The sequence below is a fragment of the Pipistrellus kuhlii genome, unplaced genomic scaffold (assembly GCF_014108245.1).
Source record: "Pipistrellus kuhlii isolate mPipKuh1 unplaced genomic scaffold, mPipKuh1.p scaffold_m20_p_24, whole genome shotgun sequence".
Taxonomy (NCBI): Eukaryota; Metazoa; Chordata; class Mammalia; order Chiroptera; family Vespertilionidae; genus Pipistrellus; species Pipistrellus kuhlii.
The window spans coordinates 8,116,595-8,187,700 of NW_023425523.1; the positions used below are offsets into that span (position 1 = coordinate 8,116,595).

Below are 71,106 nucleotides of genomic sequence, written 5' to 3' on the forward strand. Positions count from 1 at the left end.
GAGTCAACATTAAAAAAAAATTAGATTTGGGGTTAACTAAATTTTAGAGAATAGGTTTGTGTTGAAGTTACAATTCAGGTTAGATCTAGAAAATGCATTCTTGAATCTCACTCAGTTAAATCCTTAGTTCTGCAGTTCAGGGTTTCTTTTTTTTATTGTCATATCTTCAGGGAAGAGGGAGGCCATCCGGCCATTGAGGAAATCAGTTTTAATTTGCTCTGAGTCAGGACTATGCGACAGAATAGTGAAGCCCTGTATTTGCAGTGAAGGTTTTAACTGCCTGAATCGGGTTAGTTACTCCCCTCTGTTCCAGCTTCCACAGCTGAGGAAGGGAAGAGTAAATGTTCTGTAGACACCTGGTGGCCAGTTAGGAGAATTGAAAGCAGTGTTGTCTGAGAGCAGAGCCTTGTGTACCTCTCTCAGGTGTGTCTGGGGCCCACCAAAGCCCTTTCTGGGTTTGGAAGTTGAGTTAGTCAGTCTGTTATCAGTCCAAGGGGTTCATCCTGGGAAGATGGTCCTGTTTGTCTAAGTCAGGTTTGTCTAGAAATGAATCCTTGTTGCTGGTTTAATGTTTCTATTCCCACAACCTTGATAATCATTCCCTTTTTCTTGATTCCATAGATTTTCTTCTAGAAGTAAAGTGCTGTGGACCCAGGACTACCACAGCATCTGAAGCACCATAGAAGTCTTATGGTGCTTACAAATGTCTTTCACATTCCTACTATCACCCCCATTTTATAGATGAAAACACTGAGGTACAGAAAGGTTCAATAACCTACTTGAGGTTACGTAACTAGTCAGGGAAATAGGCTTTGAATCCAGATGGTCTGACTCCGTAACCTCTACTTTAACTCTCAATAAACAACTGTTGATTGGTCAGTGACATGTTTGTTACTCGAGGGACCTTGAAAAGAGATCTTACTCCAAAATATAGTTTCCAGCGAAGGGAGTGCAGTTGTATAATATTATCATTAAGCACTGCCCTTCCTCAGTTTCTTATAGTGCTTTAAAATGTGTAATATCCTATGAAGGGTTACACTAACCAGTCAGTGTGAATTTATTTATTAGATGTTGTTATTGTCTCATTGAATGAAAGTGCTAGCGGGGCTGGAAATTGTTGGATCCTTCAAAGAAATTACATAAACAGCTATTTCCCTGCTCTTTTTCTAAACAGGGTTGAAAAGTTAATCAGAAAGAAAATATGGTAGCCAAAATGCCACCACCATCTAGTACATATTATATCTCTTTGAAATAATAAAGTATCTCATACCTCTATGTTCCCTGATAGTGGTTAAATCATCGACAGTGGCTCTAGGTCTGTTAGCCAAGGCTTGCTCTACTAGAGTCTAGTTAATAACTAGACCCAAGAATTAGGCAGATTAACCAATCCCATGGCAGCCTTGGGCTGGGCATGTCCCACCCCCCAGGTGTTGGTCCCCATTTTGGTGTGGAAGGTCTCTGCAGTCCCCAGGTAGAAGCAGGGCTGAGCTGAGCCAATTATTCTTACCAACTTTGCCAATCAGTGAAGTCCTACCATTTCAAGGACAGAGAGAGAAAGAGGCCAGGGGTGTGGGAAAAGCACTACCATCCAGCAGAGACCTTAACCATCATCTCCTTGAGCCCCTCGTGGTACAGACACAACAGAATTTCAGGAAGGGGAAAGAAAGGACTTGGATAAGTGAGTGTTGCAAGTTCATGGGGGAGATGGACCAGGACCCCAGGCATCACTCCATCTACATTGCACATTGTCTTCCTCCAGGAAGAGGGAACAGTGAAGCACTCCAGGACCTGGTGGGAAGGGGAGGAGGGTGGGGGGAAGTGACTAGGCATAGGGGGACCCTTCAGCAGGCCAGAGCATCAGGTATTGGAGTCAAGCCCTCTCTCCCCTGCTCTCCTCCTCACAGCCTCACCCAGTGCCAGAGCTGGGAGGACTTGAGATGAACATTTTCGTAGTCAGGGTTCTCCAAAGAAAAAGAATCAATAGGATGCATGTTATAATACATATATTACACTGGATTGGCTTCCATGGTTATGGAGGCTGGCAAGTCCAAAGCCCTGCAGCGTGGACCATCAGGCTGGAGACCCAGGAGAGCCAATCGTGCAGAGAAGGCCCAAAGGCAGTCTGCTGGAGAGAATTTCCTCTTGCTTGAGGCAGTGGGTCCTTTTGTTCTCCTCACACCTTCAGCTGATTGGATGCAACCCATTCACATTATTGGGGGTGTGTGTGTGGGGGGGTAATCTGCCTCACTCAGTTCACTCATTTAAATGTTAATCTCATCCCAAACGCCTTCCATAATGAACCATCACACCCACCTTTCCTCTTCATTGTCCTTGTGGGGCTGGAAGTTTCCCACTATATTAGTCATTTGAATACCACTTTCATGATTTTTTTTCAATATCCCTGTGTGATGCATTTAGTGTATTCTTTAAACCAGTGTTAACTATTCATTTAAAAATTAGCCTGGCTTATACTAAATATTCGAGATAAAAGGATTTATTGTACTAGGTGTAATTTGTTTTTTTCTAAATAAGAATAACATTTTTAAAGTATGGTAGACTTTAAAACCAATTTGCAGGTGCCTGAGGCTCCGACTGGCCAGCAGGGGGCGCAGCTGCCCGATGACCCCGGAAGCCCGCTGGGGATGGGGTGGGCGTTGGGGGGCGGAGGGCGGTATTTTTCAGGCCCACCGGGCACAGGGCGGAGAGGAGAGCCTGGGCCTAATCCCACCCAGGGCGCCCTCCACTGAGCCCCCAGAGCGGCTGCTGAGAGCGCCCACAATCCAGGCCTTTGGAAGCCCAGAGCCCAGACTTGCAGCGCCGAGGCCCCCCTCTGGGTCAGGGCCCCGACGGGAGGTGAGGCCCTGGGGAGGCGCTTCCATCCTCCCCGAACCCGGAGGATGCTCGGAGCAGAGGCCGCCCGCAGAGGGGGAGAGCCCCGCGGCGGGAGGGCGGTCTGTCTGTCTGTCTGTCTCTCTCCTTCGAAGCCTCGTGCCACGCGGGGCTGCACGTTTGGAAACCGGGAGAGGCACCGCTTGGGGCCGACCCACAGGGGAGGGCGGGTGCGCTCCGTTAGGGAGAGGGGACCGCGCGGTGGGGGACCGGCCAGCTCCGCCCAGAAGGGCTGTTGGTAGCTTCGGGGCTCAGAGAGCGCCCCTCGCGGTGGCCTGTGGTGCTGCATCCTCCTGCCACGGCCTCGGGCGCCCGGAGCCCAGGCCCCAGGGGTGCGCCTGGCTGGAGGGGACCCCCAGGCAGCATGGCTTGGTTTCTCTTATTACTATTTTAATTTAAATGGTTTCGCTGCTTTACCGAAATGGAGACATTTATTTTAAAAGGAAACTTTTGTCTACAAAAGGGTCATAATGGTACCTGCATCACACCGGCTTGATGTGGGGATTATAAATGAAATAATATACAGAAGTGCTTTAAAAAGCGCTTGACACGGCAGAGCTCAGTACATAGATGCTCTTGCTGTTTCGATTTTAGTGGGAAATGAGTTCTGGGGAACACTGGGGCATATGGGCATATGGGCCTTTCAAAGAAGGCTCCAGGAAGGATGTTTTGGAAAAATCCAGTCTAGCCTCGTGTTTTTTTTTTTTGTTTGTTTGTTTGTTTTTTTTAGTTTAAATAAATTGATTTCAGAGAGGGAGGGAGAAAGAGATAGAAACATCAATGATGAGAGAGAATCATTGATCAGCTGCCTCCTGCAGGCCCCACACTGGGGAACAAGTCCACAACTCAGCATGTGCCCTTGACTGGAATGAAACCCGGGACCCTTCAGTCCCCAGGCGGATGCTCTATCCACTGAGCCAAACCTTCGAGGGATCCTTCCTTCTGTTTTAATGTAGACCTGATTGCCCTCACTGGCCAAAGGGAAATAATCCCTGTAACTCCATTCACCCCTGGAAATTCCTGAGTTTAATTGCTGAATTTGCTACTAAGTACAATGGCCAGCAGGTGGCGAAAGAGCACCGTGGATGTGTTTGCACTTTTGTGATTGATAATAAACACCGTGGTTCAAGGTTTCTGGGGATATAGGGTTGCTGGAGGATGTGGGCAGGAGACCTTGGCCAAGGAATAATATTAATGATTTATTATTCTAGTCTTTTTTTTTTTTGCACAAGATTTTGGCTTTTATTTGATTCATTCATATGTTCATTCAACAAATATTTATTAGATGCCTATTTTGTTTCATATGTTATTCAGAGAATTGATATACACTGAGTGGCCAGATTATTATGATCTCTGAGCATAGGCCCGGTGCATGAATTCGTGCATGGGTGAGGTCCGGCCAGCCTGGCCTGGGAGAGGGGACATGGGCGGTTGGCCGGCCTGCCTGCTGGTCAAACTCTTGATTGAGGGGACAATTTGCATATTAGCCTTTTATTATATAATAGGATATACACTGAGTGGCCAGATTATTATGAATTCAATGAACTAGAACAAAGATTCTTGCCCTTATAGAGCTCACATTTTTTGCAGGGAGCAATAAAGATAATAAATTATATAGCATGTTAGAAGTGTTAAGGAAAATAGAAGTGCAAACTGGAATGTGTGGGGATGGGATTGTTGGGATGGGCGAGTTGCAGTATTAAATATGGTATCTAGGCCAGACCTCATTGGGAAGGGAAGATTTGAGCAAAGATTAAAGAGAAATGAAGTTAGCCAAGCAGAGATCCTGGGGAAGAGTGTTCTAGATACTACGAATAGTTTGGAGCAGTTACGTTTACCCTTGGATTGATGAGATAATTGAGACTCAGGGAAGTGAAATGACTTCCTAGTATTTAAGGTCTTACAGGAGGTTGATGGCCAATGAGCTTCACCTCCTCATTTCTAGCCTCATGTTTATTCAACAGATTATATTATCACTTTGTTTGTCAAGGTGATGGAGCCTTCCAGTAAACCTGCATGATACATAGCTTGCTTAACTGATGACTCACATTATCCTGGCATATTTTCCCATTGGGCCATACCTAAACTGCCTGTGATCTTTTGTTTTTACATAATCAATACAATATTTATTTTGCTAAGTGCTGTGGAGGATAGAAACGAGGCATGCCCCTGCACCTAAGGGACCAATAAACTATTCATAAGCATCTTTTGGACTTCATGTCTTCTCTTTCATCTACTTTTCCAACTTTCCTCCAGGCAAGTTCACTGATGATCTCTACCTACAGCTTAGAATCCAGTCAAGTTCTCAGACTTGGTCACCCATTCTTGGTTTGTAGGTTCCTGAATTTCTCCCTCGATTCCCTTTGCTTTCAGGTGATACGTGGTGTCCCTAGTTATCCATAGGTCACAGTGTCCACTCTCTCTGCCCCGTGTTGACCCATCTCTGAAAGCAGGCTTATACTTTGCCCTCTACTCCTAGGCTTCAATGAGGTATCCCACCTGGATCCTTAGGGGCCCTCTAGAACTGTCTCCTTGCCACCTGTATTCACAATTTTGATGTTTAATTTGTTGCCAAGCTGACAACATATCCCAGGGAGCAAGATTTCAAATGCTCTCCACAGTCGTTGAGATCTGACCTCTTGAGTGGAGACTTCGTTCGTGTCCTCCTATTTGGAAATAGCGCTCCTCAGACATCGTGCTTGGTTCTCTCAAAGCAGCTTCTCTGAGCCTGAGCTAGTTCTCTCAGCCTTAGAGTCCCCTTTCCTTCCTGCCCCCACTTGCTGGGAGGAGATTGTGGTGCTCTGTGCGCAAGCCCTGGGTCATAGCGCTTGTGCAACATCAGTGAAGAACAGAAGGCTGTGCTTTTAGGTAATTAATTGGAGTTTGGTAAGCTCGTAATGGATAAGAATGTGGCAAAGAATGGAAGGTGGAACTGGAGCCTCGTCTTGAAGGACAGCTGGAATTAGTGGGCGTAGGGGAGAGAACAGGGTGGGGGTGACCTTGGAGTGTTCTGGCACAATGAACAAGTAGCCTAAATGGAATGGAACAGAGAAGGTGTGTTGGGGAGTGGTGCCGGCAAGAGGACTGATAGGAAGGCTGAGCTGGAGCAGGGCCTGGAGCACCTGGTCAAGACATTTGCATTTCAGCATCATAAACTATTCTCAAGTGTGACGTTCTCTGGAAGGTGGCAGAACGGCATTATGACAGGACCTAATGTCCGTCTGTCTGTCTTGGAGCATCCACATTTACTGCGTTCCCGAGAACCCCATTTAAAGAGGTTCCCTTGGTCGTTTTGTCAGGGCATTCTGTTTCTTACTTTTTGCTTGTTTATTCTCAGTCTTCTCTAGAACAGTGTTTCCCAACCTTCTCTCATGATGAGAATCACCTGGTGGAGTTGTTAAAACACAGATTCCTGAATCCCAACTAAGAAGTGCTAAACTAGAATTTTTGGGAACATATAGGTAAAATTGTATACTTAACTAGTGCTCTAAGACAGATTTTATATAGCACTAGTTAAGTATACAATTTTACCTATATGTTCCCAAAAATTCTAGTTTAGCACTTCTTAGTTGGGATTCAGGAATCTGTGTTTTAACAACTCCACCAGGTGATTCTCATCATGAGAGAAGGTTGGGAAACACTGCTCTAGAATAAACCTTAGAAGAATGCTGCCAGAAGGCCAGGATTCTGTCTCATTGCTTGTTGAATCCCCACAATCCAGCACAGTATCAGCTACTCAAACACTCTAAAAATATTTGTTGACTGAATGAATACCTTAAATAAAATATCTTTTTCCAGACCTCCTTTACTTGATTTTTTTACAGAGAGGAAAGGAGATAGAAAGTAAGAAACATTGATCAGCTGCCTCCTGCACGCCCCCTACTGGGGATGTGCCAGCCACCAAGGTACATGCCCCTGAAAGGAATCAAACCTGGGACCCTTCAGTCCTCAGGATGACGCTCTATCCACTGAGCCAAACCGGTTTCAGCTCCCTTACCTTTTGAATGCTTGAGTTCTGTTAGTGCTAATGTCATCTATCTATCTTGTCTGCAAGGTTGGAAATTAGGAGTCAGCCTTGAGGAAGACATGGGCAGAAGACCTTGCTACTTCTAAATTTACATGGGGACTATACTCTTACGGAGATCTTGTTTTATGCTCCATTTCGACAAGATAACATAATGTACCCTTTTTAGATGTGAAGGCTGAAAGCAACGGACGTGAAGAATGAAGGAAAAGGAGAACTCATTAGGCGGGCCACTGGCAAATTGTAAATTACATATTTCTAAACGTTACCCCATCATATTAGCTGTTTTGATCTCTTCCAAGGGCAAAATCACATAGTGGGTTAAGGGTTTGGGCTCAGATCCTGGTTCTGCCACTTCCCAGCTGTGTGTCTTTGGGAAAGGTGCTTTACCTCTCTGTGGCGCAGGTTTCTCCTCTATAAAACCTGGATAAGGGTAACACCTCACAGAGTTATTTTGATTACGTTCTTAGAGCAGTACTAGCACATACAATGTTCACCAAGTGTTTGCCATTAGTAGCCATTAGTATTCCATGGGTCGGTGAGACATCATGTATTCTGTTGCCAGTTGGGGCTGCTGATCTGAGACAAAAGGGTGAGATAGTGGAGGGAAGTTAGAATTCGCTGAGTGAGGAGCGAGTTCCTGTGGGAGATGGCCATGGCCACAGAGGGAGGTACTGCGTCCAGATGGGATTATTTCTGGTGAAATGTGAGGTGAATTCTTTGACATACTCAGGAGGTGTTGCCACTTAGCTGTCTCTATGAGGGGCTGTGCAGACAGCTAAAAGAACTCCATTCCCACCCATTTATTTCTTTGTAGGCAAAAAGGACAGCCAGGCAATTTATGATTAAGGTTGTTAGTGTAATATTGAAGTTCTCCAACGGCCCATCGTCTCCTTCCTGACGGTGAGTCTCCCACCCTCAGTGAACACACAACTCAACATTCCATTCCAGGAGTGGCGGCGGTGACAGTGAGGTGGGCCAGGAAGGTTTGGTGGTTTTACCAAACTGAGTAACCATAACAAATTACTTTTCACCCTTGAATCCCTGTGGCCCACTATTCCAGGCACTTAGTATTCTTGCTGACATAGCAAAGATGGATTTGATCCTGGTTATTTTACACTTGGGAGTGATTTTATTTTGCTGAATGTTGAACTATTTGGAAGTGAAACATTTTAATTTTTTATTTATTTATTTATTTATTTATTTATTTATTTATTTATTTATTTATTTATTTTTGGAAGTGAAGCATTTTAGAGCTGCAGAAACTTCTTGGCCAGGTATATGCAGTATCCATGTGGCCTTTCCCAGCCTCTCTGTGGGACGTCACATTCGTGTATTCTGAGGGCCCCTCCATGAAGGATCTGAAAGCGAAGACACCAACATTCTTTTCTTCTGAATGCAAAGGCAAGGTGCAGGTGCGAGACATTAAAGTTCCAAAGAAGATGCAATTGGGCAGAGTATTCTTTGTTTTTCTATTCCACTTCTATCCAGAACAGAAAAAAGACCACCTAAAACTGGGGCAGAGGGGAATTTGGAGAAAAAAATACAGAGTAGGATGTAATGTGTGGATCTATGCTCTTCTCTTACCCAAGACTGATATGAGTGGTGGTGAATTATTATTATTATTACTATTACTATTATTATTATTTTTATTATTGAAAGGCATAGATGTGTTTTCTGAATAAGGCCTTAATTAGGGTAATCTATTGTCTCTGTAGCACATTCTCCAAATAAAGGAGTCCCTTTAACAGTTCCAGTGTCAATGAACGGTCCACTCTCTTTATGTGTGAGCATCTGAGCTGAGAGGACCCCTGCTTCCCTCTCTGAGTGCCACCAAGGTACCTGAAAGCCTTGTAGAGAGCCCTTCAATGCAGAGGAGTAGAAGGATGGCTTGTCTTGTCTTGACATGCGCATTGGAGAAGCTCAGTGGCATGAGAGAACATCTGAAAGCACTAATTATTCCTGTTCCTTTCTGGCATTTTGATGTCTTCCTCTTTGCCATTACAATCTAGTCACTTTTCTAGTTCTATCTTTAAGAGGATTTAGGTCTCAGTATATTGGGTTTTCCCTGCCATATGGGTCCATTTTGGACTCTAAACTTCAAGTCTTTTCTTATGTGGGCTACTCTCTCCATTTGTTCCTTGAATGGATACTTTCCTGAACCATAGTAATCTCTATTTATGACTTTCTGAGGTTTCTCTGTTTGTTTTTTCAGGTTATTTCACTCATCCAGTGCCAACTTGATTTTCTAAGACTGAATTTTTTACTGATTGCTTGGCCTTGGCTTTGTGTTAATCTTCTTCAGCATTTTGTCTCTCTTGATGCTGTTGGCATCTTAATTTCTATTCTGAGAAGTCCCAGTTCTTTTTTATTTGTTGGTAAAACCTACCACTCCCCTCTTGTTGAACGCATAGTCTTTGGATCATGTAGAACTATCAGTGAAAGATGTTAAAGAGAAACATCAGGTTCAAAATGGAGTCACTTTGATTAAGCCCCATCAAAATTCAATACCTAACCTAATTGCAGTGTCAGCCCCTCCCAGAGGAGGGGAATTTTAAAGCAGTCTAGAATTGCTTGATAAGACCTTGGTCACCATTCCTCCAAAGAAAGGTGACCCAGCCTGAAACAATTCTTCCTTATCTTTTGCCAATAACTTTCTTGTTCTGCCCAGTTTCTGCTTATAAAAACCGTCCACTTAGTACAACTTCTCAGATGGTCCCAGATTCATAATTTGTTCAATAAAGCCAATTCGATTTTTACATTTACTCGGTTGAAATTGTGTTGTTTCACAGAGGAAACCAAATAACAGGTAATAAATAACTAAATAATCAGATTGCTGGGTGAAGGAGAATGTGCTCGAAGGAGGTAGGAGTGGAGAGGAGAATAGTGTGGGGGTGCAGGGAAGAGCAGGGCGGGGAAGGAGTGAGAGGAAGCAAATATTCTTAGCCCACTCACTGTCATTATGTGTGACCTCTCTCAAAGGAGGTGGAGGCCTTGTCTAGGTAGAAGTCATCATTCCTGGCAGGAGGAGGTGGCTCTTGTTGTACCCTTAACCCCATCCTTTCCTTCTGCCTCTTTAGGAAGCAATCAGGAGACTTGATTTGCTCCACCACTGATAATAATCACAGTGCATTACAACAGTGATTTTCAAGTGATGTTCTGCAAGAATTGTTAAAGCATGCAATTCCTGACTAATTTAGTCAGGAGCACTGACCCCTTTACCTTTAGATTTTGAAATTTTAAAAAATATGACAACAGCCAACACAACAATAGCCATCCGATGTGAACGAATCAAAATTATATCTATTTTTTTTTGTCAGACTGGCAAAATATGACATTTTTTGGTGTGCCACAGAATTTTAGTCATTAGTTTATATGTGCCATGAAATGAAAAATGTTGAAAATTGCTGCATTAAAACAATTTCAAAAGTGTGATTATAAAGTTCAGCATAGATATGAACAAAGGCAAAAGGACTGACTGACAGACTAAAGAAATAGAGACATGACAAAGAACATATTTATTTAAAAATTGCATACCTGCTCGGCTGGCATGGCTCAGTGGTTGAGCATCGACCTATGTTGACCATAACTGGAAGACTCTTTTTAAGTTCTCTTGCCAAAAAATGCCCCTATTCTTAATTTTTTTCTTAGAATGCTCCCTGCCTTCTACTAGAAAGTCATTTTTTCCTGGATGATGCTGTTTCCATGAACTCTCTGAAGTGGAGACTAGCTATTCCTGGTGAAGTCAGTATGGTCTAGTGGACTGAGAATGTTTCCCAGTCAGCACACTTAAGTTCAAGTCTGAACTACATCCTGGACAAGCTGTGTGTTCTTGGCTTAACTTCCCAGAACCTCAGTTTGCATACTGAGAAGCTTAAGGATCTCTGCCCCCCAAAGTTATTGTGAATTAAAAAGGGGATATGTGGCCTGACATTGTATATCGCATAGTATATTCCTGACTGTGTATTTTATAGTTACTTTCTTTCACTTGAAGAGCTGCCACTACTATCAAAGCCCATCTTCACTACAGTAATTGAATGTAGAGGGACATTTGGCTGTAAAATTATCCCACCCTTCACGCACCTGCAGTTTGGGCCCAGGAGAAGTTCTGTAAGGATTTTTGTCCTTTCCTTCTATACCTGAAATCCTCAGTATGTATCATTGAGTGTTCCTGGACCTATAACTTTGTCTTGCACCTGCCCTGAAAATCCCAAACTTGCTATTTCTGTGACTTCATTTTCTTTGCTTCTTCTGCCAGGTTATTGGTATTAGTGAATATCACATATCCTATTGTGATTCATTAGCTTCTCTCTACACATTTATGATTTCAACTTTATCTCAATTCTGAATACTAACTGGGATTCTTGTTACTCATTCCTAGGTGGTGCCCTTTTACAGCCTCCTCAACAAATGCTTTACATCTTTCCCACTCTTTCCTCCCCACCAGTGGGAGGATGGTGGAGTGACTAAAAAAGCATTAGGAGTTCATTTCTGAAACAAATATGCTCTTGAATAAATAACATGGAGGCATTTAAAGGAAAAAGAAATCACAGGATTACCAAGTTTATAGTTAGCTTGTTTATGTGGGTAAAACAGAAACTTCCCCACATAATTATTATATTTGTAAACATAAGTATTACAAAAGTTAGGGAGTTTTTTACATTAGGAAGTCAGAATTGACAGGAAATGGCTTAAGCTTCATTGATTCGGGGAGACTAATTCTCGGTGAAATCTTCTTCCTTATTTCTAGGCTATCTCAGGGTGCAGGGTTTTTCCCGCCTCTCCAACTATGGAATCTGATCATTGTAGTCATAGTGGTAGCTGGGCAAGGAATCAGTTTTGCTTTCTCTAAGTGGCCAACAGATGTGAATTCTCCTATATTCCATTTTTCTCAAAGAAATTCTCTGGGCCACAGACCATTAAAAATGCAAGCTGCTGGGCTTAATCACCTAGAAATTCTGATTCAGTGGGTCTGGGATGGAGTATAAGAATTTGATTTATAAATAATTACCTCAGGTGATTCTATGCAGCTCATCTTTTTAGAAACACAGAGGTAATTATATATTCACTTATTTTTACCTTCTTTTTGCTTCAAGAACATATATCCTATTTCTTTTCAAGGCTGATTTCACTATACGTGCTTTTGATTCTATTTATTTCATTTCTTCTGGGTCCTTGAGTCATCAATGAACCTCCTTCCCTGGCATTGACAGTCTCTTTTTTTTTTTCACAATTGCCTTCCCCTTGGCTTACAAATATTTTTCACTTATTTAATAAAATTTTATCAAGTGCCCCTTATGTTTCTGGCACATGCTTTAATTTTTTTTAAAAAAATACATTTTTAATAAAAATATGTTTTTATTGATTTTAGAGAGAAAAAAAGATAGAAGGAGAGAGAAAAAAGCATTGATGTGAGAGGGAAACATCAGTTGGTTGCCTTTGGCATGTATCTCAATCTGGGATCGAACACACAACCTGGACACATACCCTGACCTTACAGAACTTCTCCTGGGCCCAAACTGCAACTTTTCGACACAGGATGACGTTCAAACAACAGAGCTACACCAGCTAGGGCTAGATTTATCGTTATCAGTGTTTTTCACTGACTTTTCTTCTCTGCCTACCTCACACTCCCCTTAAAGCCCTTTAATGCCTGCTTCCTGCTTGCTTTACTAAGCCTCAGTTCCTGAAACTCTTTGCCCTCTGTGTTTCAATCAAAGGCATGCACACTTGGGTCCTTGAACACACTATTTCCGTAATATCTTCGCACATGAAGTTTCTTTGTGAAGTCTGGAATATTGCTTGGCAGATCTGTTAGTTATGTGTCTCAGAGCACCCACTGATTTAAAGTTTTCAGCATCTGGAATGCTCTGATTAGGATATGTAGATGAGGAGAGTGCTGCTCTGAGATCTTTGATGTTTAGAGTAAAGCACACTGGGTGAGAGAGTCAGAGAGTGCAGGAGTAGATGGGGGACAGGGCAAAATATGGAATTGTGGCTATTGCGGGGAATTGGATATAGGATCTTTGTCTTTTACTGAGTGGAAAACTGTTGAGTGGTTGATTATAATTAGTCCATAGTGAACTTCAAATAAGGCGCGCACTAAGGAAAACTAGGTCAGAAATGCCACCCTCTGGAATTAAGCTAATGAGATTATTAAACGTGAGGAGATAAGTTATTTGAAGCAGGGATCCTCCCTTAGAAGTTGTTCCTAAGTGTGTTGTTAATGAACGAGGGTGTTTCTCAAGAGTCCCTCAGGGAGATTAAGTGTTGCATTGAGGGTAGGAAAAGGAGAGTCAGAGGCAGAGTTTCAGTTGGTGTGTTCCCAGCAGCGTCCAAAATGAGTTGTCTGTCTTATTATTGAGTTTTAATAATTTCTCATAAAATCTGGGTTATTCATGAAGGATAGGACCTTGAAAATAGCTATATGAGCTAGTTTCTATTCTGACCACATGTGTGTGAGAGTAAAGTGAAACAGAGACAGACAACCTTAGTGTTTGATCACTATTTTTTATTGTTAAATTTTAATGCAGTTCAGTTATTTGATACAAATATGTTACAGTCAAACCAAGGAACTATACAGCAGTGGCAGATTAATCTTTCTTTAACTCTGGGTTTAAAGGCTGTTTTCCTATGTGGAAAGGCCAATGAACTGTAGAGATAGATTGGAGCCATTGTATTTCTGTGGTATTGCTCTTCCAAAGTTTTTTTTTTTTTTTTTTTTTTTTTTGGTGTGTGTGTATTTTACCTAGAGCAAATTCTCAGGCAACATCTTTCTTGCTAAAACCAAGTCAGAGCCCTCATTTGGATTTCTTAATCCTGAACTGGTCTATCTCTGTTGTTTAAGAAATAATGCTCTCACTCACTAGCTAGGGAGAAACAAACACCTGATGCCATTTTTTAATGTGACATTAAACAAATACCTGTAGCTTACTAATGAAAGATGCACCCGAGAATAAGGGCTTGATGGTTTTGGTAAACTGGGAAACTTCCTACATTACATCTTTGCTTTTAGGATCTTCTTTTTGCTACCATCCATGTCGGGCACACCAAAAATTATGACCCATATTGATGTAAGAGAAGCTTTTGCTCCATAACTGGTAGTATAATTTTTTGCTTTTTAGAGATGCAGGCTTAGTTTGGCATAAATAATGAACAGTGAACTCTCAAAAAGACACCTTAACTAAACCCCAGGCTCCATAAATACTTTATATTAGGCTTCTAAATTTAGGCCCACACATTATTTATTCAAATCAGGATTTCCTAGCAATGTAGCCCATATACCCTATATTCTTTGGAAGGAACCAAATAACAGTGAATATAATACAGTTAAATGAAAAAGATAGAAACAAATACATTTACTTTTAGAAAGACTCTTTATAATAAGTTGCTTGTCTGTTATAGTTTATTTTTTAAATTACTACTTGAGTTAATTCCATTTCTCTTTATTATTTATCACTAGAATTAACACCTGTGTTCTTGGACATATTTATAGAGTGGAGTGCTGCTACTGAAACTGTGGGAACTTGAGTTGGTGCTTCCATCTCCACAGTTATTGCCTTCTGTCTGATAATAATAATAATAGCCATCTTGTCTATTATCCTCCTTGGACATTAATACTAAATTGGGTGTGTTGGCTCTAGGTTGTCCAAAGCCACAACTCAAGGAGCTTTCTACTTGTCTTTGTCCATGAATACTCTCATATCTATCAGACTCACTACTTTTTTCTTCTTCATTGTACCCTGACCATTCCTGGCTATTTCTTCTTGATTGATTGGGGGTTGAGGATTTACTGTCCTCATCATGAGTACCACTTGAAATTGACTCACATCTTCCTTGTAATTCATGTTGCTCATAGCTAGGACACCAAGTAGACCCAGAACCACATTGTTTAGGGCAAGGTGAATGACACAAGCCATAACCATATTGTTCTGTGTCAGAATACTGACCAGATCCCAAATCATATTGTTCAGAGCTAGATGAATGAGATGAACCAAACCCAGATTGTTCAGTGCCAGAATACTGACCAGATCCAAAGCCACATTGTTCAGAGCTAGATGAATGAGATGAGCCTGACCCATATTGTCCAGTGCCAGAATACTGACCAGATGCAAACCCAGATTGTTCAGAGCTAGAACATAGACCTGAGCCACATCCATGTTGAATATGGTGAGAGGCATATCTGTGTTGGCCACAGCTAGAAGGCTGACTCCATCCACATCCAGATTGGCTATTAGGCTGACCTGAGCCAGAACCATGTTGACCACAACTAGAAGATTGACCTGAGCCATACCCATGTTGGCCATAGCTAGAAGACTGACCTGAGCCAGAACCGTGTTGACCATAACTAGAAGACTGACCTGAGCCATACCCATGTTGACCACAATTAGAAGACTGACCTGAGCCATACCCATGTTGACCACAACTAGAAGACTGACCTGAGCCAGAACCGTGTTGACCATAGCTAGAAGACTGACCTGATCCAGAACCATGTTGACCATAGCTAGAAGACTGACCTGAGCCAGAACCGTGTTGACCATAGCTAGAAGACTGACCTGAGCCATACTCATGTTGACCACAGCTAGAAGACTGACCTGAGCCATGCTCATGTTGACCATAGCTAGAAGACTGACCTGAGCCAGAACCGTGTTGACCATAGCTAGAAGACTGACCTGAGCCAGAACCGTGTTGACCATAGCTAGAAGACTGACCTGAACCAGAACCGTGTTGACCATAGCTAGAAGACTGACCTGAGCCAGAACCGTGTTGACCATAGCTAGAAGACTGACCTGAGCCAGAACCGTGTTGACCATAGCTAGAAGACTGACCTGAGCCATGCTCATGTTGACCATAGCTAGAAGACTGACCTGAGCCATGCTCATGTTGACCATAGCTAGAAGACTGACCTGAGCCAGAACCATGTTGATCACAGCTAGAAGACTGACCTGAGCCATGCTCATGTTGACCATAGCTAGAAGACTGACCTGAGCCAGAACCGTGTTGACCATAGCTAGAAGACTGACCTGAGCCATGCTCATGTTGACCATAGCTAGAAGACTGACCTGAGCCAGAACCGTGTTGACCATAGCTAGAAGACTGACCTGAGCCATGCTCATGTTGACCATAGCTAGAAGACTGACCTGAGCCAGAACCGTGTTGACCATAGCTAGAAGACTGACCCAAGCCAGAACCGTGTTGACCATAGCTAGAAGACTGACCCAAGCCAGAACCGTGTTGACCATAGCTAGAAGACTGACCTGAGCCAGAACCGTGTTGACCATAGCTAGAAGACTGACCTGAGCCAGAACCGTGTTGACCATAGCTAGAAGACTGACCCAAGCCAGAACCGTGTTGACCATAGCTAGAAGACTGACCTGAGCCAGAACCGTGTTGACCATAGCTAGAAGACTGACCTGGACCTGAGCCAGAACCGTGTTGACCATAGCTAGAAGACTGACCTGGACCTGAGCCAGAACCGTGTTGACCATAGCTAGAAGACTGACCTGAACCATACCCATGTTGACCATAACTAGAGGATTGACCTGATCCAGATCCATGTTGTCCAAAGCCAGAAGATTGACCTGAGCTATGTCTGTGTTGTCCAGAGCCAGAGGATTGACCTGATCCATATCTATGTCGGCTATAGCTAGAAGATTGACTTGAGCCAGACCTTTGTCGGCCAGAGCCAGAGGTTTGACCTGATTCAGACCCACGTTGTCCATAGCTGGAAGCCTGGCCAAATCCTGATCCATGTTGGCCATAGCTAGAAGACTGACCTGAGCTAGACCTCTGTCGGCCATAGCCAGAAGATTGACCTGATCCATACCTATGTTGGCTATGGCTAGAAGATTGACTTGAACCAGACCTGTGTCGGCCATAGCCAGAGGTTTGACCTGATTCAGACCCATGTTGTCCATAGCTGGAAGTCTGGCCTAATCCTGATCCATGTTGGCCATAGCTAGAAGACTGACCTGAGCCAGACCCGTGTTGACCATAGCTAGAAGACTGACCTGAGCCAGACCCGTGTTGACCATAGCTAGAAGACTGCCCTGAGCCATACTCATGTTGACCACAGCTAGAAGATTGACCTGAGCCAGAACCGTGTTGACCATAGCTAGAAGACTGACCTGAGCCAGAACCGTGTTGACCATAGCTAGAAGATTGACCTGAGCCAGAACCGTGTTGACCATAGCTAGAAGACTGACCCAAGCCAGAACCGTGTTGACCATAGCTAGAAGACTGACCTGAGCCAGAACCGTGTTGACCATAGCTAGAAGACTGACCTGAGCCAGAACCGTGTTGACCATAGCTAGAAGACTGACCTGAGCCATGCTCATGTTGACCATAGCTAGAAGACTGACCTGAGCCAGAACCGTGTTGACCATAGCTAGAAGACTGACCTGAGCCAGAACCGTGTTGACCATAGCTAGAAGACTGACCCAAGCCAGAACCGTGTTGACCATAGCTAGAAGACTGACCCAAGCCAGAACCGTGTTGACCATAGCTAGAAGACTGACCTGAGCCAGAACCGTGTTGACCATAGCTAGAAGACTGACCTAAGCCAGAACCGTGTTGACCACAGCTAGAAGATTGACCTGAGCCAGAACCGTGTTGACCATAGCTAGAAGACTGACCTGAGCCAGAACCGTGTTGACCATAGCTAGAAGATTGACCTGAGCCAGAACCGTGTTGACCATAGCTAGAAGACTGACCCAAGCCAGAACCGTGTTGACCATAGCTAGAAGACTGACCTGAGCCAGAACCGTGTTGACCATAGCTAGAAGACTGACCTGAGCCAGAACCGTGTTGACCATAGCTAGAAGACTGACCCAAGCCAGAACCGTGTTGACCATAGCTAGAAGACTGACCTGAGCCAGAACCGTGTTGACCATAGCTAGAAGACTGATCTGAGCCAGAACCGTGTTGACCATAGCTAGAAGACTGACCTGGACCTGAGCCAGAACCATGTTGACCATAGCTGGAAGACTGACCTGAGCCAGAACCGTGTTGACCATAGCTAGAAGACTGACCTGAACCATACCCATGTTGACCATAACTAGAGGATTGACCTGATCCAGATCCATGTTGTCCAAAGCCAGAAGATTGACCTGAGCTATGTCTGTGTTGTCCAGAGCCAGAGGATTGACCTGATCCATATCTATGTCGGCTATAGCTAGAAGATTGACTTGAGCCAGACCTTTGTCGGCCAGAGCCAGAGGTTTGACCTGATTCAGACCCACGTTGTCCATAGCTGGAAGCCTGGCCAAATCCTGATCCATGTTGGCCATAGCTAGAAGACTGACCTGAGCCAGACCTCTGTCGGCCAAAGCCAGAAGATTGACCTGATCCATACCTATGTTGGCTATGGCTAGAAGATTGACTTGAACCAGACCTGTGTCGGCCATAGCCAGAAGTTTGACCTGATTCAGACCCATGTTGTCCATAGCTGGAAGTCTGGCCTAATCCTGATCCATGTTGGCCATAGCTAGAAGACTGACCTGAGCCATACTCATGTTGACCACAGCTAGAAGACTGACCTGAGCCAGAACCGTGTTGACCATAGCTAGAAGACTGACCTGAGCCAGAACCGTGTTGACCATAGCTAGAAGACTGACCCAAGCCAGAACCGTGTTGACCATAGCTAGAAGACTGACCTGAACCAGAACCGTGTTGACCACAGCTAGAAGACTGACCTGAGCCAGTCCTCTGTCGGCCATAGCCAGAAGATTGACCTGATCCATACCTATGTTGGCTATGGCTAGAAGATTGACTTGAACCAGACCTGTGTCGGCCATAGCCAGAGGTTTGACCTGATTCAGACCCATGTTGTCCATAGCTGGAAGCCTGGCCTAATCCTGATCCATGTTGGCCATAGCTAGAAGACTGACCTGAGCCTGACCCATGACCATAACCAATGGGCTCATTGGAACTTGACCAGTTGTCTTGTCCTCCACAACTCCCTGAGCTGAATCCATGATGTTGACTTGAATTTTCATGTTGTCTCTTTCCTAAAGATTCATTTGAGTGAGACCCACGTTGGTCAGAACTGAAAGACCGATCCTCTGAGTGGGAAACATGCCCTTGTTCTCCATAACCGCCTGACTGATTTGCTGAGTGTGATCTTTTTCTATAGTTATTTGACTGAGTGTGACCATCTTCGTCACTTGCAGACCTTTCTTGCTGATGAGAGCCATACTTATTTTTCTTAATATTCTTGAAGTGGCCTGAGTTTGACTCTCTCCATCTTTCTCCAGAGCTTTGCCTGTGTCCCAAATTAGATGAACTTCCTTCATGCCCAATTCTTCTGGAGCTGGATTGAGGCCTGGAGCTCCTGGAATAGGAATCATTCTCTCCTGCACTCCACCTTGAATGGCTGGAAGACGATTCTTCCCCATTGTTCTTCTTTTCTGTTTCACTATGTTCCTCTTGGTGCTGGTGACTGTGATCTCTTTGCTTTGACCCTGAAGCTTGGCAGTAATCTTTGCCGATGATTTTATTACAAGCCTGAGCCAGCTGGAATATCATCAGAAGATACTCAGTAAAGTCCACTTTCTTGTTATGGTCTCGATCCAGACTTTGCATGATGATATCTACAGTTTCTGGATCATCTGGGTTCTGTATAGGAACAAGGTACAAAGGGAAGCTCTGTGAATATGGACCACATACCCAGCTAACCAATTGAAGAAAGGCTGTAGAAGTGTGAGAGCTTGGCTTACATAGGTTAAAACACATAGTCCTTTAGCTGGACTATACTATCCTGAGCAAGAGAAAAGGAAATATGCAATGAATAATGAAGTGAGAAATAGAAGAATGTGCAACTGGAAGATTATTTTTTGTAAGGAATGGGTCAAATATAGATGATTAGCTAATTTATAAATAATAATTTTGGATATTCATATTAATTATATATGATTTTTCTTGATTTGTTCATCTTTATTCATTAACTCATTAATTCATATACTCATTCAAAAAAATTATTTTGCACCTACTACCTGCCTCTCATTCAGTTAGGTGCAATGAGTAAGTTTGGTTCTTGACAAAATGGAACTTAAAGTCTAGTGGGCCAGACACACAAACTTAAAAATCACAGTTTATTGTGATGTTTCTATAAGAATATATCAGAGGGAAGCCACTGGGGGTTTAAGGAAGGTTAATGAGGGGAAGTGATATATTTCAAAGGATGGATTGGACCCAGGTAGAGGGAACAATATGAACAAAAGAATTGGAGGTAAGAGAAGACATGGCTCATATAGAAAGAACTGAAAGAAATTCAGGATTGCTAAATTTAGAGCATTATCAGTCAAGAGATGTGCTAGAGAGGTAAGTATGGAGCAAATCATGCCTTTGAAGATACATTAAGTAACTTTGGACTTTATTTTAAAGAACTGGGAGCTGTTGAAGGATTTTGAAATGAGTGTGAAATGATTAGATTTATGTGTAATGCTGAGATTGGAAGTAAGAAATGGCTTGAACCAGCAATAGTGATGGTGTGAAATGGGCAGACTGAGAGACTGTGATGAATTTGATGGAGGTTGGAGAGTGGAAGAGCAAGCTGAGAGAGGAAGTTAAAATGGCACCAGATTTCTGCTTTGGGCACACAGGAGGAGAGGTTAAGTTTTGTATCTGACATCCTGAATATGAGACATTGATAAGAATCCAAATGAAAATATTTATTATGTAGCTGGATTCAATGAGTTGGAGGTCAAGAACTACATCTAAGCTCCTAAATATTTATTTCCAGAACCGACATTTTAAGATAGTGGTCACCCTCTTTCATGATTTAGGAGTAAGATGCTAATTTCTTGAACTCAGAGGCTTTATAATGTCTCCATCTCAGAAATGGGCTATGGTCAGGATGTTTTGGGCTGAAGAAAGACTAAAAAAGGGAAGAAGATGCATTTTACCTACTTTTCAGTTTTTCTGAGAACCATCTCGGTTGTTGTTCCAGAAGAATTACTCACTTAGGACATTTAATCTGTGATTTTTAAAAATAGGGTCACTTTCTTGGTCATGTTATGGAAACCATTACAGGGGTCAATGTTTGACCTTGTTTTAAACCCTGTTCTCTGTTACTAGGTAGGGAGAATCATCTAGGAATTTGATATATGTGACAAAAAGTAGAAAAGGAAAAGAAGGGAATTGCAGTATTTTAGTCCTGATATGGACTTATATCTTACCTTCATAATTTGATGGAATTCATTTTCCAAAAATACTTTCATTTCTCCCTTGTTCAACATGGCACACTCCTCATCATTGGTGGCATATTGGTAGAAAACTTCGATGACAGAGACAATGCTTTGTAGGAGTTTAGGCATCTTTTTTGGAGATTTAATTAACCTAAAAGGGAAGAAAAGGAGAGACCCACCTGTTATTATTTCTTTTTCTTGTTTAAATACATAAGTAGTTTTAATTATTTGTAAAAATGGTTCTGAATCAATGAGGGATGATTAATTCTGTTATGATCAAGAGCCAATCCAGAGTTAAATGACTTATTCAAATCCTATAGCAAGAAAGTGGTGAAATTAGGAACAGAAACTATATCTCATATTTCCATTTCTGAATGAATATAGGAGTGATGACTTCTTTTTTTGGTCTCTTTGCCTCTTCCAGGGATAATTTTTAGGAACTTTGTTCTGGAGCTGTAGAAGTCCTGGGTGTGCCAATCCATCCATTTCCTCAGTTCCTTTCTAGGTCTCAACCATCACACTAAGGAAGGACAAGTCTATTATCTACATGGCATGCCTGAGTCCAACTAAGGGGTATCAGGGTCTAAACTAGGTCCTCCAGACTTCTAGTCCAGAGAAAGTAAATAAAGTGGGCAAAGACAACAACAGGCCTAGGTGAGATGGAGCTGGGGGCAGCTGCTATCGGGCTCAGCTTCTGTTTTCATTATCTAAGAGGTGCTGACCCCAGGTTTTACTGATTAGACGACAGAGAGAAAAAGCTTAGTAAGTAAAGGAGGCAACCTGCCTACTGGATAATTTTGAGCCCATGATCATTAAGGAAATGACCCCAAAGAAAGCTGATACTATCAGTTCCACGTATTTCATCATTTTTCTTCTCAATAAAATTAAACTTATACCAAAGTTCTCCAAAGTATATTCAAAAGAAGCCTGGTACCCAGTGCCTCTTTGCCATAGAGCCCATCCCAGATTCTCATAACTTATAGCTCTAAATACTGCTCACTTACCTAGTACACCAGAGGAACAAGTAGGATGGAGGCTGAAGCAGCTTACAGGGTGCTGCTAGATGCAGATAGTGGCCTTTTTATAGGGGGAGTAATGATCCATCTCAGGGAAGAGCTGCTCCCTTTGAGATGTCCTAATTTACTCTCAAGTAAGCCCAGCTCCACCTCCATCTCCACCTCCTAGTGTTTATCTTCTTACTCCCTTTCTTGTTCACCTGAGATTGCATTAGCAGCTCCCAAATCTGGGCGAGTACCAGCCCTACCTGTCAAGAGTCCCTGAACACTGAAGAAAGACCTTTTGCATATCCAATGAAATATCTACGTAGCACAATGCATTGAAAACAAATTATGTGGATTTAACTGAAGTTGAGCGGAATGTGTGCAGGAACATCAGGGAACAAATATCAGATTCATGGAATCTGATTTTTAAAAGGAAGCTTAAAGATCATCTGATCAAAAAAAAAATTTTTTTTTTTTTAGCCAAAGCTGGTTTGGCTCAGTGGATAGAGCGTCAGCCTGCGGACTGAAGGGTCCCGGGTTCGATTCCGGTCAAGGCATGTTCCTTGGCTGTGGGCACATCCCTAGTAGGGAGTGTGCAAGAGGCAGCTGATTGATGATTCTCTCTCATTAATGTTTCTAACTCTCTATCCCTCTCTCTTCCTCTCTGTAAAAAACAATAAAAATACATAAAAAAATTTTTTTTAAAGCTAAATTTTCTTATGCAGGATTCCAGCCAAGGTGTCACCCATGATATTATTACCTCTTTAAATAGAGAATGGCGGCAGAGGCCTTCTTGTTTTTTTTATTCAATTCTCTTTATCAGACTTTAGTGCCATTTGTCAATGTGGCTTCTGTTTTAGCCACTATATAACCTTAAGAAGAAATGTATGCTCTTTAGCATAGTATTCAAGGTTCCTCATGATCTGGGCTGTGGCTTCTCTTTAACCCCATCTTCTCTCTCCCTCTTCCTCTTAATGCCCTACCAGTGATACTTAAATTTCCTGAAAATAACATGCTATTTCATGTTTTTTCCTGGAATATCTTTTTTCATTATCTGCCTAGTGAACTCTTATCCATTCTTAAAAATCCACATTAGACACCCTGTAGGAAATCTGCCTTGAATTACTCGAGAGTTATTAATTGTGTACCTTATTCATAATTCTATAGTAGTATCAATCAAACTATATTATAATCTTCTAAAATAGTTTTACTATGAAATTAATGTTTAATATAAAAATTAAAAAATATAGATAAACAAAAAGAAAGTGAAAATAGCTTTAATCCTATTACTCAGAAATAGCTACTGTTAATTATTTAGTTTATATCCTTAAATACACACACACACACCACACACACACACACACACACATACACACACACACACACACACACACACGTACGTATTTGTCTATTTGCCTATATCAATTCTGGACTATGAGCTTGAGAATAGGGAATGGGCATCATTATTCCTTATGTCATTTGGAGACTAAGCAAATTTCTTGGCAATGAAGGTCCCCAATAAATGTTGGTCAAATTGAATTGAATTGAAAAAGGAGTGAGGGCTATGACTACAGTGGTCTTCATTGATCAACTTATACTTTTTCACAGGACTAGAGCCTTCCCTCTCTCTTGCCATTGTTACCTCTTAGAACATTATTTCACCCGAATCTATACTGAATCTTAGCATTGGAATCCATGAGTGCTTTTCTGCTTATCTCTGAGGTCCTTGCTCTGCACTCCATCATTGTAAACATGTAACACAAATTTCACTAAAGCTGAGTGAAATTACATAGACTTAAAACTTTTACAACACAACCATCAGGATTTTTGGAAGAGTGGTAGCAATTATTGGCAAATGATAAATCACATGATTCAAAATTCAACCATTATTATGATATATGTTTTCTTCTAAGAACTACCCAGAGGGCTGCAGAGCCAGTATCCATCCATACAGAGGCCCAGTTTCCTCTGGACACCTGATTTGGGCCAGGTCATCATACTTCATCAGAGGAAAGATCTTTATAAAGGTGTGACTGTGACTGTGGGAGTGCAAGGGAGGTGGAATTTGCTAAGTGAAGACTAATTTCCTGCAGGAGCGGGCTGTTACCAAAGAGGAAGGACAGGGTGAGGTGAGGTGAAGACTACTTCAGGTGGACATGCTCTTGGGATGAGTGTTCTCCTGAATTAGGGGCCAGCAAACTATTAGGGGCTAGAGAGTAAATATTATAGTCTTCGAGGGCCCGATGGACCTCCTTACAACTATTGAACTCTGTTCTTGTGGCATGAAAGCAGCCATAGGTGATATGTAAATGAATGAACATGGCTGTGTTTCAATAAAACATATTTATTGACACTGACCTTTACATTTCATAAAACTTCACAATTTTTTTTCAACTACTGTAGAAAATGTTTATAGTTTGTGGGCCATCCATAAATTGGCGATGAGCTAGGTTTGGCCTGTGAGCTGTAGTTTGCCACCCCTGGCCCTCTTCTGTATTTGCTTGTTAGGAAGATTTGCCAGGAAAGGAGAATCTGAGGGAGGAGAAGTTCTGGGAAGTGTTGGATATCAGAACCAATAATTCTGTGTGAGAGAAAAGGTGCATGTCTGAGAATGTTGGCGTGTCTGAGGTGGTAGGTAAAGGAAACAGAATAAGGGACCTTTGAGTGCTCATAAGAGTAAGGTAGATTTTGACTTGATGTAAGTAAGAAATTCTTAACATCTGTGTTGGTTGAAAATGCAATGAACTCTTTGCAAGGTAATTAAGTTTATTGTCTGGAATATTGTACAGTAGAATCTGTCATTTCTCATGTAAGCAGTTTTAATCCTTTCAGTGTTTTGTTTTCTGAATATTCTCCAATGTCACCAACCAAAGTTTTGTTGAGCTTTATTTATTGGTTTGTGTCACGAAAACAGGAAGTATATTTAATGTATCTTTTGGCCTCTCCTCTCCCTTTTGAGAATTTCTAGTGTAAGAATTGGGAGTTGATTACCACAAAGGTCCTTTCCAAAACTGAGAATCATGATTTTACCAGAGCATGTGTTCCACAGTCTTAGGGTGGACGTGAAGAGTTTGGTTAGTAGTTTCCCCCTTGGAGATGACAGGGTTCAGGAGAAGAGATTTCTTATGGTATGTGTTATATTCTAGGTTTTTCAGTGCCACCATGTGTTGGCAGAAGAAAGGAAGTTGCATTTTCCATTATGCCAAACACAGTGCTCTAAGTATATAATTTTATTAATTCTCACAACAGCTGTATGTTGTAGGTATTATTACTTCCATTTTTCAGATGAGAAAACTGAGGCCTAGAGAATACATGTAAGTTGTTTCAAGTCACTTAGCAATTTGAATATTAAGAAGACAATATTCAAACTCAGATCTGCTTCTGTCTAGAAATAGCCAGGGAGTAGAGATTATTCATGCAAAAGGCAAGAGGGTTGGGGGAAAGTTTTTGAGGAATGGAGTGTTTGACCTGAAGAGAAAACCAACCAACCAACCAACCAACCAACTAACCAATCAACCAACCAAGATTAGTGAAGATAATCTGTGAAGTTCCCTTCCACAGCTGTTTTCACTTGTGCTCCTGTGGAAGGCAGAGTAGTATTCCTATAGTGCCATCTGGTGGGCTATTGGGAAATTCTACAGAAAGCTTTTCTCCTTGACCTCTTCTCTCACTTCCCCCATGCAATTTCTTACAGTTCTCAGTCTCCATGAATGAGGAGACTATGCAAAAAATAAGGACATAACAAGCAAAGAACGTTGGTTGTAATGATTTTGGGGTGAGTGGAGTCAAAAGAAGTTAGCTATAAAATAAAACTGGTCAGCAAGCATTTCCTTCCATATCCTTCTCACCAGGTACAAGGGCCATTTTTTTTTAATTTCAAAAAATCAAAAATGGATCTGATATAATTTAATATCTTAGCATTAAGGGGAAGGGGACTTCCGCAAGCATGATGATACATCTTTCAGCTCCAAATCCAAACCCTGAAATATACTCTGCTTGAGTATTGTTCTTCCTATTCAGTTGTTTCTCTTTGTGTTCTTATTCTTCCTTTTCTCCTCCAAGACCTCATAAATGCCCAGATGCTAGGAATCCATAGCCTATTCTTACTTGTATACTCTTACTTATTTTGTTAACAGCTTTCTCTTTCCACCTCCCTAACTTACTGCTTGATGATCTCATGATCATTCATGGCCTGTAGTCTTTAGTTCCTACTTTATTGAGGCTTTCTGCATGTAGGACTTAAAGTGGAAAGATGGAGGAGAGTGGATGGAAATGTTCCCCAGGGGCCATAAAATATTATAGAGGTAGTACAAAGGACCTGCTAGCATGGGAGATATCAGAGAGGACTTCAGAGCCCCACAGAGTCTGTCCAAGATTCTGCAGGGAGATCAAGTTCAGCAGAGTGTGGCTGCTGGGGAGGGTTGGGCTAATGGATCTTTCATGATGGGGAGGTGCTAGTCAGGCTTGAGGGGAATTTAGGGGAGTGGTGCCCACCCCAGAGCCACACAACTTAGTCCATCCTGGATTCTTCCCAGAACTTGGCAGGGAGGGTGGGAGGCACCAGGAATCAGGAGGCTGAGATTGCTGGGAGCCTTGAGAGTGGGCCTAGCAGATCTCCTGTGAGGGGGAGATTCACAGGAATGTGGGGACAATAGCCCCTGCCCCAAAGCCACACCACTCAGTCATAGACACCTCCTGTGTCTGGCCAGATCTTTATATCCCAGCCCAGGCAGCTAACTCTCAGGAGGCATGACTCCATAGGGTGGGGCAACAGGGAGTTCAGATGGTAGGGCTATTGCATTTTCCTGGGTTGATCCCATAGAAAATGAGTGCTCCACCCAAGAAAGATAGTTTCTGTGGTGTGGTAGAGGAACTCAACACAGGGGTCCTGCGGCTGTCCGTTCAGGGCTCTCCCCAGAGTCACCAACCCCAGTCTCTCCTCACATGACTCTAGTCTGCTCTGCCCTCCCTCCACTGGAGCAGAGGGTGAATGGCTGCAAATGAGATTGTGTTTTGGCTCTTTAGGAGGGAACCTGTGTCTCTAGCAGACTCTGGTCTCTCCCTGGCTGGAGTCTGCTAGAATCCCTGCTGATTTTCACAGCCAGATGTTATGTGGGTACCTTTTTGTATATTGATTTTGTATGTGCAACTTTACTGTTTTTTTTTTTTAATTTTAAAAAGTATTTTATTGATTTTTTTACAGAGAGAAAGGGAGAGGGATAAAGAGCTAGAAACATCAATGAGAGAGAAACATAGATCAGCTTCCTCCTGCACACCCCCCTACTGGGGATGTGCCCACAACCAAGGTACATGCCCTTGACCTGAATCGAACCAGGGACCTTTCAGTCTGCAGGCCAATGCTCTATCCACTGAACCATACTGGTTTTGCTCCAACTTTATTTTGTTTGTTTATTGTTTTTAATAGTTTTTCTTTTGTGTGTGTGGAGTTTTTAGGTTTTTTTTAATGTATAGAATCATTTCATCTGCAAATAATGACAGTTTCACTTCTGTATTTGGATGCTTTTTATTTCTTTTTCTGGCTAGTACTGTGTTGAATAATAGTGGCAAGAATGAGCATCCTTATCTTGTTCCTTAGAAAAGCTTTTAGTTTTTTACCATTGAGTATAATATTAGCTGAGGGCTTGTCATATATGGCCTTTATCATGTTGGTACTTTCCTTCTATGCCTATTTTATTGAGTGTTTTAAAAAAAATCATAAATGGATGTTGTATCTTGTCATTATCCTAATTGAAATAAGCCAGTCACAAAAAGAGAAGTATTTTATGATTCCATTTATATGAAATATCTAAAGTAGTCAAATTAATAGAATCAGAAAGTAGAATGGTGGTTGCTATGGGGTAAGGGAAGAGGAAATAAGGAATTTTTGTATAATGGATATAAAGATTCAGTTGGGCAAGATGAAAAAAATCTGGAGATTAGTTGTGTCACAATGTGAATATACTTACCTCTACTGAACTGTGCATGAAAATAGTTGATTCACATGCAAAGGAGTGTATGGTAATTTTGTCCTTGAGTGGACCGGGATATGAAAGAAAACAATTTCAGTTGTCTGTTTATGGGTTCTTTACAAAACATCGAGAGTTTTGCTTAGAGGTGTATATCTCTGTTGTAAGGTCAGTCAGTGTCTTTCCATCAATACTTCCCTCCTTGGGTAGCCAGGTCTGCACTGTCTCTCTCATTCTAACTTTTATCTTCAGCCTGTCAGTTAGGCTTGACTACTCTAGAGAAAGAAGGGTCTCGGTGGTAGCTGAATAGCTGCTTGTGAGACTGTAGGCAAGGTGACAAATAGTGACTCATAAGAGAGGCGGTGGCTCCATTATCTGTGTCAGTGGCAACTCAATGAGGTCAGCAGGTCTGGCACCTTCTGGATTTTGCAGCTTGTATGGGAATTTAGGGACAGCACTTTAAGCAGGGAAGCAGGGGACCAGTAGGTGGATCAGATCCCCTTTAGTGGCTTGTGGAGCACAAACATAGACATGATATTATTTGAGGCTAATGAGAAAAATGAAGTTGTTGCTTTTTATTTACTCCCTTATCCACATTGGGGATCAGTTAAACTTTGACAATTTCACTTTAGCTTGATTTATTAAAGCAATAGTGAAAAAAAAGACAGCTTTTGTAAGTGTGTTTATAAAACCACTAAGTAGAGAATTAAAAAAGACTTAAGCTCTAGTTGTTATTGTGGCGCAGATTATTTGTGTGATGGACTCATCTGCTAAATGTGAACAATGGTCTAGGTATTCTCTGAATCCCCGCTGGTCTCCTATTACAAAGGAGGAATCTAGGATACGATTCACACAGAGGGATTTTCCTTCTAATGATAGAATCTTGTTCACATGATTCCTATTTTTTCCCTTATCTCTTTATCCACTGGACTAACTCATGAAGTACATGAATTTTCTTTCCAGGAAGAAGAATGTTTTCTTTATTGATTTCCAATAAATTTTAGCATAATTTCTCTGCTCTCATTAGTCTCCATTGGAAAACATTTCCTAGTGTCTTGGAAAAAGGTTCTACGGGCAGTAGTTTGTGTTTCCTGATCTTGGTTTGACTTGGATAATAGCCATCTGGGTTGATGTTTTGATAATAATTATGATTCCATTAACAATTGAGATAAGCCTTTTCCACCCTGTAGGTGACAAAGTGGAACAATGGTTATGTTACAGAAAAACATAGGATTTGATTAAGTACTTTCTTCTTTAGACTCCTTAATATTTTTGCATTCTCTGTAACTAGGATTTGGTCATACAGGTTGCTAGAGATGAGGAAAAGATTGTAATTCAGACCATGGGGAAAAAAGTCTTTCGGGGTTTATGAGAAATAAGCATAGAAGACACAAATTATGGTATATGATCAATTGTTTATTTTCAGTTTTTATGCAATTCATTTTATGAATTCTACATGCTGAAAGGTGATTTTAATGAATACAGAGTAATACACAGTTCCAATAGAAGCATAATAGAAGCACCAATATTAGCCACGATAGTAGTATAGCAGCTTTGGACTCAGGAATGATGATTTTATAATTTTGACCCCATTTTTTAATTTTTGGCAAAGATTATACTATGAAACTGAAGAGATTCTAAATTTTAATCCCTCAAAAATTATTACATAAACCTATTTACCAAAATAGTCATACATTTCATAATTTCTCTGTCCATAACATTGCTTTTTTCCATTCACCATTTTAAAGTTATAAAGATAAAACTTTCCCAGAGAATGAGAAGAAACCACCACCAAAGAAAAGTAAGATGATATGTTAAAAAGATAATAGAAGATAACCTATGTGTAAGTATAATGAAACATTCTTGATTCAAATTTCTGTTGTTCCTCTCTTACTCTTTGAATTAATTACATTTCTATTGTCTCTCACTCAGAATAAAAGTATTGTTGTTTAAATCCCCGCTGCCTTAAACTATCACCTGACTGACCATATGTCACAGGATTTATATAACTGCCTAATGTATTGGATCTTGAAAAGTCTTCTCCATAGAGAGGTCTGTGTATAAATCCCACGTGACGGGATTTAGGTATTCCAACTTTGGTCTCACTGGCCTGAATAATATTGAATCCATGGTGCCCACTGTAAACAGATTGAGCTGAACTATCTCCATTTCTATTTCTTGAGTTTCTGGAGCTACCACCTGCCTGTTCATGCTGGTGTCTCTGTATATGTGTACTGCCAGATCCTGACACACCATGGGAAGATTGGGACTCGCTGTCGCTGGCTGTTGGCCCTTCATAGGACCCCGAGTGCTTAGTGCTATCTCCAGATTGTCCATGGGAGGACCCATGATGTTGTCTTGAAGTGGATCCAGTCCTATCATGGGTCGAGCCAGACTGTCTACCTGAATGGCCAGAGTGCCCTTCGCTGTCGCTGGCCTGACTGCTGGTGGATCCCCGACGTGTGGTGGTCCTGGACCCAGAAGCTGATTGTCCACGTCCAGTGCCCGAGTGTGTGTGGCTGTCAAGGGACTGGCCATGCTGGGACTGGTGTCTTCCTCCTGAGCTCTGTCCAGAGGGACCACGGGCTGAGCCGTGGAGTCCCTGAGAGGATGTGTCTGCATGATGCGGGACTGACTGTCTAGAGGTGTCTGCGGACCGTCGATGACTATGTCCCTGGCTTGTTCCTGCATCAGAGTCTGGGTGTCCCTGGGAGTCGTCAGAGTGCCCATGCTGTGCTCTGTGCCCTCCATGGGGGCCAGAGTATGTAGAACTGTCTCGTGACTGGCCATGGCTAGACCCATGGTGTTGTCTTGAAGTGGATCCAGTCCTGTCATGGGTAGAGCTAGACTGTCTACCTGAATGGTTAGAGTGTCCTTCGCTGTCACTGGCCTGACTGTTAGTGGATCCTTGACGTGTGGTGGTCCTGGACCCAGAAGCTGATTGTCCACGTCCAGTGCCCGAGTGTGTGTGGCTGTCAAGGGACTGGCCATGCTGGGACTGGTGTCTTTCTCCTGCGCTCTGTCCGGACGGCCCACGGGATGAGCTGTGGGGACGCCGAGAGGATGTGTCTGCATGATGCCTAGAGGTGTCTGTGGAGCGTCGATGACTATGTCCCTGGCTTGTTCCTACATCAGAGTCTGGGTGTCCCTGGGTGTCCTCAGAGTGCCCATGCTGGGCTCTGTGCCCTCCATGGGGGCCAGAGTGTGTAGAACTGTCTCGTGACTGGCCTTGGCTAGACCCATGGTGTTGTCTTGAAGTGGATCCAGTCCTGTCATGGGTAGAGCTAGACTGTCTACCTGAATGGCTAGAGTGTCCTTCGCTGTCGCTGGCCTGACTGCTGGTGGATCCCCGACGTGTGGTGGTCCTGGACCCAGAAGCTGATTGTCCATGTCCAGTGCCCGAGTGTGTGTGGCTGTCATGGCTGTCAAGGGACTGGCCATGCTGGGACTGGTGTCTTCCTCCTGCGCTCTGTCCGGACGGCCCACGGGATGAGCCGTGAGGACGCCGAGAGGATGTGTCTGCATGATGCCTAGAGGTGTCTGTGGAGCGTCGATGACTATGTCCCTGGCTTGTTCCTGCATCAGAGTCTGGTTGTCCCTGGGTGTCCTCAGAGTGCCCATGCTGGGCTCTGTGCCCTCCCTGGGGGCCTGAGTGTGCAGAACTGTCTCGTGACTGGCCATGGCTAGACCCATGGTGTTGTCTTGAAGTGGATCCAGTCCTGTCATGGGAAGAGCCAGACTGTCTACCTGAATGGCCAGAGTGTCCTTCGCTGTCACTGGCCTGACTGTTAGTGGATCCTTGACGTGTGGTGGTCCTGGACCCAGAAGCTGATTGTCCATGTCCAGTGCCCGAGTGTGTGTGGCTGTCACGGCTGTCAAGGGACTGGCCATGCTGGGACTGGTGTCTTCCTCCTGCGCTCTGTCCGGACGGCCCACGGGATGAGCTGTGGGGACGCCGAGAGGATGTGTCTGCATGATGCCTAGAGGTGTCTGTGGAGCGTCGATGACTATGTCCCTGGCTTGTTCCTGCATCAGAGTCTGGGTGTCCCTGAGTGTCCTCAGAGTGCCCATGCTGGGCTCTGTGCCCTCCATGGGGGCCAGAGTGTGTAGAACTGTCTCGTGACTGGCCTTGGCTAGACCCATGGTGTTGTCTTGAAGTGGATCCAGTCCTGTCATGGGTAGAGCCAGACTGTCTACCTGAATGGCTAGAGTGTCCTTCGCTGTCGCTGGCCTGACTGCTGGTGGATCCCCGACGTGTGGTGGTCCTGGACCCAGAAGCTGATTGTCCATGTCCAGTGCCCGAGTGTGTGTGGCTGTCAAGGGACTGGCCATGCTGGGACTGGTGTCTTCCTCCTGCGCTCTGTCCGGACGGCCCACGGGATGAGCCGTGGGGACGCCGAGAGGATGTGTCTGCATGATGCCTAGAGGTGTCTGTGGAGCGTCGATGACTATGTCCCTGGCTTGTTCCTGCATCAGAGTCTGGGTGTCCCTGGGTGTCCTCAGAGTGCCCATGCTGGGCTCTGTGCCCTCCATGGGGGCCAGAGTGTGTAGAACTGTCTCGTGACTGGCCATGGCTAGACCCATGGTGTTGTCTTGAAGTGGATCCAGTCCTGTCATGGGTAGAGCCAGACTGTCTACCTGAATGGCCAGAGTGTCCTTCGCTGTCGCTGGCCTGACTGCTGGTGGATCCCCGACGTGTGGTGGTCCTGGACCCAGAAGCTGATTGTCCATGTCCAGTGCCCGAGTGTGTGTGGCTGTCAAGGGACTGGCCATGCTGGGACTGGTGTCTTCCTCCTGCGCTCTGTCCGGACGGCCCACGGGATGAGCTGTGGGGACTCCGAGAGGATGTGTCTGCATGATGCCTAGAGGTGTCTGTGGAGCGTCGATGACTATGTCCCTGGCTTGTTCCTACATCAGAGTCTGGGTGTCCCTGAGTGTCCTCAGAGTGCCCATGCTGGGCTCTGTGCCCTCCATGGGGGCCAGAGTGTGTAGAACTGTCTCGTGACTGGCCTTGGCTAGACCCATGGTGTTGTCTTGAAGTGGATCCAGTCCTGTCATGGGTAGAGCTAGACTGTCTACCTGAATGGCTAGAGTGTCCTTCGCTGTCGCTGGCCTGACTGCTGGTGGATCCCCGACGTGTGGTGGTCCTGGACCCAGAAGCTGATTGTCCATGTTCAGTGCCCGAGTGTGTGTGGCTGTCAAGGGTCTGGCCATGCTGGGACTGGTGTCTTCCTCCTGCGCTCTGTCCGGACGGCCCACGGGATGAGCCGTGAGGACGCCGAGAGGATGTGTCTGCATGATGCCTAGAGGTGTCTGTGGAGCGTCGATGACTATGTCCCTGGATTGTTCCTGCATCAGAGTCTGGTTGTCCCTGGGTGTCCTCAGAGTGCCCATGCTGGGCTCTGTGCCCTCCCTGGGGGCCTGAGTGTGCAGAACTGTCTCGTGACTGGCCATGGCTAGACCCATGGTGTTGTCTTGAAGTGGATCCAGTCCTGTCATGGGTAGGGCTAGACTGTCTACCTGAATGGCTAGAGTGTCCTTCGCTGTCGCTGGCCTGACTGCTGGTGGATCCCCGACGTGTGGTGGTCCTGGACCCAGAAGCTGATTGTCCACGTCCAGTGCCCGAGTGTGTGTGGCTGTCAAGGGTCTGGCCATGCTGGGACTGGTGTCTTCCTCCTGCGCTCTGTCCGGATGGCCCACGGGATGAGCTGTGGGGACGCCGAGAGGATGTGTCTGCATGATGCCTAGAGGTGTCTGTGGAGCGTCGATGACTATGTCCCTGGCTTGTTCCTTCATCAGAGTCTGGGTGTCCCTGAGTGTCCTCAGAGTGCCCATGCTGGGCTCTGTGCCCTCCATGGGGGCCAGAGTGTGTAGAACTGTCTCGTGACTGGCCTTGGCTAGACCCATGGTGTTGTCTTGAAGTGGATCCAGTCCTGTCATGGGAAGAGCCAGACTGTCTACCTGAATGGCCAGAGTGTCCTTCGCTGTCGCTGGCCTGACTGCTGGTGGATCCCCGACGTGTGGTGGTCCTGGACCCAGAAGCTGATTGTCCACGTCCAGTGCCCGAGTGTGTGTGGCTGTCATGGCTGTCAAGGGACTGGCCATGCTGGGACTGGTGTCTTCCTCCTGCGCTCTGTCCGGACGGCCCACGGGATGAGCTGTGGGGACGCCGAGAGGATGTGTCTGCATGATGCCTAGAGGTGTCTGTGGAGCGTCGATGACTATGTCCCTGGATTGTTCCTGCATCAGAGTCTGGTTGTCCCTGGGTGTCCTCAGAGTGCCCATGCTGGGCTCTGTGCCCTCCATGGGGGCCAGAGTGTGCAGAACTGTCTCGTGACTGGCCATGGCTAGACCCATGGTGTTGTCTTGAAGTGGATCCAGTCCTGTCATGGGTAGAGCCAGACTGTCTACCTGGATGGCCAGAGTGTCCTTCGCTGTCGCTGGCCTGACTGCTGGTGGATCCCCGACGTGTGGTGGTCCTGGACCCAGAAGCTGATTGTCCACGTCCAGTGCCCGAGTGTGTGTGTCTGTCATGGGTCTGGCCATGCTGGGACTGGTGTCTTCCTCCTGAGCTCTGTCCAGACTTCCCACGGGATGAGCCGTGGTGTCCCTGAGATGATGTGTCTGCATGATGCGGGCCTGACTGCCTAGAGGTGTTCGTGGAGCGTCGATCACTATGTCCCTGTCTTGTTCTGGTATCAAAGTCTGCTTTTTTCCCTGTTCCATCACTCTTTGAATGCCTGTATTTTCTTTCTATTTCCTCTTCCTCCTCGTTTTCCTTTATATCATGTTCTTCGTGTTTCTTTTGGTGTCCCTTCTTTTTCTGTTTTTGTCCTGATGATCGGAAATTCTTTCTCATTTTGGAGTCATTGAATGCTTTGGCCAAATTGAATAACATCAGAAAAAATTCTTCAAAGTCTAATTTCTGGTTGTGGTCTATGTCAAGCATGTCCATGACGACTTCAGCAGTGTCTACGTCATCTGGATTCTGTACAGAAGATATATAGGAGGGCGGGTCCATTAGGCCGACTTACATGGTTAAATAAATAATGAAAAGTCAATTTAGGTAATATGAATTTTTTGCTACTTAAATTGAAAACAAATCAGGTGTCTTTAATATAGTTTAGATTATTGTGACTCAGGAGAAAATTAGAGGTAATAGAGGCAAAGAAACAAATATTAAATACATGGGATGACATGAAAAGATTTGTTGGCCAAGTTCCTCTTTTTCCTACTTCAAATATCAAAAGATTATAAAGCCAATACTTGAACTATCTTTTAAATATACTATCTTAATATTCATTATGTAGGAAGAATATTGTGAAGGTCTAACTAACTGGTATTTATTTCGTTGTCATTAAATATTCATATTATTATCCTTCATAGAGGGAATGTGTATGGTGGATATAAAGACATAAAGGGAGAAAACAAATTTATATCCGTTTTGATATGGGATCAACTCAGTTTTGTGAGATTATTAATGAATACTGACGTGTTATACTCTAATTCTGGCAAATATCTTTACCTTCAGGATTGGGCGAAACTCTACTTCCAGAAGTTCCTTCAGCTCTTCTTTGCTCAGTGTTTCAGTTTCTTTGTCTTTGTCTGAATATTGATGGAATAGGTCAATGATGGCAATGATGTTTTCCAGAAGAGTAGACATCCTTTGGAAATATAGCTGAACCTAGAAAGAAAAATAAAAGTGTACTTTTCTTATATATATATATTTTTAGATCATATCAATTATTATTGTGATTTTTCACATTTTAAACCTACATTATCTCCTAAAGTTCATCTTTTAAAATGGAAGTTAGCTCTGAAAACTTTGCTTTATTATGTACATAGTGAAAATGAACAGAAAGTTTGAATGAATTATGAAACCTGTCTATTTCTTGTTCAGGAACCCATTTATAGCAGGATTTAGATAGTTTCATAGATCTCACTGTGCCCAAGATAAGACGATCCTTTTTTCCTACAGTAAGATAGTAGGAAGCCACTGATCAAAAGCAGCAGAATTTACTCATATCAATTAGCTGAAAATCAATTCTCTAGAAGCAAATCTGCTAATTGATCATTTTGTTGAGAGATAATGTCCTGAAAACCAAGTGACTCTGATTGAATATTCTTTCTCTCCCCCCCCCCCCCAACAACTCATGATGGTTACAATATTTTCAATTGGATGGTATGACTTTAATGGCTTTTCCATAATATTTTTTGTTGTTGTTGTTGACTGGCTTTTACTTTGCCACTTAAGGAATAGCATAGCATATAGAGTTTTGGAGATATTTTAGACCAATCAGAAATTTTGTGGTAAACGACATATTTGGGTTAAAAATGGACAACCAGGAAGAAACTAACCTTATTGATTAAAGACTTTGAGGTAAAGGGAGTTGTGCAGTGTATCTAACATGGGCATCAGCTTTTCATGTTTGCAATATAGAAAAACAAACAAACAAAAACAAACCCAACTCCAGAACATTTGGTCAAATGAGGAGTGATATAAATTAAAAGTCAGAGATGTAGGCAGGGTCAGATAATGAAGATCTTCTAAATAGGGTAGTGTAGGTGTATTTTATTCTAGGAGTGATAGGAAGTTACTAGATGGTCTGTTATGATTCAGTTTAAAAAAGACCACTTTGTGCCTTGGCTTATAAGTTGTTTCAGAGTAACCTTTCTTTGACAACAACTAAAAAGCTGGTGTGTGTGTGTGTGTGTAGGTATCAGAATGCTATCAAGATTGTGATAATTATTGAGACTACATTTAACTTTGAAGTGAGGTACAGTATTGGGGGAGATTTTTAAATAATGAGATTTTCTAAAACTAATAAAAGTTATCAGGCATATATTCAAAATATATTATTAATTTCAAGCATATATATAAAAGAAACCCATACCTACATATTTGATTTAAAAAATTCAAGCTGTTGAACACTTAAAGAATGAGGAAATCTTACAAGCAGCCAGAGAAACACATGTTGTCCTGAAAGGAACAACAATAAGACTGACATCTGGCTTTTAAAATGAAACCATGGCAGCCAGAAGACAACAAAATGTTATCTTCATATTTCTGAAAGAAACAAAAACACTACTTCTAAAAGATATATGCATGTTGTGTTCATTGCAGCATTATTTACAATAGCCAAGAAGATATGGAAGCAACCACGGTGCCTATTGATCAATGAATGGATAAAGAATATGTGGTACAGATACATAATGAAATATTAATCAGCATTAAAAAAAGGAATGAAATCTTGTCATTTTCAACAATAGGAATGAATTTAGAGGGTAATTTTTCCAAGTAATATATGTCAGTCAGAGAAAGACCAATAACATGATTTCACTTATTTGTGGAATCAATAAAAAACCACAACAAATGAACAAACCAAACAGAAACAGATCCATAGATACAGAGAAAAAGCTGATAATTGCCAAAAGGGAGGGAGGTGGGTAGATGGTGAAAAAAGATGGGGATATAAACTAGATTTGGGCTCTAGCAAAGAGTTTTTTTTCTCACCATTTCTAGTATTCTCATCATCTCTTACCTAAAACTACAGCCCACCCATCTCTCTGCTCTGACTTTTGTGATTTTATTATCACTTTTCCCACTTAGCAGCCCAAAATGGTATTTTTAAAATGTGCTCTCAATTGTGTTACTGCCCCAGTCAATGACTTCTCAAGTACTTAAAATGATGTACAAACTCTGCTATGCTCCTTCTTACATGGTCTACCCTAGTCTGTCTTTCTGACATTATATACTCCTGTTCCTCTAGTTAAATATACTCTAGGCACACTAGCTTCTTTTTTTTCATCTTCAAAAAAAATGTACTTCTGCTTTAAAAATCTTGAACTTTGCCTTGACTTGTTCTTTTTTTCTTTAAGATCTCAGCTCAAAAGATAATTCTCCAGAGAGGTATTTCCTGGCCATTCTTTTCCTGCACCTAAGTTCTCTCCTCCTATTACTCTACCTCATCACTCACTTATTTTCTTCATTATTTTTATTAATCTGTGAAATTTTACTTATTCATTACTTACTGAAAGTCTTCTCCTACTAAAATGTAACCTCTTAAGAGTAGGGAGATTATCTTGTTCACTGTTACATAATCAGCTAAAAGCAGCACTTGGCAAAATAAGGTAGTTAATATACATTTGTTGAATGAATAAATGGAAACTATAGTAATATGAAGAGAATACTAAATAGCCTCATAGAAAAAAACAACAACTATACCCTTATTTTTCTTCTGCATTGAAATAAACTTTTAGTAACAGTTCCAGCAAAGGTAAAGAACCCCGTACACAAACCATATCAAACTCATGGCCCACGGGCTGCATGCCCGATTTATCTGGCCCATGTTAGCCTTTGAGTTTGACATGCTTGTTGCACACCCAGAACTTTTTGCCTTAGAATACAAGAACATCCAGAATTCTATCATGCTTAACACCAAGTAGGCAAAGCTAGATGCATCCCCTCTTACTTACTTCACCAGAAGAGCAAGTAGAATGCAGCCAGAAGGAGCTTGCTGGGTGCTGAAGTTCTGTGATGATAACCTTTTTATATCCGCCTGTCCAAGGAGGAGCCATCCTCTGTAGGTTGGTCTGATTCATTTCTAACCAAACCCAGACCCGCCCACATCTCCACCTCTATTTCTCTAGTGTTTACTTCTTAACTTCCTCACGTACTCATTTGTACTTGATTGATTAAGTTCCAAAATTATATGAACCCCATATATTGGAGACTTTATAGAAGGTTTCCTTTGGATATTATAGGTTCTTTGTGTGCAGTGTTCACACTTACTTTTTAAAAATTGACTTGGTAGGTGCTTGATAAATATCTATTGATAAATGCACTATCTTATGCTTGTCCTTAAAGGGATAGAATATGTATTCACGGGAAACTTTAAGCTATGGTAGGAAGACATCACAATCACCTACCTGCACTAAAACAAGTCCTCATCCAAGGACATCCTTAGAGAAAGAAAGGGGAGAGAGAGAGATATCAGTACAAGAGAGAAACATCGATTGGTTGCCTTCCATACACTCCCCACCTGGGAATTGAATCTGCATCCCAGGTATATTCCCTGACTGGGAACCAAACTGACAACCTTCCAATACACAGGACCATGGTCAACCAACTGAGCAACTCCGATCAGGCTGCATGTCCCTTTTTATTAATGAATTCCATTGCTGGATACTGGGAGAACTTGCCATGGGATGAATGTTCTTTTAGAAATTATGATGAAGGGAGAGAAAAGAGGCAAATTTAATTTTGTCTTTTCGGAAGAGAGCAAGACAATGAGCTTTTGGATTATAAGTGTAATCACTAGGATCTAGCATGAGTTTATTAGGCAAGAATCATTAGTCTATTTTACATTGTTTTCAAGGTTATCACATTGGTGTATCAGAGACATTTTCCACATCTTCCTATGGGTTAAAACATGCTTTTAAAAAATTCATTCTCATAAATATACAGGAGACTCTTATTTTGACCTTGCTCTTGGTTTCCAGACTATGTCCGACCTTACATCTTTATTTGAATGTGTCTTACTTACCTCTGTTCATAGTGTTTAAATCTGAACTTATTCTCATCCCCTATAACAAAATGTACTGTCTTACAGATGCCCACATATTGGTTAATTTCATCCCCATCCTCTGGTTTTCTCAAGCTACACCAAGTAATTTTTTACTACTCTCCATTCTTTACCTCCATAATCATGCCACATCATGTAAACTGTACCTGGCCTTATATTCTATGTATGTGGGCCTATTCCCTATATCCAGTGCTGCAATTTTAATTCTGGACTCACCATCTTTCAACGAAGCATTTGTAAACAGTATCATAACTAGCCCCTCTACTAATAGGCTGCCTGAATCACCTAATGTCATCCTGTCATTCCCTCCATGGCTTCTCCTTGCCTATAGAATTCCAAACTGCTTTACTGTCATACAAACTCCTTCACAATAGGTAAAAATCTGTATCTTTCTTTAAAAAAAAATATATTTTATTGATTTTTTACAGAGAGGAAGGGGGAGGGATAGAGAGAAACATCAATGAGAGAGAAACATCGATCAGCTGCTGCCCCCTACCCCCCCCCCCCCCCCCCCCCGCCACTGGGGATGTGCCTGCAACCAAGGTATATGCCCTTGACCAGAATCGAACCCGGGACCTTTCAGTCTGAAGGCCGACACTCTATCCACTGAGCCAAACCAGTTTCGGCCAAATCTGTATCTTTCTTGATGCTTCTCTTATCACCTCTATTTTATGTGAAAGTAACTCTAGACTGATAAAAATTCCTTGGATGAAATCTCTGTGGTCCACCACTGTTCACAATCTCTGAATGCTATCCTTATTAACTGGACAGTCCCTCAACCTTACCTTCTCTTCATCTTTGAAGACCCTTGATAATCATTATCTTCTTCATAAAGCCTTACCTGATATCTACAAATAGATAGCTATTCCCTCATATATAGAACTTTATCTCTCTGGTAACACTGGTCATGTTTTATTTTAATTATTTGCTTATATGCCTGCACCCCACCTCCCAGATTGTGTTGCTTCTTACTCTGTAATGCTTGGGTCACAATCTTTAGTGTGCCAGGACCCTATAACAATTTTTAGGACACGATCAGATAAAAAATGTAAGTATGGAGATTATCTTATTTAGAGCCAATGAGATAGAAAAATGTTTGGGGTTTTAAAAACTTTAACATTGTCATTTCTAACTTTATTTGACCATTACTTCTTTCTTTTGTGGAAAATTAATTAACATTCACAGAACTCAAATATTCATTTTCTCCTCCTCTTGGTTTTAATTGTCTTTGTGTGCATGTAGCTATTGTGTTTTTTATCTCTCTCTCTCTCCATGCTGTAATAATAATAATAATAATACTATATTTCATGCCTATTATGTGCCAATCATGTACTAAGATTTTGCACATATTGCTTCTAATGTTCAGAACAATATCATGATGTCATCATTATTATCCCTATTTTTGAGATGAGGAAACTGATAGGGATATGATGCCCAAGGTTACCCAGCGAGTAAGTTACAAAACTAGGATCAATTCCAGGTCTTCTGATTCCAACTCCCACATTATTTCCAGTACATCACGTTGTACTGGGTGTGGACTTTTATTTTTGTTACCTTTCTTTATATGTTTACTGTTTAAAACAGTGGTTCTCTCAAAGTGCCCAAAGTCCTGGGCATTCTTATCTGCAGGTATTATTGCAGGGGCAGCAGAAAGAAGAGACGAGAGAGAAAGGATGGGGTAAACTGGGATCTAACCTTTTGATGGCCTGGAAATTTAAATCTTGCATATTTATGTTATTATGGAGGGCAGTCTCTAAAAGTCTGTTTCAGGACTGTTTTATTGACCATGTTCTGATCATTATATTTTATCAATAACTTAGATGAAAATGTCAACAGATGGCAAAATTTCTTAGGATAGACTGAGGATTTGAGATTTCAGCTTGTCTCACCAAATAGCCCAAATTTCATAAAATGAATCTTACAGAAATAAAAGTAAAATTCTGACTTTGCTAAATTCAACATCATAAAGACTGGGAAGAACACATAAGTAAAAGAAGGGTATGGTGACAGTGACAGCGTGATGTAGTAGCTGAAAAGGTAATGCTGATTTGGGTTGCATTAAAAGATGTATTTGCCAGAACAACATAAGTGGCAGTGTTGTTCTCTTGGCATTTGTCAGCTTGTTTCTGTGACTGTTTGTTCAGGTCTAATGACCACTTTTTAATAGGGAAATGGACAGTTGTTATGTGTTCTGAGTAAAGTAAGTAGAATGATTAGGTAGATGAAGGAACCAAGTGAGAAGCAGATGGATGCGAGATTAATACCTGTCTTCATTATATGAATGGTGGTTATATGGGAGAGAGATTATACTTAAATTGTATAAAAAACTCAGATAAATGGACAGAACCCATTGGAGGCATATTTTGACTTTGTACAAGGAAGAACTTTTTAATATCAGAATTGTCCAAACATGAAAACCATTATCTTTGGGGCTAGTTCATTCTCTGTTATTGCCTAGAGAATCTTGAACTGGATGAGATTTTGGCAATTAACCAGTCTAGTCTCCTCATATTGTAGTTGAAGATAAGTAGGTCTAGTGCTGAATGACTGATAAATCTAAGAATCGGGACCCAGGCCTCCAACCCAGGACTTTTCATTCCAATCCTCTCTGCATCACACCAAGGTTATATCAGTTACTTGGAGATGAGATAGGGATATTTTGGAGGGGAGTTATATAGAGGAATATTGGGTTGAAGTCTGAAAAATCCCTGTTTCAACCTGAGAGCTGTAATCCTAAAATCGAAGTAAATCTATTTTTTAATTGAATTTATTGAGGTGACATTGATTAATGAAATTATATAGGTTTCAGGTGTACAGTTCTATAATACATCATCTGTATATTGTGTATTCACCAACACACAAGTAAATAATCTTGTCTGACTTGATTCAGCTCAGCTCAGGTGGCTCTTTGACCAGTGCAGGTTAGTAACTGTAAGGAAACAGAACTATTAATTCTTCTTCATATAATAGTATGAACAGGACAGCCTTTGGGTTTCAATGCCCTACTTCTTGCCAATAGAGCTGATCCCTCTGGCATTTTAGCTTTTTCCATTCAACATCCCAAAGTACTTTTTTCTTTAAGCCTTTAAAATTAGTGTTCATTGAAGGGTGAACTGGGAGATGCATCTTCTCTATCCTCAGAGAGAATCTATTCTTCATCTCATTGTTCTGAGACAATGAAATGGTTTCAGAAGTGTTTTGGTGTTTGCACTTACACATTGTGGCTATCAGTATTGGCTTAGGAATGAAGAAAACTTGACAAAGTCAGTAGTTATTGACAAATCACCAATTATAGGATTTCAATTACAGTCATTCAATTGTTTGTCCCTCAGCATTTTCTTCAGTTGCTTCAATTGTTGGAAAGGCGAGATGTTGCCATAATGCCTCTGGGCTGCTGATGTGGGTCAGGTTGTCCTAGTTTAAGGGATCAGCCCTTTGGGATGTGTGACTGAGGCTGTAGGAGTGAAGGGGAGTTGGACTTTGTGGTTAAAAGATTTCCTAAAAGAGTTGTCGTCATCTCCTGGGAGGTGCTCATTTGGGGTTGAGGTTTTTTCCAGGTTGAATATTCTCATGGATTCCTTGGCATAGTGGTAGCTGATGTTCCTATTTAATCATACAATTGTGGAGTAGCATCTGGCAAGAACACGTTTATTAGGAGCTTGTATTTGACTGGACAAAAGTGAAGGAAAGTAATGTTGATCCCAATAAAAATTTTCAAGTTGCCTATAGTGACCTCAGATTCTGTTTTCTTCAGCCTTCTCTCTCTCTCTCTCTCTCTCTCTCTCTCTCTCTCTCTCTCTCTCTCTCTCTCTCCCTCCCTCCCTCCCTCCCTCCCTCTCTCCCTCCCTCTCTCCCTCTTTCCCTCTCTCCCTCTCTCCCTCTCCTCTTCTCTCCCTCTCTCCCTCTTTCCCCCCCCACCTCTGAAACATGTCATTTCAGCTTCTGCAGAAGCAGAAGAGAGACACACACAGACATATATGCACACAATGAGAATTTGTGTGATACGGACAGAACAGAGAAAATGACAATGAAAGTTAAATCTTTGGAATAGTGAAGATATTCTCAAGGAAGTACTTATATCAATAAGCTATTATTTTTTTCTAAAAATTATGGTGGTTTGTTGAATTCCTTCGACACAATTGCAGAGATGGCCAGAAGCATTGTAGGTTTGAAGGGAGTTACATCTATGCAGTAACTGTGTTATAGGAAAGCTTTTTTTTCTTTCTTTCTAATAATTAGGAACAAAAGCAATAAATGGGGAAAAAAATAATAGATGGAATAATGGAAAAACAACAGATCACCTCATATAGTTAAGGAAAAAACCTTCATGACTTACTTTTGAATGGTTATCAACAGGGAGATTGTGAAATTTTTAGAGTGGCCATATTAGCAAGACTAATATCAGTAGTAAAAGAAGGACCAGTTACCATTCTATGTCCCATAGGAACACTAAGTTTGGTGACAAGTGGTACAGCATTAAGAAATTGGGGGCGGGGGGTTGGGAGAGGGAGAAGAAAGAATACAAGAACAAGCTAGGGCAAGGTCATTATAGTCATTCTGACCAGATTTTACCATTGTCATTGTTCAGCCAGCTTCTGGAATAGGCCAGTGACTACAGGAGAATGTGGAAGATCAGGAGAGTTTGGAACTTGGAATAAACTTCCACTCCTCTTTCTTACCTGCTCCCTTGTGTTTAGGGACATTATAGACATAACTAGAGGCCTAGTGTACAACATTTGTGCACAGGTAGGGTCCCTAGTGGCTGCTGGGGACCTTTCATTCCTTTCATTCCTTTCATTCCACGCCACCCCCTGGTGGTAAGTGCATGTCATAGCGAGTGATGGAACTCCCGGTAGGTCAAACTCCCGAGGGGATACTTTGCATCTCAAGCTTTTAAATATATATATATATATATATATATATATATATATATATATATATATATATATGTAGTTTAGGATGTATTCTGAAGGGACATTTTCTGCAGGTATCTTAGGGAAGTTCTGATTAAGAGATAGGCCAGAGTATTAAGAGATGAATGAATCAGTTATTCATTCAACAAGCATTTGTTTTCAGCTAACTTCTCACCAGTCACCATGCTTGTCAGAGGACTATCAATGAAGAAGATATGTGTCCTGTCCTCAAAGAGTTCATAATCTAATGAAGAAAGCAGACATGTAAACAATGTGATGTGTGTTATAATAAAGGCATTTATAAATTATTATGCGAGAACAGATGAGGAAGCAACTCATTCTCTTCTATTTTTAACATTTTCCCTCAGCTGTATTGAAGACTAATTGACAAATATAATTATATACATTTAAAGTACACAATGTTCTGATTTGATACACATCGTGGAAAGATTACCAACATTGAGATAATTAATCACTTCATATACTTAACGCTTTTTTTGTGGGTTGTGGGAATGCTTCAATTATACTGCCAGGAACTTTTTGTTTTTGTATTTTAGGAACTTGTAAGTATACAATATAATACTATTGACTATAGTCACCATGATTAATATTAGGTCCTCAGAACTTATTTTGCCTATAACTGAAAACTTGCACTCTTTGACCTAAATTTTTCTCTTCCTCTACTCCCCAGCTCCTGCAAACCACATTTCTATTCTTTGTTTCTATGAAATTGGCTTTTAAAAATTTTTTATTTTAGATCTCACATATAAGTGATATCATACAGTATTTGTCTTTTTCTGTCTGACTTAATTCATTTGGAATTCCAGGCTCATCTATGTTGTCACAAAAGGCAGGATTTTTTTTTAAGGTTGAATAACTTTCCAGGTTATAAATATATCCTACAATTTCTATATCCATTCATCCATTGAAGGGCATTTTGGTTGATCTATATCTTACCTATTGTGAATAATGTTTTAATAAACATAGGGACAAAGATATCTCTTTGAGATAATTAATTTCATTTTCTTGGATATAAATACCCAGGCATGGGATTGCTGGATTGAATAGCAATTCAATTTTTAATTATTTGAGGAACCTTTATACAATTTCCCAAAAATGTCTATTTAGATCCTTTGCCTATTTTTAAAATTGGGTTATTTGCTTTTATGTTATTGACTTATATAAGTTCTCTATGTATTTTTGATATTAATCCCTAATCAGATATATGGCTTGTAAATATTTTCTCTTATTTTGAAGGTTTCTTTTTTAATTTCTTGATTGCTTCTTTGCTGTACAGAACTGTTTAGTTTTATGAAGTTTCACTCCTTTATTTTAATTCATTCTTTTCACATGTGTCAAACACAAGGCCCGCGGGCCAAATCCGTCCCGCCAGGCCTTGCAATGTGGCCCGCACAGCGCTGTCATCACTGCACTCCGCTGCGTTTCCATCACAATGACAGTTTATGACTGTTCAGTAAACCATTCGGCCCGCGATTTAGGCTGGATTTTAGATTTTGGCCCCTTCTCTGATTGAGTTCGACACCCCTATATTTAGACCAATTACAAGGGTCTGAGGACTAAAGAATGCATTGATTGGATTGTGTGGGAAAGAAGAGGAGATGGATTTGAAAGGACTTTTGGAAAGGACTTGAAAGCCATGGTAAGTGAATATTATCTTATTTATACTAGTTAACAGCTGAAGAGTTTTTTAAGTAGAAAAGCGACAGGATCAGATTATTTTTATTTAAAATAATTTTGCTAAAAATATGGATGGTGAATTGAGTTTTGATACATTCAAGGATGCTGGCAGTTTGAAAAAAGAAGAGAAAGTTTCAAACAAAAGTGTTGCTTTTGGAGAAGGGAGCAGACATTTCAAAAGTAGAGCTCACAGATACATTGATGTGGGGGCTGAGGGAGGGTGAAGAACAAGAGGCAATAGTTTAGAACAAGCATGTTGAACTTGCGGTCTGCAGGCGCCTCATGCCCCGTTTATTTGGCCCGTGTTAGCCTCTGAGTTTGACATGCTTGGTTTAGAGACTTGATAGGCAACTTTGAGAGGGGCAAGCTCAATAAAGTATGGTATGACAGGTAGATAGAAGAAAATTATTGGGGGGAAATGATGGAGAAGCTAGGAAAGGAGTTTAGATGGGCAGGTGATAGGGAGTTGGAATCAACAATATCAGTTAGTGGGGATCAGGACCCTAGGGTCATCTTTTAGGCCAGAATTTTTAAGTTGGGAAGTAGGAAAAGCTGAAAAACCAAGAACAGATCCTAACATGAGACACCGAGACACAAGAAGCCAGGTAGAGACCTTGCTATCCCAACTGAGAGGAATCAAAACTAGAGTAGCAGAACAGGTGACCTGATCCTGATTCCTGAGCTTTCGGGAACTTCCATCCTTAAATTCCTCCTGCTGAAGGCCAGTATTTGTTTTGCCTGATGGAAATCTTGCTGAACTTCCAGAACCTCAGGACCCCTCTATCTGTTCTGCACCCACTTTTTATCAACTTTGACTTTAGTCTCCTTCTGCAAGCCTCCTGGTTATTTGTCCATCATAATTCATCACCTACACCCTGTAGATTAGGCAGATGTCTGATTGATAATCTCCTTGATTATTGGTGTAGCCTAGCTTTAGACTTTGATTACACCACACCCCAGTATAATAAGGGGAGGCCCCAAAGGAGCGCACCTGGCTTCATTGTGTGGCCAGAAGGGTTGCATAGTCTAATGTCTGGGAACTGATAGGTTCATAAGGTGAATGTCAGAACCAAGTTTTTAAAAGCTATTTACTATTAATTATTTAATGTATTATGATCAGAGACTGTAGGCTATATGATATTGATGTTCCAAAATTTATTCCTTGGTAGCCCGAATGATCTATTTTTCTGACTGCATAATGTATCCTCGAAGAATGCATATTCTCAGGTTAGTGGAAAGAGTTCTATATGTTTGTAATAGCTTGAGCTGGATAATCTGTTCTTTAGTTTTTAAAAACAGCTTTATTGAGGTATAATTGATATACTAAGAATGGTGCATATTTAATGTTTATACTGTAATTTGATGAATTTGGACATGTGTAAACACCTGTAATATCAACAAACAATCAAGATAATAGACATATCCAAAATCTTCTACTTTCCTTTGTCCCTTTGGTGTGGTGGTGGTGGTGGTGGTGGTGGTGTGTGGTGTGTGTGCGTGTGTGTGTGTGTGCGGTATGAGACTTACTCTCTCTTTCCTTTTTATTTTTTGACAAGGATGGTACCTTTCTCATCTTTGTAACTTCAGTGCTAAGTACAGGGTCTGTCATCTTAGTTATTAAAACTTCTCTCTAATGATGAACGAGTGAATGAGTGGTGCTGATGTTCTATTGACAACACCCTCATTATCTGGATCAACTGGATTCTGTCATCAAACTATCAGAGACTGATTGATCAGTATAGCCCACTTTGTCAGATTGCTTGATGAAGGACAGCTATGAAAATGTATTTTGTCACACATAGGTGGAGTGCAACCATCTATTCTTACAGGGTTGGCAGCTGAGCCTGACAAAACGTACCAGGAAAGGCAGTAGGAAGAGTGAGGCAAGGACTTGGAAGAAAAGAGCAGTAGGAACTAGATAGTAATGTTCCTGGAAAATAAAGACTATCAGGTCTTCCCCTACTCCCCCCCTTCCCCACCCCCAAATATTCAAGTCTAAAGTATATGTGTGTGCTTTGGGAGCAACATAACTCTTGTCCAGCCCTGAAATTGCACCAATTAACAGTTGCTGACTTAATGCATTTTTTAATGCTATTTGGAATAAATTAGTTGGAGTGAGATGTTATTTTGTTTCTTTATTGGTTGATTGTTTTTTGTTTTTGTTTTTTTTAATATATTTTATTGATTTTGTACAGAGAGGAAGGGAGAGAGATAGAGAGTTAGAAACATCGATGAGAGAGAGTCATCGATCAGCTGCCTCTTGCACACCCCCTACTGGGGATATGCCCGCAACCAAGGTACATACCCTTGACTGGTATCGAACCCGGGACCCTTCAGTCCCCAATCCGACGCTCTATCCATTGAGCCAAACCGGTCTCAGCCTGGTTGATTGGTTTTTAAGACACCCAACCAGCTGAGCAATTCAATAACTTTAGAGCTGGTAAACAATATTCAGCTTGAGAATTTGAGAAAGAAGAAGGGTTGAATTATTGTCTTTTAAAGCCCCTCTTGTCAAAAGGGAAGGAAAGATACTGCTGAGTGAGATATGGAGAAGTTTTTTTTTTTTTTTTTTTTTAACATTAAGCATTTAAATTAAAAACATTTAAAGTTAACATTAAAAAATTTAGATCTCTCTCTCTCTCTCTCTCTCTCTCTCTCTCTCTCTCTCTCTCTCTCTCTCTCTCTCTCTCTCTCTCTCTCCTTCCTTCCTTCCTTCCTTCCTTCCTTCCTTCCTTCCTTCCTTCCTTCCTTCCTTCCTTCCTTCCTTCCTTTCCACCGATCTATCTAAAAGAAGATACATGAACTGATTTTGATTTTTAGAGGAAAGAAAGTAAGGGAAACCAACATTTGATGTATGTTCTCTAGGTGCTAGAGTTCTGTGTTAGGTAGCCTGGTGGGATAGAAGACACCTGGGCTTTGAGTTATCAGGGTCTGACTTGAATTTGCCACTTTGCTGGTTACCAACTATGTGTATTTCAGGAAGTTTTTAAAACTCTCCTAATCCCTGATTTTGCAAGGTTGTTGTAAGGAAATTGTCTGAAAACACAGTAAGTAAGCATTCAATACATTTTAGTTTTCTTCCTTTAATCCACTGTGGAATAAATAACACAAATATTTAATATTTTATATGAAGTAAAAGAAGTAGGACTGAAACTGTTTTTTTTGATTTCCAGCCCTAGAGGAATCTAGAAGTAATAATGACTTTAAGCTGAGGTTTATTTGCCTACATTGGTATCTGAGAGATCTTGTTTTGTTTTGCCCAAGCAGATCATCCCATTTGTATATTCTCTGTATTTCCTCTTCTCTAATAACCTCCCCGTGGGAAACTACTTCTACCTTTCATGTATATATTCTAATGAGGACTGATAACCAGTCAACCCTTAGAGCCTTAATTTTAGAGAAACTAGACAAAGCCAGAAACACATCTAAGTGATTGGCAATCAGAGAGTGATTCTCCATTTTGTCCTTTTCCTAATTGTTGTATTTCATTTATAGGCAGTAGGAGGACACAATATTTTTGTCAGGGTATATCGTGAAGAAATTTTTGTCAGTGTATATCATGATGACAGAATCCAGATGATCCAGCAATATAAGAGCAAATTAATATATTTAAATAATCTTTAGGAAGTGGACATGTTTCTCTTGCAAATTCCATACTTGTGCTAGGTAGCTTCATAATACTAAGGGAAAACTTGTAAACTTCCACTGGTAAACTTCTGTGTACTTGTAAGCAGAGCTTTTGGTCACTTTCACTTACTAGGCTTTCCAAAGATTAGATAAGATGTTGCTTAAAATAGGTTTCAGACTCCTATTTGTGTGCACAAGTTTCAGTTTTATATCCTACATATGAATAAAATCATATAGTTCTTAGCTCCCCCCCCTGACTTATTTGACTGAGCATAATATTCTCAAGGTCCATCCATGTTGTTGAAAATGGCAGGTTTTTAAAAATCTTTTCTTATGGTTGAGTAGCATTCTGCTGTGTATACGTACCATATCTTTTGTTTTTTAGAAAAAAATATTTTAAAAATATTTTTATCGATTTCAGAGAGGAAGGGAGAGGGAGAGAGCGATAGAAACATCAATGATGAGAGAGAATTACTGATAGCTGCTTCCTGATGCCCACCACCCAGGCATGTGCCCTGACCAAGAATTGAACTATGACCTCCTGATTCATAGGTTGACATCAACCACTGAGCCATGCTGCTGAGCTGTACCACATCTTCTTTATCCAATCCTCTATCGAAGGACACCTTGGCTGTTTCCATGTCTTGGCCACCTTGAATAATGCTGCAATGAGCATAGGGGTACATATATCTTTGTGAATACACGTTTTCAAGTGTATCCTGTATATATTCAGAAGAGAGATTGCTGGGTCAAATGGTAGATCTGTTCTTAGCTTTTTGAGGAATCATCAGATTGTTTTTCATAGTGGCTGTACAAGTCTACATTCCCACCAGCAGTGAATGAGGGTTCCCTTTCATCCACAACCTCTCCAACACTGAGGGAAGGGGGTAGAGAACTGGGGGTTAAAGAGGGCCTAATATATGATGATAGAAGAATATTTGACTTTGGGTGGTAGGCATACAGTGCAATATATCTTATAATGTAGAAATCCATACCTGAAACCTATATGATCCTATTAATCAACATCACCCCAGTAAACTTAATTAAAAAAAAAAAAAGATTTCAGAGTCTGTGTGAATGGCCCTTCAATAGTGCCAGAGTTTATTATTAGAGAGGAAGATGCCCCCTGCTGACTTGGTTTATTTTCAATCAAATCTAATTTTGCCTGAATCTTCTTTTACTGTTTTTTTACTTGTCCATTGCCCCTAAGCTTACATGTATACTCACCATTGATTACATTAGAGTGGTCAACACAGGTTTCACTCAGCATGTATTATTATTATTGTTTTAAAAACATTTTTATTGATTTCAGAGAAGAAGGGAAAAGGAGAGAGAGAGATAGAAGCTGGGAATTGATCCATGACCTTCTGGTTTATAGGTTGACAGCTCAACCACTGAACCACGCCAATTGGGGGAGCATGTTGTATTATTTTAGATCTTTTCTGGTTATTAAAAACTCTTGGAATATTTGCACTTCCATAAGCAACCGATGCATGCCAGGTGTCTAGTACATACTGGCCTTCAATTTCCCACATTCAAAGGTCATTTTTATCTAGAAAGTTTGAAGAAAGAAGAATTTTATCTTTGTTTCTCCTAATTTGGCCACTGAAAGTTGGCATGTGTCCCCACTGAGAATTGAACCTGCAACCTTTGGGTGCACATGATGATGCCTAACCAACTGAGCCACATTAGCCAGGACAAAGACTATATTTTTAATCATTTTTCTTCAACTGGAAAATTCAGGACACCATTAGCCTTCACTGCCATAAACCTCCATTGATATTTCAATTAATATCTTTGACAGAGTTTGTGGTGCATGACTCATTTCCAGGGCTTGGATTGTCTCAGGGTACAGCTCTGAGGATTATGTTTAATGATTTTTGTAATGATCATTATTAACAAAGCATCTGAGGTCAACCCATAAGTATAAAGCATTTCTTCCTGTAAATGCTTTGGACAGTAATTACATTGAGGAAAAGGTCAGATATAATTAAGTTTATTGAGATTTGCCTTCATTGAATCCTTTATTGTTGGTATCTGATGCTTTACTGCCATCTAGGTGTTCAGAGGTAGAAGGAAATGTACATCTGACTTCATGACAGGGATCTTTGTGTTTGTGAGGATGAAAGAGAAGCAAAACTATACCTTGATGAAAAGTTTATTGTCAATTCTTTGCAGTACAATTTTCTGGATCCTATATCCAGGAAGTAATGACAATAAATTCAAAAGTAGTAGCACAGAATTCCAGTGGTAGCACAAAAGAAGCAATTCTTCTGAATCTTCAATACCATAACATTCTTTGCTCAGTACATGGAATATGTTATAATGCTATTAGAGAAAAATTGGCTCCTGAACCAATTAGCTCTCTGCATAGGTTTGTCAATAAATAATTGAAACAAAACTGGAAAATCTAAAATTTGAATTTCAGGAAAAAAATTGCCCATTTTATCCCAAAGCACCCAAATTGCTTTTGTCATAGAGTATTAAATATAGTCCCAAATGCCATTTGGTTCTTCCATTCACTGTTTTTTAGTCAAAGAGCTCAAAGGTTAAGGAGCCTTACAAAAAACACCTTGCACCAAACAAAAGAGTAGCACAGTTAAAATATATATACCCCCACTACCAAAAGAGGGATCACATTAAATATCTTAATTACATGTGTATGGAATTTCTTCTTTGAGTTAGTTCTTGTTTTAAGTTAGTTTTCTATTATCTTCAAATTATTATTCAGAGTAATAATACTTTTGCTCTCGGATATATTGATAGAATGGGGTGTTAATATCTAAATGAGAAGGACCTAAGTCTGTTCTTCCCCTTCTATGGTAACCCCTAGTTTCAGAGTCTCTTGCCTTCTTATTATCCATATGCTGACTTTGTCTTCTGATGCTCCCTAACATCCTTGATCCTGACTCTTGCTTTTGCCTATCCCCGCTCCACCCAGTTGTACTGCTTGATGAATACCTATATCTATACTCCTCAGTTCCTGTGTGATCTTGGTTCTGAAGAGAGTGACTGGAAATGGATCTTTCCCTTCTGCTTCTGCTGTCACTTGCCTGTCCAAAGCTATCGCTTGAGTGGCCATGGCTATATATTTGCCTTTCATTGGTGTTGAATCCAGATTGATCCTGGACATCTCCGGATTGTCCATGACTTGATCCCTGTCTTGCAAAAGTTATGCTGGATTCTACCTGATCTTGAGAAGATGTATCTCCGAAATGCTGTTGACTGGATCCATGTATATCAATTGTATTGAAGTCTGACTGTCTATGTCTAGATCCTGATTGTTTATTAATTGGTTTCTCCCAATCTTCTGAACGCACTTTACTATTATTATGGGAACCCTGCCTAAAAATTGAACTAGATTCTGACTGGCTGTGAACTGACACTTGCTTATTTTCAGTTCTGTTCCTTGGCCAAACAGGGCCTGAATTGTGACTGCTTTTTCGACTACCCCCTGAAGGTCCGTACCCAGATTGCCCATAGTCATATCCTGCATTTCCATAGCTACCGTGTTTCCATCTTTGACTTGATCCATGACTTTGTCTTCCACCTGCCTTTCCTGACTGTCCATGAGTAGTTCCCTGTCTCCCTGTACCAGAGGATCCCCACTCTCCATGCTGAGATCCAGCCTGGCCATGACTAGACCCAGGGTGTCCCTGTGAGCCTCCGGAATGCCATTCACTGCCACTGGACTCACTGTGACTAGATCCCCTTCTTCCACCACTGTGAGATCCTGACTGTGAGGAATGGCCATGATGTATGCCGGGGTGTCCTGACTGTCCATGAGTAGTTCCCTGTCTCCCTGTACCAGAGGATCCCCACTCTCCATGCTGAGATCCAGCCTGGCCATGACTGGACCCTGGGTGTCCCTGTGAGCCTCCGGAATGCCATTCACTGCCACTGGACTCACTGTGACTAGATCCCCTTCTTCCACCACTGTGAGATCCTGACTGTGAGGAATGGCCATGACCTGCCTGCCCATGTATGCCGGGGTGTCCTGACTGTCCATGAGTAGTTCCCTGTCTCCCTGTACCAGAGGATCCCCACTCTCCATGCTGAGATCCAGCCTGGCCATGACTGGACCCTGGGTGTCCCTGTGAGCCTCCGGAATGCCATTCACTGCCACTGGACTCCCTGTGACTAGATCCCCTGATTCCACCACTGTGAGATCCTGACTGTGAGGAATGGCCATGACCTGCCTGCCCATGTATGCCGGGGTGTCCTGACTGTCCATGAGTAGTTCCCTGTCTCCCTGTACCAGAGGATCCCCACTCTCCATGCTGAGATCCAGCCTGGCCACGACTGGACCCTGGGTGTCCCTGTGAGCCTCCGGAATGCCATTCACTGCCACTGGACTCCCTGTGACTAGATCCCCTGATTCCACCACTGTGAGATCCTGACTGTGAGGAATGGCCATGACCTGCCTGCCCATGTATGCCGGGGTGTCCTGACTGTCCATGAGTAGTTCCCTGTCTCCCTGTACCAGAGGATCCCCACTCTCCATGCTGAGATCCAGCCTGGCCACGACTGGACCCTGGGTGTCCCTGTGAGCCTCCGGAATGCCATTCACTGCCACTGGACTCCCTGTGACTAGATCCCCTGATTCCACCACTGTGAGATCCTGACTGTGAGGAATGGCCATGACCTGCCTGCCCATGTATGCCGGGGTGTCCTGACTGTCCATGAGTAGTTCCCTGTCTCCCTGTACCAGAGGATCCCCACTCTCCATGCTGAGATCCAGCCTGGCCATGACTGGACCCTGGGTGTCCCTGTGAGCCTCCGGAATGCCATTCACTGCCACTGGACTCCCTGTGACTAGATCCCCTGATTCCACCACTGTGAGATCCTGACTGTGAGGAATGGCCATGATGTATGCCGGGGTGTCCTGACTGTCCATGAGTAGTTCCCTGTCTCCCTGTACCAGAGGATCCCGACTCTCCATGCTGAGATCCAGCCTGGCCACGACTGGACCCTGGGTGTCCCTGTGAGCCTCCAGAATGCAATTCACTGCCACTGGACTCCCTGTGACTAGATCCCCTGATTCCACCACTGTGAGATCCTGACTGTGAGGAATGGCCATGACCTCCTTGCCCATGTATGCCAGGGTGTCCTGACTGTCCATGAGTAGTTCCCTGTCTCCCTGTACCAGAGGATCCCCACTCTCCATGCTGAGATCCAGCCTGGCCATGACTGGACCCTGGGTGTCCCTGTGAGCCTCCGGAATGCCATTCACTGCCACTGGACTCACTGTGACTAGATCCCCTAATTCCACCACTGTGAGATCCTGACTGTGAGGAATGGCCATGACCTGCCTGCCCATGTATGCCGGGGTGTCCTGACTGTCCATGAGTAGTTCCTTGTCTCCCTGTACCAGAGGATCCCCACTCTCCATGCTGAGATCCAGCCTGGCCATGACTGGACCCTGGGTGTCCCTGTGAGCCTCCGGAATGCCATTCACTGCCACTGGACTCACTGTGACTAGATCCCCTTCTTCCACCACTGTGAGATCCTGACTGTGAGGAATGGCCATGACCTGCCTGCCCATGTATACCGGGGTGTCCTGACTGTCCATGAGTAGTTCCCTGTCTCCCTGTACCAGAGGATCCCCACTCTCCATGCTGAGATCCAGCCTGGCCATGACTGGACCCTGGGTGTCCCTGTGAGCCTCCGGAATGCCATTCACTGTCACTGGACTCACTGTGACTAGATCCCCATCTTCCACCACTGTGAGATCCTGACTGTGAGGAATGGCCATGACCTGCCTGCCCATGTATGCCGGGATGTCCTGACTGTCCATGAGTAGTTCCTTGTCTCCCTGTACCAGAGGATCCCCACTCTCCATGCTGAGATCCAGCCTGGCCATGACTAGACCCAGGGTGTCCCTGTGAGCCTCCGGAATGCCATTCACTGCCACTGGACTCACTGTGACTAGATTCCCTTCTTCCACCACTGTGAGATCCTGACTGTGAGGAATGGCCATGATGTATGCCGGGGTGTCCTGACTGTCCATGAGTAGTTCCCTGTCTCCCTGTACCAGAGGATCCCCACTCTCCATGCTGAGATCCAGCCTGGCCATGACTAGACCCTGGGTGTCCCTGTGAGCCTCCGGAATGCAATTCACTGCCACTGGACTCCCTGTGACTAGATCCCCTGATTCCACCACTGTGAGATCCTGACTGTGAGGAATGGCCATGACCTGCCTGCCCATGTATGCCGGGGTGTCCTGACTGTCCATGAGTAGTTCCCTGTCTCCCTGTACCAGAGGATCCCCACTCTCCATGCTGAGATCCAGCCTGGCCACGACTGGACCCTGGGTGTCCCTGTGAGCCTCCGGAATGCCATTCACTGCCACTGGACTCACTGTGACTAGATCCCCTTCTTCCACCACTGTGAGATCCTGACTGTGAGGAATGGCCATGACCTGCCTGCCCATGTATGCCGGGGTGTCCTGACTGTCCATGAGTAGTTCCCTGTCTCCCTGTACCAGAGGATCCCCACTCTCCATGCTGAGATCCAGCCTGGCCATGACTGGACCCTGGGTGTCCCTGTGAGCCTCCGGAATGCCATTCACTGCCACTGGACTCCCTGTGACTAGATCCCCTGATTCCACCACTGTGAGATCCTGACTGTGAGGAATGGCCATGATGTATGCCGGGGTGTCCTGACTGTCCATGAGTAGTTCCCTGTCTCCCTGTACCAGAGGATCCCGACTCTCCATGCTGAGATCCAGCCTGGCCACGACTGGACCCTGGGTGTCCCTGTGAACCTCCGGAATGCCATTCACTGCCACTGGACTCACTGTGACTAGATCCCCTTCTTCCACCACTGTGAGATCCTGACTGTGCTGAATGGCCATGATGTATGCTGGTGTGTCCTGACTGTCCATGAGTAGTTCCCTGTCTCCCTGTACCAGAGGATCCCCACTCTCCATGCTGAGATCCAGCCTGGCCATGACTGGACCCTGGGTGTCCCTGTGAACCTCCGGAATGCCATTCACTGTCACTGGACTCACTGTGACTAGATCCCCTTCTTCCACCACTGTGAGATCCTGACTGTGCTGAATGGCCATGATGTATGCTGGTGTGTCCTGACTGTCCATGAGTAGTTCCCTGTCTCCCTGTACCAGAGGATCCCCACTCTCCATGTTGAGATCCAGCCTGGCCATGACTGGACCCTGGGTGTCCCTGTGAGCTTCCGGAATGCCATTCACTGCCACTGGACTCCTTGTGACTAGCTCCCCTGCTTCCACCATGATGTGCTGAACTGGATTGACCTCTTCTAGACCCATGCTGGTCCAAGCCAGAAGACTGACCTGAGCCAGATCCATGTTTTCCAAAGCCTGAAGACTGACCTGAGCTAGACCCGTATTGTTCAAAACCAGATGACTGACCTGAGCCAGACCCGTGTTTTCCAAAGCCTGAGGACTGACCTGAGCTAGACCCGTGTTTTCCAAAGCCTGAGGACTGAGCTGAGCTAGACCCATGTTTTCCAGAGCCTGAGGACTGACCTGTGCTAGACCCCTGTTGTCCAAAGCCTGAGGACTGACCTGTGCTAGACCCATGTTTTCCAAAGCCTGAGGACTGACCTGTGCTAGACCCGTGTTTTCCAAAGCCTGAGGACTGACCTGAGCCAGACCCGTGTTTTCCAAAGCCTGAGGACTGAGCTGAGCTAGATCCATGTTGTCCAGAGCCAGATGACTGACCTGTGCTAGACCCATGTTTTCCAAAGCCTGAGGACTGACCTGAGCCAGATCCATGTTTTCCAAAGCCTGAGGACTGACCTGTGCCAGATCCATGTTGTCCAGAGCCTGAGGACTGACCTGTGCTAGACCCATGTTTTCCAAAGCCTGAGGACTGACCTGAGCCAGACCCGTATTGTTCAAAACCAGATGACTGACCTGAGCCGGACCCATGTTTTCCAAAGCCTGAGGACTGACCTGAGCTAGATCCATGTTGTCCAGAGCCAGATGACTGACCTGTGCCAGACCCATGTTTTCCAAAGCCTGAGGACTGACCTGAGCCAGATCCATGTTGTCCAAAGCCTGAGGACTGACCTGAGCCAGATCCATGTTGTCCAAAGCCTGAGGACTGACCTGAGCTAGACCCGTATTGTTCAAAACCAGATGACTGACCTGAGCCAGACCCGTGTTTTCCAAAGCCTGAGGACTGACCTGAGCCAGATCCATGTTTTCCAAAGCCTGAGGACTGACCTGTGCTAGATCCATGTTGTCCAGAGCCTGAGGACTGACCTGTGCTAGACCCATGTTTTCCAAAGCCTGAGGACTGACCTGAGCCAGACCCGTGTTTTCCAAAGCCTGAGGACTGACCTGAGCCAGATCCATGTTTTCCAAAGCCTGAGGACTGACCTGAGCCAGACCCGTGTTGTCCAAAGCCTGAGGACTGACCTGAACTAGACCCATGTTTCCCAAGACCAGATGACTGACCTGTGCTAGAGCCATGTTTTCCAAAGCCTGAGGACTGACCTGAGCCAGATCCTTTTTGGCCATGACTAGAGGACTGACCTGAGCCAGACCCATATTGTTCAAAGCCTGAGGACTGACCTGAGCCAGATCCTTGTTGTCCAAAGCCTGAGGACTGACCTGAGCCAGACCCGTGTTGTCCAAAGCCTGAGGACTGACCTGAGCCAGACCCGTGTTGTCCAAAGCCTGAGGACTGACCTGTGCTAGACCCATGTTTTCCAGAGCCTGAGGACTGACCTGAGCCAGATCCATGTTGTCCAAAGCCTGAGGACTGACCTGAGCCAGACCCATGTTTTCCAGAGCCTGAGGACTGACCTGAGCCAGATCCATGTTGTCCAAAGCCTGAGGACTGACCTGAGCCAGACCCGTGTTGTCCAAAGCCTGAGGACTGACCTGAGCCAGACCCATGTTGTCCAAAGCCTGAGGACTGACCTGAGCCAGACCCGTGTTGTCCAAAGCCTGAGGACTGACCTGAGCCAGACCCATGTTGTCCAAAGCCTGAGGACTGACCTGAGCCAGACCCGTGTTGACTACATTTTGAATATTCATTTGATGAACACCCTTTTTGATGAGAGTTCATAGACTGTTTACCAGACCCTTTTTGACCACAATTAGAAGACTGACTTGCTCCAGACCCATATTGACTACCACAAGAGGACTGCCTTGATCTTCTTCCCTGTTGACCACAGGTAGAGGACCCATATTGACTACCACAAGAGGACTGCCTTGATCTTCTTCCCTGTTGACCACAGTTAGAAGACCCATATTGACTACCACAAGAGGACTGCCTTGATCTTCTTCCCTGTTGTCTTCCACAGTACTGTGGTTGGCAACAGTTCTGTGGTTGACAACATGCAGGGGATCCATGTCTTCTTCTATGACAAGAAGATTGGCTACAGGAGCGAGGCTTACATTGACCATATCCAGAGGACTGACCTCTTGAGATACATCTACGACCTTGTCTTCCACTATTTTGTGAATGACAACCTGACTGAATACAACCTTGCCCTCCATATCTGCCTGCCTGACAGGAGCTGGAAACATTTTTTCTTCCTCCACACCCACTTGAGTTGATGGAATCACATGCATAGCTTTGTCTCCCACTATCTCCTGAACCTTTAGAACCAGATGCAAAAGCCTCTAATCCATGTGACAGACCATCATGACCTTTTCTTTCCCCACTCTTAAATCCAGATTCAGATTCATATTCCTCCCCAGATTCCCTAGAGGGGCTCACTGAGTGACCAGAGCTAGACCTATGGTGCCTTTTTTCAAATCCCTCTTGTTTCTCCGAACTAGATAAACTACCTTGCCTTCCCAGCCTTTTGGAAAGGGACCTATGTCTATGACCATGCTTCTCCCCATCACTCCAACTTGGATTTTTAGAACCTGATTTCTGTCCTGATGTATTCTCGTCTTCTTCTTCCGTTTCACTTCCTTCCTTTTGGTGCCGGTGACCATGACTACGCTTCTGCTTCTTTGACCCTGAAGCTTTGCAGTATTCTTTGCTGAGAACGTTGTTGCAGGCCATAGCCAGCTTGAATACCATCAGAAGAAACTCAGTAAAGTCCAGTCTTCGGTCATGATCTCGATCCAGCATATGCATAATGACCTCCACTGTGTCTGGATTATCTGGGTTCTGTATATGAGCAACACACCAAAGGAATCTTGATCAGCCTAACTCACATACTCAGCTAAAATAATCAGATAGGACTATGAAAATTGTAGATGTTTGACATGAAGTATTTTTAATCCAATCAAGGATTGCTTTAGGCTAAGGCAGACTAATAGGACCCAGCAGGTATAAACAAGTAATAAAAACAATAAAGACTATTGGAATCCTCAGAAGAATGCAGTTCAAGGGCCTAAGTTAGAGAACTGGGTACTCAAATATGGCATACAGGAAGGAGTTGGATAAACTAAGTTCAGTACTGGTGTGTTTTAGTTTTTGCATACATTTAAAACATATGCTAATATATTCTATATTAGGATCTATAATTTTGAAGTTAATAGCTGCATCCTTTCCTAGTAGATGGGGGGGGGGGTGGGGAAACCCATGTATCTTATTTTCTGTTTTTAGTTATCCTGACTACTTGGTCAACTGCCCCTGTACATGACTTCTCTTTCTATAGTTTTTCTTCCCCATTTGATAGGGTAACTTATTAATTCATGTCTTAGTACAGATTTCATTTTCTGCTCTTTTAGAAGAAGTCTGGGGGTCCACATGGTGGAAACATACAAGAAAATAACAGTCACTTTTCTAAAAATAAACACTGCCTCAACAGACTTTCTGATGTCCCAAAAAAGTACTGCTTATAGAGTTTTCTCCAAGACTACTGGAACTAATATCAGTTAATATGTGGTTATATAACAGAGAATGTACAGAACTGTAGGAACCTTTAGTTCTAGCACATGGTCCTCACCTTCAGAATTGGCCGAAACTCTTTTTCCAGAAGTTCCTTTAGATCATCCTTGCTCAGTGTGCCACATTCTCCATCTTGGTTGGTGTATTTGTAGAAAACATCAATGACGGTAACAACACTTCTTAAGAGGTCGGTCATCTTTTTGCACGTTTAAGTGAACCTAAAGAGAAAAACAAAAGAGGCTATCATTCATTTTCTTTCCTTTTAATTTATAGGCAGTTCTATTTTTAATAATTGTCATCGTGAGTTTTCAAATCTCTCGTCTCTTTAAAACCTAAAATACCTCAAAAAGTAAAGATGGGTCAGGATGATCCAAAACCTTTCAACACAGTGAAAAATAACTTCATTAACATTAGTCAAGGACATGTTACTGGCTGAACTGGGACTAAATCTCAGGTCTCCCATGTCCTGGATGAATATATTCTTTTCTTAATGTCTCAACACTTTATGTACTTTGGTGTCCTAGGTGTTGTCCTGGGGTTTCCAAAGTTTCTAGAACTGCCCAGACATATTTCCCCAGTTTCTCTTGCTAGTTTCACTGATTTTCTAGAGGCAAAAGCAACAGACCTTCTACCAAAAGCTAAACTGGATCCTTAAGACCTTCAGAAAAAAAAATATAGGCAAAGTGAGCCAATGCTTTCTTGGCTTTCAGAGGCCTGAGGTAGCTTCTTGAGATCGTAGGAACTATCCTAATCTCAGCCCTTGACCTAATTCATTCATCAGGGAGAAAGGCTCAGAAATGCAGGCAGCAATTTGACTGGTAGATGATTTGATCTTGGAACTGACACTGAACAAGGAAGGAACTCTACAGCAGTGCCAGCCTTCCCCCATTTGAGCTGGGCAGTCCAGGAAAGATGGCATGCGAAAAGACTAGGAAGGAAGTGTGGAATGGCCTGTAAGAAGACAAACTTCCATTGAATTACTCTTCTCCACAATGACAAATGTATTCTAAAAAAAGCTCCAGAATAAATTAAACTAACCAAACAAATAAGCAAATTAATATATATTGATATATAATATATATAAATTAATATATATATATTATAAATGACAGCAATTAGAAAAAAAAGATACAATGGTAGAAACAGAAAAAAGAAAGAAAAAAAAAAAGAAAAAAAGAAGAAGAAAGGCCAAATATATATTAACTCTGCCTTAGCTCAGATTCTTGGATTTCTGCTGTGGACAATGACCAACCAAATATCCTTCGAGTATAGCTGGATAAATTTTCTCTCACCTGGTTCACCAAAGGAACAAGTAGGAAAAAGCCTGTTGAAGCTTGCAGGGTGACAATGATTGAGATAGTGGCCCTTATATAGCTAAACATGTGGGTGCTGCCCTCTGTGGGATGGACTGATTAATTTCCAATCAAACCTAACTCCACCTTTGTCCATGTTTACCTTCCTACTTCTTTGCATTCTCATCTGTGAGATGATTGTAGAAAGGCTGGTATTGAAGCCCCTTCCAACATGAGGACATGCTGCAGGGCACTTTTTCTCAGGGCCATGAACTTGTGAAAAGCAGATACTGTGTTTTAGAGGACTTGTGTAGGTCATCCCCTTTATTTAGTACCACGAAGGTAGCAAACTGTAAGGTACTTGGTAGGTATGCAATAAATGCTTATTTAATTGATATGAATGTAGGTGCCCTGGCCAGGTGACTCAGTTGGTTAGAGAGTCATCCAGTGAACCAAAAAGGTTTCAGGCTTGATTCCCAGTCAGGGCACATACCTAGGTATCCGGTTTGATCCCCTGTTGGGGCATGTATGAGGCAACCAATCAATGTTTCTCTTTTATATAAATTCTCTCTCTCTCTCTCAAAATCAATAAAAGCATACCCTTGGGTGAGGATTAAAAAAGAAAAGACAATGAACGTAGGTCGTTAGGCTTACCTAACATGTCTTTTTGCAATAATTTCCATTTATTGAGAATTTACTATGTGCAGGATATTATGCTAAATACTTTTCACATATCATCTCATTTAATTTTCAGCACATTTCTATGAGATATGTATTTCCCCCCCATTTTACAAATGAAGAAATAGGTTCAGAGAGTATGCAAGTCATCTCTAAGTTCATACAATTAATAGGTGGAGGAACCAGGGTTTGAACCTATAGCTACCTTATGACAATGCCTTTGCTCTCAACCTTTATACCAGCTTATCTCTGTGTTTTGATTACATAGGCCTATTATGCAAAAATTATGCTTTGTTTTAGGAGTGTCAGGTCTATTCAAACACATACACAAAAAATGAAAGAACAATAAAAGGAGTGTTGTCATCCAGGAAGAGAAGAAACGTATTCTCTGGCCCTTTGAAGGTTCTTTTCTAGACTATAAAGGCATAAGTTAATGGGCTAACCACAGAAGTAATGCTTTCAAATGTGCTCAGAGTGAATTTAGAGTGAACTTTCTTTTGGGGCTTTCTTTTACCCATTGGTAGTCCGGCAGCTTTGGATCTGAACCCTTGGAGAATGCCGCTTATGTACATAAAGTAAATCAAATATAAAACCTGTGGGAGCCGAAACCGGTTTGGCTCAGTGGTAGAGCGTCGGTCTGTGGACTGAAAGGTCCTGGGTTTGATTCCGGTCAAGGGCATGTACCTTGGTTGCAGGCACATCCCCAGAAGGGGGTGTGCAAGAGGCAGCTGGTCGATGTTTCTCTCTCATCGACTTTTCTAGCTCTCTATCTCTCTCCCTTCCTCTCTGTAAAAAATCAATAAAATATATTTTAAAAAAAAACAACCAAAAAAAACGCGGGAAGCAAACATAGTCAGAAGGTCATAGTAGGCAGGAAGAACCAGCTTTTCTGTACTTTGCCACCAGGTGGTGATAATGATGATGATGAAGATGATAACGATGAAGATAGCAGTTATCATTACTTAAATATTCACTATCTTTTAAACAAAAGGTTTTACATGCTTATCTATTTATCCCTCACAATAACTCCGTAAAGTCAGTATTTTTATTCTTACTTTACAGATAAATAAATGAAAGCATAGAGAAATTTAATAATACATCCAAATCACAGCTTCTATGTGGCCGCTCTAGGATAGAAACCCATGCAGTCTGATGTGAAGGCCCTGCACTTAGCCACATATATACCACATATGTGGGTTTGATCAGTTCCTATCTGGGCACTGCTTCAGGGGAGCCATCATATATTCACCCCAAAGCTGGACGGTGCCTAGGACTTAGCAAACACTTAGAATGTGTGTGTTCACAAAATGTTAATGGGCACACCACTGAGCTATACCCATTGCTCTCATAGCCAGGGAGTCCTAGGCCAAAGTGACCATACGAAAGTTATGTGGTTCCTTGGATGTTATGGTTGTTTTCAATTGTACCAATTTTTTGGAATTATCCTTGTGTTTGTTGCAATGACTGTCTTTCAGATCCCCAGTCCCCACACTGAGATTTTAAAGCCATCTTTGCACTGCAACTCCAGGGTTCTAGGTCAGAACTTGGAAACCTGTTCATGGTTCGACTGCTCACAGAACTCTAGCATTCACTCTTTTGTATTCTTTGTGTCTATATTTCTCTTCTTCTTCTAACCTGCTTAGCATCATAGGTAAAAGTATAAACTTAGGAATTAGAAAGAGTTGAGCTCAAATTCCAGCTGTCTTTTCTGGCTGTGTTTCTTGAGCAATTATCTAATCCTCTGAACATGTTTCCCAACTTTTATAATGGGAATAGTAATACTTACATTACTGGTGGAGCTTACTTAAGATAATTTATGGAATTGTTTAGTATCAACTGGGCATAAATGCTTAGTACACTGTATAATTATCATAAGTTCCTTTAAAACATTTGGCATCTAACAGTGTTTTGCACATGGTGCTCAATCATGTTTGATAAAAATAAATTAGGATCCAACAAGAGGCCTTTAAAGGAAAAAAAACACTATTTCTCTGTCAAAACGATTGCTTCAGGAGGGAAATCGTGATTCTGTTTTTTTAAAATAACACTTTTCTTGAGATATAATTCACATACCATAAAATTCAATCTATTTTATTATTATTGATTTTAGGGGGAGGAAAGGAAAGAGAGAGAGAGAGAAAGAGAGAGGGAGAGAGAGAGAAAGAGAGAGAGGGAGAGAGAAAGAGATTGATGTGATAGAGAAACATCAATAGGTTGCTTCTCCTATGCATCCTGACCGGGATTGAACTCAACCTTCCAGTGCATGGGATGATCCAAACAACTGAGCCACACTGTTCAGGTGAAATTTTACCTTTTAAAGTATGCAGTTTAATGGTTTTTAGTATAATCACAGAGCTATGCAATTAAGTTATGGTTATTATGGTGTCTGTGTCCTTAAGTAAGTTTCCTCACTTCCCAACGTGCCATCCCTCCCTCCCCCATAATTGCTATAAGGTGTTATTAGTGTCAGGGCACAAGTGGACACACGTCAGATCATTTCAGCTACAATTCTGGAGAACAGTGTGGTTCCACCAGGGCCTGCACATGGTTCGGAAAGGAACCAAAGTGATGGTTCCTAAGGATCACCTTGATGACACCTGCAGAGGTTTTTGCCTGCCTGGGTTCTGAGAGGATGTTTGGCCCCACGAAGCAGGGGCCTGGAGTCCTGCGCTAGTCCCAGCTACACCATTTCTCTGGGTGTGGGCCTCGTTCTACTCTTCTCATGATCTTCTGCTCATTCCACATCCACACTACTCTGGGTTCTCAGGAGTGATCACACTTGGATTTTAGGCCCAGCTGAGGAAGCTAGAGCTGGATTGTCTTTAGAAGGAAGCTCTACTTTAGAATGTGAAAAATCACTATAATTACACCTGTGAAAGATTTTGGATTTTCCACTGGATGTCCATTGAATTTTATTTTCATGTCACATTCTATTCAAGAGGGGCCTTCTTCAGCTTAAGGTCTGTGCCTATCATAAGAACCAAACATTCTCTCTGTGCTGAAACCCCTATATTGAGATTGAGATTTCTCAATGAACTCAACTTAGAGCAGATATATGAGAGTTGATCCAGGAACACTGGTACATATTACATGTCTCTTTTCTCTAAAAGCAGCTTAGGAAGCTGGTCTTAGCTCACAGTATGATGAAGTGGAGAGAATGCTGACTTTGCAGGAAGACAGATAGCCTTTGTATCACAGCTCCAACAACCATCTGTAACACCTGGGGTGAGTTTCTAAATGGGAGTCTCTGTTTCCACACCTGTGCAATGAGGATAATGTTAGATATGTGAGATTGGATGAGGTAATATTAGAATAATGCTCAGCACATGATAAGGGTTCAGTATATTTTAAGCTCAAATTTAATTTGATTAGGAGAACGTTGTCAATAAGTTTCAGGGGAGATGATTCTTGTAAAAAAAAAAAATATATATATATATATATTTAGTTATTTCAGAAAGATGAAGGGAAAAGGAGAGAGAGAGAGAGAGAGAGAGAGAGAGAGAGAGAGAGAGAGAGAGAGAGAGATATCTCAATGATGAGAGAGAACCATTGATTGGCTGCCTCCTGCATGCCCATAACTTGGGCATGTGCCCTGACTGGGAATCAAATTATGACCTCTTATTTCATGGGTCAATGATCAACCCCTGAGCCACAGTGGGGTCCGGAGATGATTCTTTTTTTATTTTTTAAATATATTTTTATTGATTTCAGAGAGGAAGGGAGGGAGAGATAGAAACATTAATGATGAGAGAGAATTATCGATCAGCTGCCTCCTGCATGCCCCCTACTGGGCAATGAGCCTGCAATTCAGGCATGTACCCCTGACTGGAATTGAACCAGGGACCCTTTAGTCTGCCAGCCAAGCCTCTATCCACCAAGCCAAAATGGCTGGGCTAGAGATGATTCTTAACACTGTCCTTCCTGGTAGTTTCTCTTCCTAAGTGAAATCAGAGACCAATTGGTTTGAACTGATGTAACTAACCCACCCCTGAAAGGAGCTTAAAATTCCTGTTATGAAAACTCCATGAGGAAGATGAAACCACTAGCAAGACCAGCTGAGAATGCCTCCACCACATACTTCGACATACAGTTAATATACATTATCGAAGATCTAACATGTAAGGGTGTGTGGCAAGCACAATGTCTTCAATGAAATTACATTGGTTTGGGATTATGTACAAGTGTGAAGTTTTCCTTCATTCCCTTTCAACGACCTTGGCACTTTCCTGTTTGAAAGGGTATGGAGGATCTGTCATTGGGGAATGCCCAGGATACATTATGCATGTGTGCGGACACACATACACAAATATACATATGACTATACATCTATTCATCCCTAAATCAGAATATAGTATTTTTACTAGGGAAGCACTTGCTCTACAATACCCAGTAAGGCTGATTTTTCTTGCCTGCTGGATGAAGAGAGAAATGATAAAAAAGTATATCTTGAGCTTCTTAGGATGACATTTCTGAATAGAACTAGAGAGAAACAAATCCTGGATCTCTATGATTTATGGATATTAGGCTGGGATTTAACTTTAGATTAATTAATGGTATTGATTTTTGCCATTATCTATGATTCTTTTATTTGTTTTCCCTTTAAAAGTTAATTATGTTTACTTAATATGAGTAAAGCCACTCCACCCATGTGCTAATTCCTTGCCTCTGGCACTAATTTATGGTTCAGAGCTTGTGTCTCCTGGGACTATTTGGTTCAAACCACCTCTGAGCATTTGGACTCTAAGAGGAAGGATAGTAAAGTAGGATCTGTGGAAAACCACATTGGCAGTGTCTCAGTTTTGCTTAAGTGGCAGGTTTTCTTCTTTAGGAACTAATTCTTGAAATAGGGACACTAGATTACCAGCTTAGCAAGGTAATTGCAAAAGACAGAGTAATTGTTTTATGTCACTGTTATAGGGTGACTAAAGTCTCAGAGATTGATGGTGTTCTCTAACCCATTTGCCCCAGTTTGTGCAGGTCAAAGGCGCAAGGGCAGAATCTGATACCTGAAGCCCAGGACCCCTGGCCTCGGGAGACTAAGAAAGCCCTTTAAGATGTTCAGAGAGGACACCCACTCATTTCTGAGATGCGTAAGGCTTGAAAGACAAGTGTGCTCATGGAGAGTGGGCTTCTGGGGCCTCTGCTACAAGAGCAGAGGCTTTTAGCCTAGAATTCTTCCAGGCTTTTCTCACACCTGTCTCCCAAGTCTGGTTCACATAGAATTCAGGGGATAAAACTCATAAAGGAATATGTTTCTTGACTTCTCCCTAAAAACTAAAACAAAATCTACAGGAAACTTTGTTTAGACCAATGATTAAGAACATAAACCTTGGACTCTGTCAGATCCGGATTGGCATTCTGCCTTTGCCACCCACTAGTTCTGTGAATTAATATCTGTAAATATGGGGAATTTTCTTCATAGAGTTGTTTCAAAGCTTAAAAGGGTTAAGTCAAGTGCCTGGAATAAAACTGCCATTCAATAAGAGAGAGGAATTGCTGGTTTTTACTCAGATAAAAAATACTATTTTTTTTTGCATTTGATTGAAATACTATATTTTCTGTGGATAATATCATTGTGAACATTACTCCTACCAGTTTTATTTAGAGAGCTGAAATATGCCAGATGTTGTGCTCGGGTTTAATCAGCATCTCTGAGTGCCTATTACTGTACAAACTGGACTGTGATTGGTCTGCTTGGAAGAGGGCCTTGGTTCTGGCTCAGCTGGCTGGTGGGTCACATTGGTTAAAGGAGATTAAAGATGCCAATAATCTTGGTGCTCTTTATAGTGATGGTAATGATGATACAAACTCTGTTTTATTGAAGGTAGAATTCTCAAGTCAAATGCATTTAATTTTGCAGCAGCAGGGCACAGCAGGGTCCCTAGATCTGCTTGCAGGATACACGGATTATCTCATTCTTTTTCTTCCATTTCCGCTATGACTGATCTACTGGGGAGAGGAGTTCCAGTATGTACTTGTCTTGTTTTACAATACTTGTTTTCTTCTCTGGTTATACTCTAGCCCCTGGAAAACCCTTTCTGGTTGTCTGGTTCTTAATCATCTCATCTTCATCAGAAAGGTTACTCTTCCCTTATCTTGAGATCATAGATTCTTTGAGGGTTTTATAGATAGAAAAATCTTTCTGTCCCTTCTCTTTCATGAAACCAGAGATTCCCAGAAATCTCTAATGGATGATAGATTTATGAATTTTCCACTTCCTGCCTCCTGCCTTCCTATCCAATTGAAGTTTGATGGACAGATAGTACTGAGAAGTTCAGATTGGTCTAAGTGACATTTGGTGACTGAGGTATGCTCTGCAACTTTAGAACCTTCCTCTTTGTTCATGTAAACTTGTCCTATCAAGTTTAACTGCTGTTCTCTTCTACAGGCTGAGCACAGCTCAATTCAATTTAGGTCTTTATACAGAGCCAGAGGCAAGTTGAGTCAAGTACATACCAAATTCAGATCCAAGTTGAGTCAAGTACATACCAAATTCAGATCCTGCTGCAGGACTGGGTTCCTTATTATTAGTTCCACAACCCAGTAATGTGGGTGCTAGGCTGAGCTATTTGTCAAACAGCATTGTGATAGTAAGGCAGGCTGGATCTCTATTTTGAGAACTGTCACAAAGGGAGGCCCCTTTGATATTAATTTAAATATAGATTCTGTGGCCCTCACCCTAGGAAACCCAGAGGTTGACTACTCTGATTCACATCTGCACCCAGCCTACAGCAGAGGACTGCACTTCAACCTTTAGCCAATTGGAAATGAGAGTCTTATATGTTTTAATTCTTGTACCTAAGAGATATTCACAGGAACTGATGGATATTGTTCTGGACCATTGGAAAAGGAATAGGAGGAAAAGTGTCAAGTATACATCCAGTGATCATATCTAGACACAGTGTCAGTAATAGGAGAGCTAACCTCCAAACCTTTTTCTGAAAAATATAAAAAACAAATATGATAAGGCAAAGAACAGTAGATTATTCCTGAATTATTTCTCTCATACCTCAAAGGCAAATTTTTGGCAAGTCCTATTGATTCTACCTTCAGATAATAACCAGAAACTATGCAATTCTCACCATGTCCATTGCTCTCATCCCAGTTTTGCCAGTACAATTAGCCTCCTAACTGACATGTCTGCTCTTAACCCTCTACAGTCTATTCCAACATAGTTGACAGAGTGAGCATTTTAAAACAGAAGTTTGAGCATGTCATCCCTCTGCTTAACATCCTCATGGATAAACTTTCTTTTTTTTTTTTATTAAATAAATCTTTATTGTTCAGATTATTACAAATGTGATCCTCTTCCCCCCCCCCCCCCTCAATTTCTCCCCTTCACCAGGTTCCCACCCCACCCTCTGTCCTTTCCCCATCCCCCATTGTCCTCATCCATAGGTGCACAGTTTTTGTTCAGTCTCTTCCCGCACCCCCACTCCCCTTTTCCCTGAGAATCGTCAGTCCACTCCCCTTCCATACCTCTGATTCTATTATATTCACCAGTTAATATTGTTCATCAGATTTTTAAATTCCCTTAGTTTTTAGATTCACTTGTTGATAGCTACGTATTTGTTGATCATAATTTTTATCTTTATCTTCTTCCTCTTCCTAAATAACCTCCTTCAGCAATTCATATAATTCTGGTTTGGTGGTGCTGAACTCTTTTAGCTTTTTTTAATTTGTGAAGCTCTTTATCTGTCCTTTGATTCTGAGTGATAGCTTTGCTGGGTAGATTATTTTTGGCTGTTGGTTCTTGTTATTCAACACCTTGAATATTTCTTGCCATTCCCGTCTGGCCTGCATGGTTTCTGTTGAGAAATCAGCTGACAAACTTATGGGTGCTCCTTTATAGGTCACTACCTGCTTTTCTCTTGCTGCTTTTAATATTCTCTCTTTGTCTTTTGCTCTTGGAATTTTAATTATGATATGTCTTGGTGTGGTCCTCCTTGGATTCCTTTTGTTTGGGGTTCTGCGGGCTTCCTGGACTTGTAAGTCTATTTCTTTCCCCAGGTGGGGGAAGTTTTCTGTCACTATTTCTTCTAGTACTCTTTCGGTATCTTGCTCTCTCTCTTCTGGAATCCCCATAATTCTGATGTTGGTTCGCTTGAAATTGTCCCAGAGGTTTCTTACACTATCTTCAACTTTCTGGATTCTCTTATCTTCTCCCTTCTGCAGAGGAGTGTCCTCTGGTTCTTTGTGTTCTAAATCTTTGTCTTGATTCTTGCGATCTTCCAGTCTGTTTTTAGGACTTTGTATAATATTTTTTATTTCGGACAATGTTTTCTTCATTTCTTGTTGATCCCTTATTATTTCTAGTTGCTCCCTTTTCATATCCTCATAGGTCTCATTTATTTTATCGGCCTTTTTTAGGATATTGTTGAATAACCTTATAACTGTAGTTTT

General features: G+C 42.3%; 4 protein-coding genes across 4 annotated transcripts; all 4 read right to left on the reverse strand.

Annotated features, from left to right (window-relative positions):
• Positions 1–5,493: 5,493 nt before the first annotated feature.
• LOC118727457 (hornerin) lies at positions 5,494–22,274 on the reverse strand. The gene is made up of 4 exons (XM_036453260.1): positions 22,104–22,274; positions 21,091–21,250; positions 18,771–19,528; positions 5,494–5,536 (listed from the first exon to the last, which is right to left on the reverse strand). Exons 2-4 carry the CDS (start codon positions 21,226–21,228, stop codon positions 5,494–5,496), a joined length of 939 nt encoding a protein of 312 aa, XP_036309153.1. The 5' UTR covers positions 21,229–21,250; positions 22,104–22,274.
• A 7,391-nt stretch (positions 22,275–29,665) lies between these two features.
• LOC118727328 (filaggrin-like) lies at positions 29,666–38,575 on the reverse strand. Its single transcript, XM_045586691.1, has 3 exons — positions 38,543–38,575; positions 35,592–35,750; positions 29,666–35,054 (listed from the first exon to the last, which is right to left on the reverse strand). The coding sequence occupies exons 2-3, from the start codon at positions 35,727–35,729 to the stop codon at positions 29,991–29,993; spliced, it is 5,202 nt and encodes a 1,733-aa protein (XP_045442647.1). The 5' UTR covers positions 35,730–35,750; positions 38,543–38,575; the 3' UTR covers positions 29,666–29,990.
• A 14,451-nt stretch (positions 38,576–53,026) lies between these two features.
• LOC118727319 lies at positions 53,027–54,639 on the reverse strand. Its single transcript, XM_036453098.2, has 3 exons — positions 53,957–54,639; positions 53,732–53,890; positions 53,027–53,470 (listed from the first exon to the last, which is right to left on the reverse strand). The coding sequence occupies exons 1-3, from the start codon at positions 54,637–54,639 to the stop codon at positions 53,074–53,076; spliced, it is 1,239 nt and encodes a 412-aa protein (XP_036308991.2). The 3' UTR covers positions 53,027–53,073.
• Positions 54,640–54,704: 65 nt separating this feature from the next.
• On the reverse strand, positions 54,705–59,362 carry LOC123652997. Its single transcript, XM_045587036.1, has 8 exons — positions 58,975–59,362; positions 58,411–58,899; positions 58,216–58,293; positions 57,904–57,981; positions 56,405–57,786; positions 55,294–56,354; positions 54,811–55,239; positions 54,705–54,739 (listed from the first exon to the last, which is right to left on the reverse strand). The coding sequence occupies exons 1-8, from the start codon at positions 59,287–59,289 to the stop codon at positions 54,705–54,707; spliced, it is 3,867 nt and encodes a 1,288-aa protein (XP_045442992.1). The 5' UTR covers positions 59,290–59,362.
• Positions 59,363–71,106: the final 11,744 nt, after the last annotated feature.

What these genes read in the sequence shown, in the direction of transcription:
- LOC123652997 (XM_045587036.1), bottom strand. Translation starts at nt 59,289, where the DNA reads ATGGTCAATGTAAGCCTCGCTCCTGTAGCCAATCTTCTTGTCATAGAA. An exon ending in ACAATATGGGTCTGGCTCAG is followed by an intron (nt 58,294 to 58,410) that starts GTCAGTCCTCTA and finishes GGTCTAGTTCAG; the next exon opens with GTCAGTCCTCAGGCTTTGGA. An exon ending in AAAACATGGATCTGGCTCAG is followed by an intron (nt 57,982 to 58,215) that starts GTCAGTCCTCAG and finishes GGTCTAGCTCAG; the next exon opens with GTCAGTCCTCAGGCTTTGGA.
- LOC118727328 (XM_045586691.1), bottom strand. Translation starts at nt 35,729, where the DNA reads ATGTCTACTCTTCTGGAAAACATCATTGCCATCATTGACCTATTCCAT. An exon ending in AGTTTCGCCCAATCCTGAAG is followed by an intron (nt 35,055 to 35,591) that starts GTAAAGATATTT and finishes TCTTCTGTACAG; the next exon opens with AATCCAGATGACGTAGACAC.
- LOC118727457 (XM_036453260.1), bottom strand. Translation starts at nt 21,228, where the DNA reads ATGCCTAAACTCCTACAAAGCATTGTCTCTGTCATCGAAGTTTTCTAC. An exon ending in AATTCCATCAAATTATGAAG is followed by an intron (nt 19,529 to 21,090) that starts GTAAGATATAAG and finishes GTTCCTATACAG; the next exon opens with AACCCAGATGATCCAGAAAC. An exon ending in AGCTATGGCCAACATGGATC is followed by an intron (nt 5,537 to 18,770) that starts AGGATTAGGCCA and finishes CGAACGAAGTCT; the next exon opens with CCACTCAAGAGGTCAGATCT.
- LOC118727319 (XM_036453098.2), bottom strand. Translation starts at nt 54,639, where the DNA reads ATGGCCAGGCTGGATCTCAGCATGGAGAGTGGGGATCCTCTGGTACAG. An exon ending in CAGGGTCCAGTCATGGCCAG is followed by an intron (nt 53,891 to 53,956) that starts GCTGGATCTCAG and finishes ACTCATGGACAG; the next exon opens with TCAGGACACCCCGGCATACA. An exon ending in CAGGGTCCAGTCATGGCCAG is followed by an intron (nt 53,471 to 53,731) that starts GCTGGATCTCAG and finishes ACAGGGAGACAG; the next exon opens with GGAACTACTCATGGACAGTC.